Raw genomic sequence first — 56,132 nt, 5'->3', positions numbered from 1 at the left:
AAGCCAATATCTAGATTTAGGAGCTAGGGTATTCAGGATATAGAACTACCCATCCCTTGGCAAGCTGGTGACACAAACATTTCGGCAAAATGTCATTTAGCAGACACTGGATCTCCAAGACCAACCAGCCTGATGATAAAGCTTCTAAAATGACAACCTGGTTTGGGGGCTAGAGACTTGTCCAGGTATTTCCTGAAAAAATGAATAATGTAGCTAATTAGAGTTCATTACTAGAACCCAAAGAAGCTTTGCCCTCCATGATAAAGAGCTTATATTTAAAGTAACCTTTATTCAGAGAGCAACAGCAGCAGACTAAGAACCCAGAAAAGACAGCACATATGAAGACAGCCTGTTGAATCCAGTGGAGGCTCAAAGCTTCTCTACGACGAAGTTGGCCAGGTGGAACTTATGGGGATGGCCTTCTAGGAAGGCTGGAGTCTGTCTCATTTGTCTTTCTTCTTCTCTGGAACTTCCACCGAAAGGATCTGTTCGTCGCTTTCGGGGGCCGGACTCATACGGATACGGATCGAGTGATCTGCGGACTCCGAGACAACTTCTTCGTCGTCGGCCTCCTCGGGCTTCTGGGAGGAAGAGGGTCGAGGGCGGTGAATCAGTGGTCCTGGTGGGACCTGAGCAGGTGGCCCCAGGGGTCCCGAAGATGCAGATGATCCCGGGGGTCTTGAAGGGGCAGACGATCCCAGGGGTCTTGAAGCAGAGGATGGTCCCGGTGGTCCTGAGGCAGCAGGTGCACCAGAAGTACCAGCCTGGAACAAATAAAAGAAATTAAACCCAACAAATAAAATTAATGAGGTCACTTTGCACTTGGCCAGTCTAGAGTGGCAAAGAAAAACAAAACCGATTTCACCATGTCTTTCTCAGCTGGCAATTCATTGGGCCAATTCTGCCTTTGGGTCATTGCGTACAAATGTGGTCAAGTTTAATTTCCCTTGACTCACTAGAAACAGTGGAAGAGAATTTGAACGTCCATTTAAAGATGATGATCAAATCACCCAAAAGCTTTCTCTTCCCCAGGCAAAATAATTCTAATTCTTTTCATCTTTCCTCATGGGTCTTAGCTCCCAAACCTTTAATTCTGCTTGTGTCATCTGGACTCCACATGCATTATATGGCTTTCAGATATCCAAACCACAGTAGTACAATACGTGGGTTGGAAGCATATGATTTTACATTGCAGAACCTGTAAATGCTTGAATGAAACTACCAATTAATGTGAATTTAATTACAATCTCAATCAAGACTAAAAAAACACGGGAAGTAAGTGCCCAGGGGCAATAAACCCCATTTTAGTCTCTTCTTCATTTAAAAATGGATCCTGATATTTGCATCCCCTAAGCTGTAATTTATTTTAATGCTCGTCTCCCCCACTAGACCGTAAACTCCTTGAAAGCAGGGATCAGGGATCACGTCTACTAACTCTACTTTGCTGTGGTGTTTAGTACAGTGCTTTCTTAATGATGGCATTTATTAAGCACTTACTATGTGCAAAGCACTGTTCTAAGCGCTGGGGAGGTTACAGGGTAATCAGGTTGTTCCACGGAGGGCTCACAGTCTTAATCCCCATTTTACAGATGAGGTCACTGAGGCACAGAGAAGTGAAGTGACTTGCCCAAAGTCACACAGCTGACAAGTGGCGGAGCTGGGATTTGAACCCATGACCTAGGTTGTTCCACGGAGGGCTCACAGTCTTAATCCCCATTTTACAGATGAGGTCACTGAGGCACAGAGAAGTGAAGTGACTTGCCCAAAGTCACACAGCTGACAAGTGGCGGAGCTGGGATTTGAACCCATGACCTCTGACTCCAAAGCCTGGGCTCTTTTCACGGAGCCATGCTGCTTCTCTAGCAGCTTCTTCACATTCATTCATTCATTCAATCGTATTTATTGAGCGCTTACTGTGTGCAGAGCACTGTACTAAGCGCTTGGGAAGTACAAGTTGGCAACATATAGAGACGGTCCCTACCCAACAGCGGGCTCACAGTCTAGAATGATAAGGCTTCACTCTCTCAAACCTGTTAACTGGGTTGTTCTCGTCATCACTGAATTAAATGAAAAGAGATAAAGAGAGAGGAGAGAACTGGCTAAAGCACCAGGTTCTTGAGCTCAGTCGGCTGCTCGATTACTTTAGAGTTTAATTGAAATGAAATGTGCCTGCCCCAAATGGTGAAGGCTCTTCCTTAGTTGAGGAATCTGGTGGGGGTTCGGGGGTTCAGCAGCTCCCTGGGCTTACCTGCTCCTGTTCCTGTTGCTGCCTTGCAGCTGCCTCTAGTGCAGCCAGCTCTTTCAGTCGTGCTCTTAAATGGGCCAGTCTACCCCCTTGCCCTCCACCTGCTTTGCTCCTCCCTGCCGCTGCCAGAGCAGCTGCAAAGAGTTTGGGGGTCCCAGCTCTCGGCGGAAGAATGAGAGACCTTTTCTCTTCTTTCGGTTTGGCATTATTCCGTAGCATCCTCCTGCAAGAAGACAGGATAGTCATTCCAAGAGTGGCGGCAAATACATAAAAGTGTGGCGGAGGCAGAGGCTGTGGCAGTTGTCAAGCCCGCCAGAAGGGAAGCCCCTGCTGTTCTTGGCCTCACTTCTGAAAGGCCTCAGCCCCTGGAAAATGGGGAAGGAAGTTGACAGGGACCTAACTGCACAAAGGCCAAGAGGTTCAACTTTCAGCCAGCCCAATGGGGGCCAGCAACCCATTAATCGGGACTCACTTCTGGCAAGGGTGGGTTATGGAGAAGGAGGTTTGGCCCCTAAGATAGATATGACAGGGGGAGGGCCGTTACATGATAATAATAATAATGGCATTTATTAACCGCTTACTATGTGCAAAGCACTGTTCTAAGCACTGGGGAGGTTACAAGGTGATCAGGTTGTCCCATGGGTGGCTCACAGTCTTCATCCCCATTTTTACAGATGAGGGAACTGAGGCACAGAGAAGTGAAGTGACTTGCCCAAAGTCACACAGCTGATAATTGGCGGAGCCAGGATTTGAACCCATGACCTCTGACTCCAAAGCCCGTGCTCTCTTCCACTGAGCCACGCTGCTTCTCTTACATCCTCTTACATCTTACATCCTCCTCTCCCACTGCTAGCTGCAGGCCTCTGCCCCCATTCGGCCCCAGATACGTGACAGAGGTGAGAAGAGACAGGTTTGATGGAAGTGGCGAGAGCAGAGGGAATTGGAGGTGGGGGGCATTTCCAGGCACGATATGCAAAGGTTTGTGCCCTCAGCTCCATGGTTGAGAATTTCCAGCTCAGGCAGAAACATCTCCTCCAGCCATGTTGCAAAATCCATTCTTCTTTGGGGTTTTTTGTGGTATTTAATAATGATGCTATTTGTTAAGCACTTAACTATATGCCAGGCACTGTACTAAGTGCTGGGGTTGATACAAGCAAATCGGGTTGGACACAGTCCCTGTCCCATGTGGGGCTCACATTCTCAATCCCCACTTTACAGATGAGGTAACTGAGGCCCAGAGAAGTGAAGCGACTTGCCCAAGGTCACACAGCAGACAAGTGGCCAAGCCGGCATTTAAGTCCTTACTATGTGCCAAGCACTCTTCTAAGCACTGGGGAAGATACGGGTTTATCAGATTGGATACAGGCCCTGGCCCACATGGGGGTCACAGTCTAAGCAGGAGAGAGTAGACTTTAATCGTCAGTTTACAGTTGAGGAAAACTGAGGCACAGAGAAGTGAAGTGACTTACTCAGGGTCACTCAGCAAGCAATTGGGAGAGCTGGGATTAGTACCCAGGCTCTCCGACTCCCATTCACAGCCCCGTGGGCCAGCTGAGCTGAGGGGGCCTCCGAACAAGCAGACTTGTGACAGAGTTTCCCAAACTGGGACAGTCCCATCTGAAGCAGGACTTTTGGCCACTTTATACATTTGTTTTCACACCCTCTGCCTTGGATTAGGCAAACTAGTAACAGAACTGAACACATATGGACTTCCCAAGCGCTTAGTACAGTGCTCTGCACACAGTAAGCACTCAATAAATACGATTGAATGAATACTACTAATAATAATTGTGGTATATGTTAAGCGCTTGCTAGGTGCCAGGCACCGTACGAAGCACTGGGGTGGATACAGGCAAATCGGACTGGACACAGTCCTTGTCCCACATGGGGCTCATAGTCTCAATCCCCATTTTACGGATGGGGCAACTGAGGTGCTGAGTAGTGAAGTGACTTGCCCAAGGTCACACAGTAGAGAAGTAGCAGAGTCAGGATTAGAACCCGGTACCTTCTGACTCCCAAGCTCGTGCTCTATCTACTAAACCATACTAAAGGAAATAAACTAAATACTACTAAACTATTAATAATACTAAACTAAAAGTGCTTAGTACAGTGCTCTGCACACAGTAAGCGCTCAATAAATACAATTGAATGAATGAATGAAATGAGTTTGTGAATTAGTCTCGTATATTCACTATTAACAAGGTCTGGGCAGGCTTTCCAAACTGCAACTGTCTGTTCAACCAGAGCCTGTTTTCTCTGGGGCAGGTTCTATAAAAGCTCTCAATTATTCAGTGATTTTTGTGATTAAACTAACACCTGCTTTGCTCAGGCTAATCAACCTCATCTTACTTTTGCTCTAATCAGGATTTAAATCCCCACATTCGGGTGAAGTGCTTGAAAGATCTAATTTAACTACACGTTGGGACTGTTGAATGAATACTAACGATTGCATTTCTTTTTTTAAAAAAAGAAAGGCAAGTGCCTGCGGTGAAGACAACCAGGATTGGGCGTCCTACACATTCTTCTTAAATGCGCTGGAATCCTGAACCACCCTTTTGGGATTGCGTTTAATAATAATGATGGCATTTGTTAAGCGCTTACTATGTGCCACACACTAGTCTAAGCACTGGGGGGAATATAAGGTAATCAGGTTGTCTCCCATGGGGCTCACAGTCTTCATCCCCACTTTACAGATGAGGGAACTGACGCACAGAGAAGTTAAGTGACTTGCCCAAGGTCACACAGCAGACAAGTGGCGGAGCCGGGATTAGAACCCATGACCTCTGACTCCCAAGCCCATGCTCTTTCCATTGAGCCACAGTGATAAAAACCATTGATCGGTTGATTTATAGAATGGGGATTCAGTACCTTTTCTCTCTCCTTCTTAGACTGTGAGCCCCATGTAGGAAGACACTGTGTCCAACCTGATTATCTTGAATTTACTCCAGGGCCAAATGCAGTGCTTGGCATATTATTATTATTATTATTATTATTATTATTATTATTATTATTATTATAGCGTGGCTCAGTGGAAAGAGCCTGTGCTTGGGAGTCAGAGGTCATGGGTTCTAATCCCAGCTCCGCCACTTGTCAGATGTGTGACTTTGAGTAAGTCACTTAACTTCTCTGTGCCTCAGTTACCTCATCTGTAAAATGGGGATTAAGACTGTGAGCCCCACGTGGGACAACCTGATCACCTTGTATCCCCCCCAGCACTTAGAACAGTGCTTTGCACAGAGTAAGCACTTAACAAATACCATCATTATTATTATTAATAAGGGCCATAGAGTCGTTTCCGATTCATAGCGACTCCATGAATATACTTTCTCCAGAATGTCCTGTCCTCTGCCATAATCCACAATCTTTCTAATGGTTCTTCCATTCTCGTTGTTATGGCCCCTATCCATCTAGCTGCTAGTCTGCCTCCTCCACATTTCCCCTGGCCTTTTCCAAGCATTAGTGTCTTAGCACCTAAGCAGCGACGTCTAGTGAGTCAGAAGGACTTGGGTTCCAATTCTGATTCTGCCACTTGTCTGCTGTGTGACCTTGGGCAAGTCACTTCACTTCTCTGTTCCTCAGTTACCTCATCTGCAAAATGAGGATTAAGACTGTGAGCCGCGTGTGGGACAAGAACTGCGTCCAAATTAATTAGCTTCTATCTACCCTAGCGCTTAGTACAGCGCCTTGTATATGTTAAGTGCTTAACAAATATAAACAAATTTAACAAATACTATTATTAGTAGTTGTGGTAGTGCTATAAACACTACTAATAATAATAAAGTAGGTGGTCAGAGAGAACTGCTTCTTTTCCCTGAAATCGAGGGTAGTACTGGAAAATGCCATTATGGCAAGATGCATGATTGAGGTCCATCTATTGGTGATTTTAGTCACATTAACCAGGTTCTTCTGCTACTTCTGCAAATTTAGTTCCTTTCAGAATTGTTCTTTATCTTTTGGAGCTGATGGACTTTCTATTTACAGAAAGCACATGTGATATTCATTCAATTGTATTTATTGAGAGCTTACTGTGTGCAGAGTACTGTTCGACAAATTAGAATTTATCAAGAAGTCATAGATAGTAATTGTCATCAGCATTTGGAGCAACTATTGTGATTCCTCTAGACTGTAAGCTCATTGTGGGCAGGGAATGAACAGTGCTTTGCACATAGTAAGCGTTTAATAAATGCCATTATTATTATTATTATTATTATTATATCTGTCATACTTTCCCAAATGATTAGTACAGGGCTCTGCACACAGTAAGCACTCAATAAATGCCACTGATTGATTTCAGGGAGAATATAATAGAAGTATAATGACATTGAATAAGCACTGATGATATGTGGACAGGACTCAGGGAATCAAGGAATAAACGACAGGAAATAAAGAAGGTCTAATACAAGTGAAATCACAGGGTGAATTTACTTTTCTAAGGCGTCACCTACCTGGCCTTCTTTCGAAGCAACTTCTGGGACTCCGGATAATGCACCAAAATTTCATTCAAGTCCTTCTTGTCCAAAATGAAAAGGTTGGTGAATCCATGGGCCACCACATTCGCTGTTCGGCGATTTCCACCCCCAACCGCCAATAAGCTGGTTTCAGAATCGTGAGAAACGGCAAAAAACTGTTTAACGGTTGGGATTTTGTGATTCCCACTCATCACTTTCCCACTGCTGTCACATCTCCAAAGAGGCTAGTGCAACAGCTGAAAGTGTGAGCCCTAAGCTGAGGGGAAGGAAGGGCAAATCAATCAATCAATCAATCAATCATATTTATTGAGCGCTTACTATGTGCAGAGCACTGTACTAAGCGCTTGGGAAGTACAAATTGGCAACATATAGAGACAGTCCCTACCCAACATTGGGCTCACAGTCTAAAAGGGGGAGACAGAGAACAAAACCAAACATACTAACAAAATAAAATAAATAGAATAGATAGGTACAAGTAAAATAAATAAATAAATAAATAGAGTAATAAATATGTACAAACATCAGCCAGAGCCTAAAGTATGTTTGCCGGCCTTCCTCATACAACATCTATCTCCTGGGTATTTCTCCTAGGCTACTTCCCTTGACCTCGTTTCCCCAGAATTCCCCACACCTTTCTGACCTTATTTCTCCAAATACGGATCCAGCTTTCAGAGTCACCAGTATAGTTTTCCCATCAGGTCCTCCCAGCACCTGGACTTGCCCAGCTTGGATAATGTACATTTCCCTGCCGATTTCCCCCTGAAATCAAGAAAAGTTGCTTAGTCCTCGCACTTCAAGAAGTGAGAGAGAATGCAATCTCTCTGGATATTTCAAATGCTTAACTTACTGTTAGATCGTTCAAATAATTTGTGTAGAAGTTATTAGATCATTTTTGTAGAACCAGTGGGTCTTAAGATAGTCTACCGAGAGCACATTTTAATTTCTTCGTCATTTCGTCATAAATTAAAGATTTTTAACCCTTTTTCTTTTCCTCACTATTTAATGACCATGTCAAATTGCAGATTTGGCATTGCTTGGTTTAATGTCCTAGTTTATGATCTTGGCAATAAAGTCAAACACAGTTTGGTCCTGGCAAAGTCCATCAAAAACTTATACTACTTTTCTTCGGGCTAGCGTACTGTGGTACACATGAAGAAAATGGCACACTTTTTTATGGTATTTGTTAAGCACTTACCATATGTGCCAGGCACTGTACTAAACTCTGGGGTAGATACAAGTCATTTGGGTTGAACACAGTCCCTGTCCCACATAGGGTCACAATCTTAATTCCCACTTTACAGATGCGGGAACGGAGGCACAGAGAAGTTAAGTGACTTGCCCAGAGGTCACACAGCAGACAAAGTGGTGTAGCTGGGATTAGAACCCAGGTATTTCTGACTCCCAGAATCATGCTCTATTCATTAGGCAACAGTGCTTCTCTATTATTATGACATATTATTGTATATCATATCACTGTTATATTATATCAATATTAATATATTAACATAATATATCAATCAAGTCATATTTTAGTACTAGATTGAAATTATTAACTGAGTACAATGACTGGGCCAAGATTGTACACAGTAAATCAAAAGAGACTGTGAGCTCACTGTGGGCAGGGAATGAGTCTATTATTATATTGTACTCTCCCAAGTGCCTAGTACAGTGCTTTGCACATAGTAAGCACTCAATAAATAAGATTGAATGAATGAAAAGAGGTAAATTTACCCTCTAGACTGTAAACTCCTTGCGGGCAGGGAACATGTCTACCAATTCTGTTGTATCGTATTCTCTTGAGTCCTTAATTCAGCGCTCTGCACACAGTAAGCACTCAATACATACCATTTATCGATTGTGATAGACAATCAGATGATCAATTAATTTACATATTCTGCTGAATAAGGTAGCTTTCTCCTCCATCAAGATCCCTATTCTCCCCATTCAACTTAAACATCCATTATGGCAATAGGCCATAAATTCTCTCCCCGTCATCCGTGTGATTTCTTCCTTCCAGCTCACTGACAGAGAAAGCTTATGTGTTCAAGTCACGAACTTACAAATCTTTTCCCCTTTCACAGAACTCCGAGAGGACGGTACTGGAACCCTCCACCGTGCACAGTGCTAATTACCTTCTTGCAAACGTAATCATTGGGTAAGTAGACAACAGAGCGGAGCCTCTTCAGCATATCAAAAATCATTTGCCTGTCACAGCCCTGCTCCAAAAGAGGGAGAAAAAAAGAGTTCAGTTTAAAGGAAAACTATCGCCAATGTATGAACTTTTATTTAAATGCCAAAGGGGCCAATACTACACCTGAAAGAGGGCCACCTTGCTGACTATGTCATAATTTACATCAACGGCAATATCCAGTCTCATTGTATCAGGCAACTGTTCCATCAGCTCTGACTCATCTATCGTGGGGGAATTAAAGAATAGAAAATTTATTACCAAATAAATCTCATTTATTAGGCAAATAGGAATGTTGGCACCAAATCAATCAATCAAGCAATCAATCGTATTTATTGAGCGCTTACTGTGTGCAGAGCACTGTACTAAGCGCTTGGCAGTGAGTGCAGTATAGTAGAAAACCTCAAAACCTCAAATGTTCTATCCTCACTCCTCCTCCCAGATTTCATTAGCACAGGATGTTGTCAGGCAGTCAAAAGAAATGGGTACAAGAAGGGGCTGGATTAATACATGAAGGAGCGGCCATGGTGGATTGGAAGGGAAATGGTTAGGGATGCTAGGGAGGTCAAGAAGAATTTAGGTCCATGGATAATAGGTCCAAGATGGGAAATAACTGGAATGATAGAAAATACATCCCTAATCACATATTTGGGTGTCGAGAGGGCAATCCCTTCTGTTCCTCCAAATATTCTTTGGTACCCCTGTCAGAGGGAGACTCCTGGGTTGAATGGGACATTTTATGCTGATGTTTATAAATGTCTATTATAGCATTTTTTAAGTGCTTCCTATGTGACAAGCACTATTCTGAAAACTGGGATAGTGGCAACATTATCAGGTTGGCATACTCCCTGTCCCACGTAAGGCTCACAATCTATAGGCAGTTTATAATAATAATAATATTGGTATTTGTTAAGTGCTTACTATGTGCCAAGCACTGTTCTAAGCACTGGAGGGGATACAAGGTGAGCAGGTTGTCCCACGTGGGGCTCACAGTCTTAATCCCCATTTTACAGATGAGGGACCTGAGGCCCAGAGAAGTGAAGTGATTTGCCCAAAGTCACACAGCTGACAAGTGGCAGAGCCGCGATTAGAACCCATGACCTCTGACTCCAAAGCCTGGGCTCTTTCCACTGAGCCACGCTGCTTCTCTAGTTTATATGTAGAATCACAATCTTGGGGCACTGGGGTAGATAAAAGTTAATAAAGTTGGCCACACTACTAAGTATACACCTTGCAATGTTAAATAAACGTCAGCATTTTTATATCTCTATGTTCTCTATGGATGTGATCTAGAGCTTGGCATTAATTTTAAAAATTAGTGAAAAAGGGTTAGACCACTGAAACATGGAACATGATTATCTTACAGAGTACCAGTTTGTCTCCAAATCTTGAAAGCGTTCTCTTCAGATTTCTCGATACTATCTTGGCGGTGTTATTTCTTAAGGTGGCTTAGCGGAAAGAGCCCGGGCTTGGGAGTCAGAGGTCATGGGTTCTAATCCCCTCTGCCATTTGTCAGCTGTGTGTCTTTGGGCAAGTCACTTCACTTCTCTGTGCCTCAGTTACCTCATCTGTAAAATGGGGATTAAGACTGTGAGCCCCCCGTGGGACAACCTGATTGCCTTGTATCTACTCCAGCGCTTAGAACAGTGCTCGGCACATAGTAAGCGCTTAACAAATGCCATCATTATTATTATTACTATTAAGGAACGAATGTAGGGAGCATTGGAATATACCCGATGGACACCTTGTTGGGAAGAATATGAAGTCTCTGGGAGATCCATTCATTCATTCATTCATTGTATTTATTAATTTAATTTAATGATGGCATTTATTAAGTGCTTACTATGTGCCAAGCACTGTTCTAAGCACTGGGGAGGTTACAAGGTGATCAGGTTGTCCCACGGGGGGCTCACAGTCTTGATCCCCATTTGACAGATGAGGTCACTGAGGCACAGAGAAGTGAAGTGACTTGCCCAAAGTCACACAGCTGACAATTTATTGAGCGCTTACCGTGTGCAGAGCACTATACTAAGCGCTTGGGAAGTACAAGTTGGATCTGCCCTTGTAATTGGAATCCTCACTATGGGAGGATATTGCTGATAAGCACTTAGTACAGTGCTCTGCACACAGTAAGTGCTCAATAAATACGATTGAATGAATGATCAAGAAACAGTCTGATGGAGACAAAAGCCTCAGTTGAAAGCAAGTCTTACCCAACATTCCTTGGGAATGCCATGTGTACTCATACCAGGTTTTAACCCGATTCTGTACGGATGTGGGGATTTTGTAGAAATTCATGTATTTAACCGTGCTGTCCATACAACTTCGGTAATATGTCTGTCCAGACGTTGCCGCTCCGACTACATCCCTCATCTGTGAGAGGGAGAAAGAGAGAGAGGAAGAGAGAGAGAGAGGAAGAGAGAGGAAGGATGAGAGAGAGAGAGAGGAAGAAAGAGAGAATAAAAATGAAAAAAGGAAATAGCTTCTTCCCCATTGATTAAATGTACTAGGCTCTACCAGTGACTAGCTTTTAAAGCGGAATGACTAGAGTTCCCAGCTTGAAATTTTGCTCCTTCATAGGAATTAATTCAACCCAAGTTTTCTCTGATTGGCCCTAAGGATAAAATACTTTGGACTCCAGGTTTAATGCCTCTAACAAGCCTGGGTGCTCTAGCATCATCCTGAAATATTAAGCCTGGGCTTGGGAGTCAGAAGGTCATGGGTTTTTAATCCTGACTCTGCCACTTGTCTGCTGCGTGACCTTGGGCAAGTCACTTCACTTCTGTGTGCCTCCATTACCTCATCTGGAAAATGGGGATTCAGTACCTGTTCTCCCTCTTAGACTGTGAGCCCCCTGTGCGACAGGGACTGTGTCCGACCGATTAACTTGTATCTATCTCGGCCTTTAGAACACATAGTTGTGCTTAACAAATACAACAATAATAATAATAATTATTATTACAGTCATAATGATAATGACTTATGGAGACTTGCCCCAGGAGAACTTGATAATAATAATAATTGTGGTATTTGTTAAGTGCTTGCTAGGTGTCAGGCACTGTACTAAGCATTGTGATGGGCACAAGCAAATCGGGGTGGACACAGACCCTGTTCCACGTGGGGCTCACAGTCTCAATCCCCATTTTACAGATGAGGGAACTCAGGCACAGAGAATTACAGTGACTTGCCCAGAGTCACACAGCAGACAAGTGGCAGAGGCAGGATTAGAACCCATGACCTTCTGACACCCAGGACCGTGCTCTATTCATTCATTCAATCATACTTATTGATTTATTTGTTTTGTTCTCTGTCTCCCCTTTCTAGACTGTGAGCCCACTGTTGGGTAGGGACTGTCTCTATACGTTGCCAACTTGTACTTCCCAAGCGCTTAGTCCAGTGCTCTGCACACAGTAAGTGCTCAATAAATACGATTGAATGAATGAATGAACTGAGCAGTAAGTGCTCAATAAATACAATTGAATGAATTAATGAATGAATGAACTGAGCGCTTACTGCGTGCAGAGCACTGTACTAGCGCTTGGGAAGTACAAGTCGGCAACATATAGAGACGGTCCCTACCCGACAGCAGGCTCACAGTCTAGAATGGGGAGACAGACAACAAAACAAAACATATTAACAAAATAAAATAAATAGAATAAATATGTACAAGTAAAATAAATAATCAATCAATCAATTGTATTTATTGAGCGCTTACTGTGTGCAGAGCACTGTACTAAGCGCTTGGGAAGTACAAGTTGGCAACATATAGAGACGGTCCCTACCCAACAGCGGGCTCACAGTGTAGAAGGGGGAGACAGAGAACAAAACCAAACATATTAACAAAATAAAATAAATAGAATAGATATGTACAAGTAAAATAAATGAATAAATAGAGTAATAAATAAGTACAAACATATATACATATATACAGGTGCTGTAGGGAAGGGAAGGAGGTCTTTTAGTCTTTTAGACTGTGAGCCCACTGTTGGGTAGGGACTGTCTCTATATGTTGCCAATTTGTACTTCCCAAGCGCTTAGTACAGTGCTCTGCACATAGTAAGCGCTCAATAAATACGATTGATGATGAGGTAAGGCGGGGGAAATAAATAAATAGAGTAATAAATCTGTACAAACATATATACATATATACAGGTGTTGTGGGGAGGGGAAGGAGGTAAGGCGGGGGATGAGAAGGGGGAGAGGAAGGAGGGGGCTCAGTGTGGGAAGGCCTCCTGGAGGAGGTGAGCTCTCAGTAGGGCTTTGAAGGGAGGAAGAGAGCTAGCTTGGCCGATGTGCGGAGGGAGGGCATTCACACTGCTTCTATTACACCACCATGCTGCCTGTTTCTTATTGGCACCAGTGAGATCTGACTTGCTTTTACGCTGCCCAAAAGGAATTTCTCTTGCCGTGGAGCCTGGCTCCTGTCAGGGCTGGAACCCAGGATGGGTTCAAGTGCCGTGATTAGCTGGGAAGCCCAACGCAGCCCAGAACCACCACCGGATCTGAGGTTTCCCTCTCCTTCCTGCTGGAAACCTTGGCTGAAGCCCACCCAGACCAGCTGTGAAATGGGAGCGGTGGGAAGGACGGGACCTTCTCCATATGCTGCAAACTTGTACTTCCCAAGCGCTTAGTACAGTGCTCTGCACACAGTAAGCGCTCAATAAATGGGATTGAATGAATGAATGAAGGACATGTGAGCAGCGTGGCTCAGTGGAAAAGAGCCCGGGCTTTGGAGTCAGAGGTCATGGGTTCAAATCCCGGCTCCGCCAACTGTCAGCTGGGTGACTTTGGGCAAGTCACTTCACTTCTCTGGGCCTCAGTTCCCTCATCTGTAAAATGGGGATGAAGACTGTGAGCCCCCCGTGGGACAACCTGATCACCTTGTAACCTCCCCAGTGCTTAGAACAGTGCTTTGCACATAGTAAGTGCTTAATAAATGACATCATTATTATTATGTGAGAAGCAGCGTGGCCTAGTGGATAAAGCATGGGCCCAGGAAGCAGAAGGATTTGGGTTCTAATCCTGGCTCCCCCACCTGTCCATTGCGTGACCTTGGGCAAGTCACTTTACTTGTCTGGGCCTCAGTTATCTCATCTGTAAAATGGAGATTAAGATGGTGAGCCCGATGCGGTACAGGGATTGGGTCCAACCTGATTTGCTGGTATGCACCTCAATGCTTAGTACAGTGTCTGGCACATAATAAGCACTTAACAAGTACCACGATTATTATGGAACAGCCTGAGGTCACTCTATCAAACAGGATTGCTACATCAACACCCCGGGGAAAATTATATACTCAATGTACATGAGAGCTGATACATTTCCTGCCTCATTACCCCTGTGTTGTGAGGGCTTTATTTATGGCATTTTTTAAGCACTTACTATGTGCCAGGCACTGTACTACACACTTAGGTAGATCCAAACTAATCAGGTGGATCACAGTCCTGGTCTCACATGGGGCTCACAGTCTTAATTTCCATTTTACAGGTGAGGTAACTGAGGCACAGAGAAGTTAAGTGACTGTTCCAAAGTCACACAGCTGACAAGTGGCGGAGTAGGATTAGAACACAGATCTTCTGACTCTCAGGCCCGTGTTCTTTCTACTAGACCACCTTGGCTTTTGAATAGGTAAAATACCAGGGTGCCACAGAATTAGTGAGCACATACACAATTGGCACTGTGCGATACCAGAGGATTGTTAGTTCATTAGAGACAGTCTTACTTGCCGAAACAGTTTCTGAGGGATGTCAATAAAAACCGGACAAAGACCCAGATGAAGCTGCATTATAGAAATATGAATGAATCGTTTACCTGGCCTATCATAACAGAGAAAGCAAAGACTCCTGTGAAGTAGTTCAGAAGTTGAAAAACGATTTCAAAGAGAGTCTGAGGGTCAGGTAATCCACCAATGGTAATCAGAGTTTTAACAGCCCAGTAGTAACAGCGAATATAGCTACAGAGAGGAAAAAAATACATTTTCAGCAAGTATCGGGGGGGAAATCATCCACTCTTGCATACTTCCATCTAAAACACAGCCAACTATAAAAAATAATTTACGTTAGAACCCCAGTGGTCTGGAATTGGGACACCTCTGTGATCCCCATTATTCAACTCAGACAGTTTTGACATTTTCTGGAGCCCGTTTTACTTGCTCCAGAGAAAGCGGGCTCCAAGCTTCCACTGGAAAACGACACTTAGAAACCAGGGACCTGTGACCCGAGAGACAATAAAAGTCAGTTGCAGGGAGGGGCAGAAAAGGATTAGATGGTGAATCGAGAAGAAGCCTTTCTAATTGAATAACTTGACCCAAGATGTTTTCATGATTTGGTTTCTCAAGTTTTCAAGAAGCTTTTGGAGTGACCCAAATTTGAGGTTGTCCATGTCTACAGAAGCTCGACCAGATTTCTTTCTACTGTCCTATCTGGGCATTCTGCTGGCTCTCCGCCCTCGATAAGGAAATTGGCATGCCTCTTGCTTGATTGTAAATAGAAAAGGGTAGAATTCTTCAGCCTGAAACTGTGGAGACTGAGAGGGGAGAGTATAGAAATCTAAAAACGTCATGCAGAGGGTGGACAGGGGTGGAAAGTGAAATTGTTCAGCAAATCCGGCCTGATTAGATCCTTGAGGGTGGCCCATTCAAAACCAGGAAAAGAAAACACACCTGCACAGCGGGCGGTGATAAGCTTATGGAGTTTCTGACCTCAGAGAGTTGTGCAGGCCAAAAGCATCAATAGGTTCAAAAAAGATTTAGATAAGCTTAGGGACAAGAGGGCCATAAAGGGCTGTTAATGGGAAAATTAGGCCTGTAGAGGGAAAGGTTTAGGGATGTTAGACGGTACACCATGAATCATGTGGATGGTCGGGTGTTGATGAAGTCAAGAAGAGCTGTTGTTACCACGGTTTCCTCCAAATATCCTGTTGTCGTTGTCAGAGATGGAATATTGGGCTGGATGAACTGGTGTTCTGATCTAGGAAGAAGGGCAGTGTGGCCTTGGGGAAAGACCATGGCCCTGGGGAGCAGGAGAACTATGTTCTAACCTGGCTCCGTCATTTTCCTGTGTGGGACCCTGGTTGGCAGCGTGGCTTAGTGGATTAAGCATGGCCTGGGAGTGGGAAGTCTTGGGTTCTAATTCCGACTCCGCCACTTGTCTGCTGTGTGGCCTGAGGCAAGTCACTTAACTTCTCTGTGCCTCAGTTACCTCATCTCTAAAATGGGGATTAAGACTGTGAGCCCCAGATGGGACAGGGGCTGTGTCCAGCCTGATTTACTTGTAGCCACCCCAGCGCTCAGAATAGTGCCTGGCACATAGTAAGCACTTAACAAAAAACACAATTATAATTATTATTATTATTATTATTATTATTTTATCAACTTCCCTGTGCCTCAGCTTCCTCAACTGTGAAAGTGGGAATACAACACCTGTTTTTCCTCCTTCACAGATTATGAGCCCTGTGTGGGTTAGGGGCTGTGTTTGATCTGATATTATCTAGTAATCACCTAGCATTTAAGGTTGTTAAGGAACAGAGGAAAAAGATGGGCCTGTATTTGAATGTAAAGAAAACAAAGATCATGACAACTGGAAGTTTTAACACATTTGTAGTGGACGGAGAGGAGACTGAAATAGTTGACAAATTTTTCTCTCCTGAGATAATAATAATAATTATCCCCCTCCTCCCCCTCCCCATCACCCCTGCCTTACCTCCTTCCCCTCCCCACAGCACCTGTATATATGCATATATGTTTGTATGTATTTATTACTCTATTTATTTTATTTGTACATATTTATTCTATTTATTTTATTTTGTTAATATGTTTTGTTTTGTTGTCTGTCTCCCCCTTCTAGACTGTGAACCCGCTGTTGGGCAGGGACCGTCTCTATATGTTGCCAACTTGTACTTTCCAAGTGCTTAGTACAGTGCTCTGCACACAGTAAGCGCTCAATAAATACGATTGAATGAATGAATTAATAATAATAATGATGGCATTTATTAAATGCTTACTATGTGCAAAGCACTGTTCTAAGCGCTGGAGAGGTTACAAGGTGATCAGGTTGTCCCACAGCGGGGCTCACAGTCTTAATCCCCATTTTACAGATGGAGTAACAGGCACAGGGAAGTTAAGTGACTTGCCAAAAGTCACAAAGCTGTGAAGCGGAGGAGCCAGGATTTGAACCCATGACCTCTGACTCCAAAGCCCGGGCTCTTTCCATTGAGCCACGTGACTGGGATCAATAATAAATAATAAAGGGACTAGTAGCCAAGAAATATGCCGAAGATTAATGTTAGGAAGACTTGCTATGAAGAGCCTGGAAAAAGGCATGAAATGTGCTGACGTAATAATTGCCATAAAAATACAAATCATCAACTCTATGGTGTTTCCAGTGACAGTATGGATCCAAAAGCTGGACAGTGATAAAACAGGATAGAAAGAACATCGATTCTTTTGAAATGTGGTGTTGGAGAAGGCTTTTGCAAATACCATGGACTGCCCGAAAAACAAACAAATAGATTTTGGAGCAACTTAAACCAAAGTGGTCTTTGGTGATCTGGGTCATTAATGTTATATAGGCCATATATAGGTACATATATATATATCTAGGCTCATATCTACCTCATATCTACCTAGGTAGATATCTAGGCTAGGCTAGGCTAGGTAGATATCTAGGCTCATATCTACCTACATATATATATCTAGGCCACATATAGGCCTGGGAATCAGAAGGACCTGGTTTTAATCCCTGCTCTGCTACATGTCTGCCATGTGACCTTGAGCAAGTCACTTCCTTTCTTTGTACCTCAGATACTTCATCTAGAAAATGGAAATTAAGACTGTGAGCCCTGTGTGGGACAGGAACTGTGTCCAAGTCAATTACTTTGTATCTACCCCAGCACTTAGTACAGTATAGCATGTATCAAGCGCTTAGTACAGTGCTCTGCACATAGTAAGCACTCAATAAATACGATTGATGATGATGGCACCTAGTAAGCACTTAACAAATACCACAATTTATTATTATCATTATTATCATTATTTGCAATTTTGGGCCCCATCTGATCAGCTATTATTACCCAGGGAAAAATATAGTATGTCAGCTATGGCGGACATGGTCAGGTGACTGAGAAGTCCCAGGCCAGTTTGCCATCAAATAACCCTCCTGCTTTATCAGAGGTCCCAGAATCCTGCCCCAGAGTAATCCGGAACTGGCTACTTTTCATCCCGAAACATCTTTTATCAGGCTAAAATGATAAATTAAATGTCTGTTAAAATGGCCAAAAGAAGCCAAAATGGGGAGAGCCCCTCTGAAATGCGATTTCAGCAACCAGAAAAAGTAGGTGCAGATGTGAATACAGAACAATAATAATAATAATAATAGTGGTATTTGCTAAGCACTTACTATAATAATAATAATAATAATAGCATTTATTAAGTGCTTACTATGTGCAAAGCACTGTTCTAAGCGCTGGGGGGGTTACAAGGTGATCAGATTGTCCCCCGGGGGGCTCACAATCTTAGTCCCCATTTCACAGATAACTGAGGCACAGAGAAGTTAAGTGACTTGCCCAAAGTCACACAGGTGACAATTGTCGGAGCTGGGATTTGAACCCGTGACCTCTGACTCCAAAGCCCAGGCTCCTTCCACTGAGCCACGATGCTTCTCTATGTGCAAGGCACTGGACTAAGCACTGGGGTGGATACAAGCAAATCAGATATGGACACAGTCCCTGTCCCATATGGGGCTCGCAGTCTTAATTCCCATTTTACAGATGAGAGAACAGGAGCACAGAGAGGTGAAGCGACTTGCCCTTGGTCGCTCAGCAGACAAGTGGCAGAGCGGCATTAGAACCCAGGTCCTTCTGACTCCCACTCCAGACACTTTTCTCTAGCCACTAGGCCATGCTGCAGGTCTTGGGTCTACTGAACTACCGTGTCCAACAGCATCACCACGGCCTGGACCGGGACTCCCAGTTTGGAGACTGACTTACCTGTTTCCCACTCCATCATAAACCCAGCTGGTGGAACCTATTCCCTGGAAAGAGGAAGCCCAGTAATACAGGCACGAGTTCAAGTGTAAGCTGTAGAGTAAATAGGCTGTGGTACGTACAACTCTGCAAAGGAAACAAAACACAATACCCTTAAAACACTCCTCTATACACAGTAATAATAATAATAATAATAATGGTGTTCATCAAGCGCTTACTATGTGTCAAGCCATGTTCTAAGCCCAGGGGTAGAAACAAGCTAACCAGGTTGGACACAGTCCCTGACCCACATGGGGTCATAGTCTTAATCCCCATTTTACAGATGAGGGAACTGAGGGAACAGAGAAGTGAAGACACTTGCCTACGACATTGATTTAACACACGAGAAGCAGTACAACAGAGTTGAAAGACACAATCTCTGCCAACAAGGAGTTTACAGTTTACAGGGTGTAGCTGTAAAGAGAAATGATTTGATTAGAGGTCCCTATGTCCAAATTTCTTTTCCAAAATGTCCTAAGTTGAAGACTGCAATGGCAATTCACAGCACTTTGTTGCTTACCTGTAAACATACGCCTTACTTAGGATAGCTTCAAGGCGGTTATTAAATTCAAAGAAGGCCATGTACTGTTAGAGAAAAGAATGGAGCTCCATGAGTATAATGCACGTCAACTTCTAACGGGCTCCAACTACTAACTTGTTTTACCTCACTTGAACGGTAAATGTTTGAAAAACAGAATCTTTGGAGCAGTTCAAATAATTTGAGCTCCACAAGGTTCTCGTGTCATTAGGAGACTTCACACCCCTTTATTCTGGGAGGAGAATTAATTATGTTACTGTGGGGAGGATAAAACCCAGTGGAATTCCCTCTTTGTTTCACTTGTTTTTCCTGGATATGTCTCCATTCCTTCGGGATGGGCCACAGGTTTAGGTGTCCTCTGGTCCCCAAAATAATTAAAAAGAATGCCTGGTGTGTGGGGGCAGCATCAGCAGGGGAACCCCCTTTCTCCTTTCTTCCTAAATATCAAATCCACTTCCCCAAAAAACCAACACAGATAACTGAAAAATCAGAACATAAACACACTGAAAAAATTTTAATAACAAGTCAATCAATTAATACTATTTATGGGATATTGACTGCATGCAGAGCCCTGGTCTAAGCACCTGGGAGAGTACAAAAGAGTGGGTAGACATGATCCTTGTCTTCCAGGAGCTTAAAACCTAGTGGGAGAATCTAGGCACATATAGCTTTGTAAATTAGATAAGCAATGTTGCTGAGTGGATAGAGCACGGGCCTGGAAATCAGAATCAGGGTTCTAATCCTCGATCCACCACTTGTCTCTTGTCTGCCAGGTGAACTTAGGCAAGTCCCTCCATTTCTCTGTGCCTCTAGTATCTCATTTGTAAAATGGAGATTAAGACTGTGAGCCCCATGTTGGACATGGACTTTGACCCTCCTGAATAGCTTGTATCTACCCCAGCATTTAGTACAGTACCTGACACATAGTAAAAAAAAAAAGAAAAGAAAGAAGAGTTCAGTAGGGATGAGCCCCTCCTAGATTCCCTTCTCTTCCCAATTTACACTTATTTCCTTGTGAAGCCCATCCACTCCAATGACTTTAACCATCACCTCTATGCTGGTGACTCCCAAATCTACTTCCCTAGCCCAGTCCTTTCTCCTCTGTGATCTTCCATTTCCTCCTCCCTTCAAGACAGTTCTACACAGATGTCTCACCGACTCAATGACTTTAAAACTGAACTCATCTTCCCTCTCAAACTCTCTCCTCTAATTAATTTTCCCATCACAATAGACAACACCACCATCCTCCTTGCCCCACAAGCTCTTAGTCTTGGTATTATTCTAGTATTGCCTGTCTCTTTTAACTTCCATATTCAGTCTTTTGCAAAATCCTGTCAGTCTTACTCCATGGCATCTTCCGGATTTGCCCCTTCCTCTGGTCCAGCTTACATCAGTTACATTACACTACCCTCCCCATCTCCAGTTCATACGCCACCTGACTGCCCAGAGCATCTTTCTAAAATGTCACTCTCCCCATTCCTCAAAAATCTCCACTTGCTTTTGTTTTGTTTTTATGGTATTTGTTAAGCATTTATTATCTGTCAAGCTCTGTTCCAAATGCTGGGAGAGATAACAAGTTAATCAGGTTAGACACAATCCCTGTCCCACATGGGACTCACAGTCTCTCCTTCTTCTAGACTGTCAGCCCATTGTTGGGTAGGGACCGTCTCTATATGTTGCCAACTTGTACTTCCCAAACGCTTAGTACAGTGCTCTGCACACAGTAAGTGCTCAATAAATACGATTCAATGAATGAATAAGTAGGAGGTAGAACAGGTATTTAATCCCCATTGTTGGGTAGGGACCATCTCTATATGTTGCCAACTTGTACTTCCCAAGTGCTTAGTACAGTGCTCTGCACACAGTAAGTGCTCAATAAATACGATTGAATGAATGAATAAGTAGGAGGTAGAACAGGTGTTTAATCCCCATTTTACAGTTGAGGAAACTGAGTCACAGAGAAGTGAAGTGACTTGCCTAAGGTAATTAGAACCTAGGTTCTCTGACTCCCAGTTCTGAGCTCTTTCCACTAGGCCATGCTGTTTCCTGTGGATTCCCTTTCCTCTCTGCATCCAGCAGAAATTTGCTTATCTGTTATATTGTACTCTCCCAAGCGCTTAGTATAGTGCTTTGTACACAGTAAGTGCTCAATAAATACAATTGAATGAATGAAACTCCTGACAATAGGCTTTAAACCACTAGACGCGAGCTACCAAAAATATCCGCCACACCTCCCCATCTTCCTCCCACCCTACATCCACATTTTCAATTTTTTCAGCCTTTTCTCAAGGGGAGATCTCTCTTCTGCCTTTCAAAATCTACCCCTTTCACCTCAGACAACTCTCACCTTCTTATTTGTCCACGCTTTTCTCTCACTACATTCCACCTCACACTCTTCATTCTCCTTGAGCTAACCTACTCACTGTGCCTGGTTTTCATCTCTCCCAAGCCCTCCTTCCTTCCTAAAACTCCTTGCCCCTTCATATCCACCAGATCAGAGCTCTTTCCATCTTCACAGTTCTTCGGAAATTACATCTCCTTCGGGAAGTCTTCCCCAATTCATTTCTCACAGTAACTGTGACCTGCCTAAGCACTTAAATGCTCGCAACACCTCTCAGCCCTTCTGTACATATCTCACATGCTCTATTGCTTCCTTCTACCTGTAATTTATTTTAGGTTCCTGTCTCCCCAGATGGAGGGAAGGGATCATGTCTATCAATCGATCGTATTTATTGAGCACTTACTGTGTGCACAGCACTGTACTAAACTCTTGGGAGAGTTCAATATAACAGAGTTGGTAGACATGTTCCCTGCCCACAGTGGGTTAACAGTCTAGAGGGAGAGACAGACATTATTATAAATAAATAAAAATTACGGCTATGGACATAAGTGCTGTGGGGCTGAGGGAAGAGTGAATAAAGGGGGCACATCCAAATGCAAAGGCAGCACAAAAGGGAGTTTGAAAAGAGGAAATTAGGGCTTAGGGAAGGTCTCTTGGAAGAGATCTGCCTTCAGTAAGGCTTCAAAGGTCTACTAATTCTACTGTGCTTTCCTCTAGTATTCAATTCAAAGTTCTGCACACAGTAAGTACTCAATAAACGCTACTGATGGATCAATGTGTGCGAAGCTCTTTGAGATTGTTGGATGAGAGGGGTTCAGTGAGAGGATTTTTATTTCTTAATTTACCTTTAAACAGCGAGGCAGACGTAGGAGAGGCTTAACACCAACTTTCAAGTAGAAGAGATCCAGGGGCAGGAGACAGATCACATCCATCTAAATTCACATTTGAAAAGAGGAAGGGGAAAAAATGATGGCTAGTTTATGCGACTCCAAGCCTTACAGTGTCCCACATGGGACAGGGAGAACAGGTACTTTATCCCCAGTTTACAGATGAGTCACAGAGTGAGTTCATTATAGGCAGGGAATGTTATATTGTATCTTCCCAAGAGCTTACTACAGTGTTGTGCATACAGTAAGCACTCAGTAAATGTTATCAAATGAATGAAATGACTTGCTCAATGTCACATACAGCAGGCAGGGGCAAAGATGGGATTTAGAAGCCAGGTGTCATGACTCCTAGGCCTGTGCTATTTCCACCCTACTCCAAAATTCCCCACTAAGGGCTGAGGGTGGCGGGGAGGGGGTCCAAGATATCTCGGCCCACTAGCCTTGATTCCCGGACCCTCACTGCCAGAGTGGGCAGCCCAATTGGCTACTCTGATGAACAACTTCTTCTGTTCCAGGAAAGAAGGGCTTGAAGAGGGGTGGGCATAAATAAACTGACTGGCTGGGGAGGATTGGGGGGGTGGGGGGCAGCAAGAGGAAACTGGGAATCTGACCAGGGACAGGAAAACATGGATTAATATGTTTTGTTTTGTTCTCTGTCTCCCCCTTCTAGACTGTGAGCCCACTGTTGGGTAGGGACCGTCTCTATATGTTGCCAACTTGTACTTCCCAAGCGCTTAGTACAGTGCTCTGCACACAGTAAGTGCTCAATAAATAAATACGATTGACTGAATATTCATTGAATGATTATATCGTTTCAGCTGAGCGGGAGCCCAGGGCAACTGAATCTGGAGGCCCAGCTCCAAAACCCTGGAAGTGGCAGATGGCGTTGCTATAGAACAGCAACACCAAACAGAGGCAGTGTGGTCTAATGGGTAGAACACGGGCCTGGGAATCAGAAGACCTGGGTTCTAGTCCCGGCTCTACCACATACCTCCTGTGTGTGATCTTGGGCAAGTCACTTCACTCCTCTGGGCTTCAGGTATCTCATTTATAAAACGGGGATTAAGACTGTAAGCCCCATTGGGATTGTGCCCAATCCAGTTAGCTTGTATTTACTCCAGTGCTTAGTACCGTACCTGGCACTTAGAAAGGGCTTAACAAATACCATTTTTAAAAAAGGCGCCCAGCAACAGTGCACAGAAAGACGGGAATGAAAGTACCCACCTTGAAACGTTGTGATTTTAGGTAGTTTTTTCTCATTTCCTTTTTATCAGTCTGCAGGAGAAAAGAACAAAGAATATCACATTAAATATCAATAACATCAATAATAATTGTGGTTTTTGTTAAGCACTTACTACGTGCCAACTACTGTACTAAGTTCCAGGGTTGATACAAGCTCATCAGGCCCCACATGAGGCTCACAGTCTAAGTAGGAGGGAGAACAGATATCGAATCCCTATTTTGCCAAGGGAACTGAAGCACAGAGAAGTGAAGTGACTTGCTTAAGGTCACACAGCAGACAAGTAGCAGAGCTGGGATTAGAATCCATGTCCTCTGACCCCAAGCCCGTGCTCTTCCCTCTAGGCCACACTGCTTCTCTACATCCCCACCACCTGTGAGAATTAGTTCTCTCAGTCTGTTAGAAAAGGCAGAGAGAGAAGTCTAGTACTCCCTAGACTTCTGCTGTTTCTCACATGATTCTGTCCGTTAAATGGTTCAGATGGATGCCGTGAGATTTACAAAGATAATGCTAAAGTGATTGTGTCTGACCTGTTTACATTGTATCTGTCTATTTATTGTTCTATTGTACTCTCCCAAGCACTTCGTACAGTGCTCTGCACACAGTAAACGCTCAGTAAGTATGACTGAAAGAATGAATGAAATAATTATATCTACCCCACTGCTTAGAACAGTGCTTGGCACATAGTAAGCGCTTAACAAACACCACAGTTATTATCATGTCATCGAGCAAACATGGCTGAGTAAATGGGATTAAAAATCTGGGGAAAAACCTGGGTTCTAATCCCAGTTTCACCACTTATCTGCTGCGTGACCTTGGGCAAGTCACTTGCTTCCCTGGGCCTCAGTTTCCTCCTCTGCAAAATAGGGATTCAATACCTGCTCTCTCTCCCCTGCTTAGACTGTGAGGCCCTGATTATCTGATTCTCTTGTATCCAACCCAGCACTTAACACAGTGCTTGACACATAGTAAGTGCTTAACAAATACCATTATTATTATCATCATCTTTATTCTCTGTAACTCATCTATAAAATAGGGATTAAGACTGTGAGCCCCATGTGGGACATGGACTGTTTCGACCCCCAGACCATGTCCTTCCCCTGGCCTGGAATGCCCTCCCTCCACACAACCACCAAACTAGTTCTCTTCCTCCCTTCAAAGCTCTACTGAGAGCTCACCTCCTCCAGTAGGCCTTCCCAGGCTGAGCCCCCTTTTTCCTCTCCTCCTCTCCATCCTCCAGCCCTACCTCCTTCCCCTCCCCACAGCACCTGTATATATGTTTGTACAGATTTATTACTCTATTTATTTTACTTGTACATATTTACTCTTCTATTTATTTTGTTTATGATGTGCATATAGCCATAATTCTATTTGGTCTGACGATTTTGACACGTGTCTACATGTTTTGTTTTGTTGTCTGTCTCCCCCTTCTAGACTGTGAACCCGTTGTTGGGTAGGGACCGTCTCTATATGTTGCCGACTTGTACTTCCCAAGTGCTTAGTCCAGTGCTCTGCACACAGTAAGCACTCAATTAATACGATTGAATGAACGAATGACTTGGTTAGCTTATACCTACCCCAGCACTTGGTAGAGTGCCTGGCACACAGTAAGTGCTAAACGAATACCATAAAATGTATTAGTACTCTCATTATTGTTTTGCACTTATTTCTTGAGGGTCTTTGAGCGCCTTCCCTCTGAAAACTGACTAGTGCAAAACCAAGATTTTTAAAAGCTCCTTGGCACCAATAACCAAAGGAACAGATACAGTATGAAGCTGCAGCATTCGTAAGGACGCTTATCGTCATCTTGGTTTTCTCCTTCCGGCCATGGAAAGCCTTCCCAGGGAGGCACGAGAAAAGGCCAGCGGAACTGGGAGAAATTGTAGTTCCCATAGAAATATTCCTGGACCACTACTCACAATGACATCTCCTGCTTTGACAAACTGCAGTCGGGTCTGGAAGACAGTGATGTCCAGCAAGTAGATGAAGTCACAGAAGTAGTCCATTAGCATCCAGAGATGAACATTGTCAGGGGTTTGGTACGGAAAAGCCCAGCGGACTGGAATCAGCCAACAGTTCCAATTCCAGGCCAAAACCACAAAGAACAGCCACAGGATGTACATCAGATCTAAAAAGAACAGAGCCCAGGTCAAACAAGAGTGGCCAGGCCCCACAGAATTGTATTTCAGCTTCCAGAATAAAGGGCTACTGCACTGTGGCGTAGTGGCTACAGCACTGGAACAGGAGTCAGTAGGTCATGGGTTCTAATCCCAGTTCTGAGACTGGTCTGCTGTGTGACCTTGAGCAAGTCACTTCACTTCTCTGTGCCTCTGTTACTTCATCTGTAAAATGGGGATTGAGACTATGAGCCCCACCTGGGATAGGCACTTTGTCCAACCTGATTTCCTTGTATCTGCTCCAGCACTTAGTACAGTGCCTGACACATGGTAAGCCTTTAACAAATACCACATCATCATCATCATCATCATCACCAGTGATGGTTTGAAGTGGAAACAAAAGCCAGTGGACTCTAAGGTCATGGGAGGAATTTATTCATTCAATAGTATTTATTGAGAGGTGGAAACAAAAGCCAGTGGACTCTAAGGTCATGGGAGGAATTTATTCCTTCAATAGTATTTATTGAGAGCTTACTATATGCAGAACACTGTACTAAGCGTTTGGGAAACTGCACTGCAACAGTCAACAGACACATTCCCTGCCCACAAGGGGCTTACAGTCTAGAAGGGTGTTAATCGATAGGGTGTGATGATGATAATGATATTTCTTAAGCGCTTACTATGTGCCAAGCACTGTTCTAAGCACTGGAGGGGATACAAGGTCATCAGGTTGTCCCACTTGGGGTTCACAGTCTTAATTTCTACTTTACAGATGAGGGAACTGAGGCCCAGAGAAGTGAAGTGACTTGCGGCAAAGTCACAAAGCTGACAAGCGGCGGAGCTGGGATTTGAACCCATGACCTCTGACTCCCAAGCCCGGGCTCTTTCCACTGAGCCACGCTGCTTCTCTGAATAGCACACACCCCATCGATTAGATTAAACATCTAAAAGCTGCTGGAAATTGCCAAAGAGGGTTCGTTTGGTATTAGTCCTCTATACTGAAAGCTCATTATGGGCAGGGAACGTGCTTGCTCATTCTGTTTTCTCATACTCCCCCAAGCACCTAGTACAGTGCTCTGCACATAGTAAGTGCTCAACAAATACTATTCATTGATTGATTGACACTCCGGAATTTGTAACTGGTTTCTACTCCTATAAAAGAAAACCGTCAGCCCCACATGCCTAGCAATAATTACCATTTCCCCTTGAATCCTATACTTTTTTCATTTTCTTTAACCTCTTCCTCCTCTCCCACACTCCCCCTTCCTCCTAGTTAATGGAAGCCCGGGTCCACGGACAAATCAGAGACGGCTTTCCCGTAAGATACTTACTGGTGAGCGGGTCGATGCTTTTTGGGAACTGGTAGCTTTTAATTGGCCGACACTTAAATTTACAGCACAGCATATCACAGTAGTGCTCCTCTTTAGCTTTTTCCGCTTCAGCCTCTTTTTCTGGAGGTGGAGGCTCTGAGGCTTTCTTGGCTGGAGCTGCGGGAAATATCAATCAGTGGTATTTATTGGAAGCGTGCTGTGTGTGCAGAACACTGTCCTAAGTGCTCAGGAGAGTACAACAGAGTTGGTAGACCCATTTCCTGCCCACAAGGAGCTTACAGTACAGAGATATCGATAGCAATCAAACTGTAGAATTCAGTGTGCGCCAGATTGGTCATTTGCACAACACATCTGAGCAGAATGTACATGGCTTTAAGAAGCGTGACCCTGTGGTCACTAGTGGCCTAATGGTTAGAGCACAGGCTGGGGCATCATTCATTCATTCATAGTTAAAGAGCACTTACTATGCAGAGAGCACTATATTAAGTGCTTGGGAGAGTATAGTATAACAGTAAAACTAAACAGACCCATTTCCAGCCCACAATGAGCTTACAGTCCAGAGGGGGAGATGGACGTTAATGTAAATAAATTATGGATATGTAAATAAGTGCTGTGGGGCTGGGAGAGGGGAATGAATTCATTCATTCAATCATATTTATTGAGCGCTTATTGTGTGCAGAGCACTGGACTAAGCGCTTGGGAAGTACAAGTTGGCAACATATAGAGATGGTCCCTACCCAACAGCAGGCTCACCATCTAGAAGGGGGAGACAGACAACAAAACAAAACATATTAACAAAATAAAATAAATAGAATAAATATGTATAAGTAAAATAAATAAATAAATAGGGTAATAAATATGTACAAACATATATACAGGTGCTGTGGGGAGGGGAAGGAGGTAAGGCGGGGGGGGAGGGGGAGAAGAGCACACAGTAAGCGCTCAATAAATACGATCGAATGAATGTATGAATGAAGTGATGCACACTGCCCTGACCGCAGGTAGAGGGTTTCTACACTAGAGAAACTCAAAACTCTGATCTTTGGTTTCCTCAGTCTGAGGCTTGGGTTTCCCCCTCCACAGATGCCCCTCCTTAATGAGAACCGTAGTTCTCACTCACATGGCTTGGGGCTTTCCTCATCAGAGGTGACATCCGGATCAATCAGTTTCTCTTTCACCTTCTCCGTCCTCTCCTTGAAGAGCCTCACAAGCTCCTGAAGCCGGTCATTTATGACCGCGCTGTTCTGGCTGGCAGAGGAGCTGGCCCGCTCCTCCAAGCTGTGGGAAAAAATCACCGGGATACATAATAATAATAATAATGGGGGTATCTGTTAAGTGCTTAATATGTGCCAAGCACTGTTCTAAGCACTGGGGTAGATACAACGTAATCAGGGTGTCCCACATAGGGCTCACAGTCATAATTCCCATTTTACAGATGAGGTAAATGAGGCACAGATAAGTGAAGTGACTTGCCCAAAGTCACACAGCTGATAAGTGGCGGAGCTGGGATTAGAACCCATGACCCCTGATTCCCAAGCCCGGGCTCTTTCCACTAAGCCATGCTGTTTCTCTGATACATGTTTTGCCATGTCCCATGTGCATTGGGAGGACTTCAGTTCTCCCAATATCGTCTTCTAAGGGCCTAACTATGGGGGGACGGAGAGGAGGAGAGCCAAATGGGGAAGCCATATTCATTTCTTATGCTTCTGATAAAAATAATAATCCTAAGAATAAGAAGAAGCACAGAAGAGTCAAGTGACTTGACCAGGGTCACACAGCAGGTGAGTAGCAGATCTGAGATTAGAACCTAGGTCCTCTGAGGAGACATGGGTTCTAGTCCCTGCTTGGCCACAGTCTGCTGTGTGATGACAGGCAAGTCACTTAACCTCTCTGGGCCATGAGGCATCTCCCACGAGGCAGCACGATCCAGTGGAAAGTCCATGGGTTTGGGAGTCAGGATACCTGGGTTCTAGTCCCAGCTTGGCCACAGTCTGCTGTGTGACCACACGGGCAAGTCACTTAACATCTCCGTTCCTCCATTTCCCCATCTGGAAAATGGGGGTTAAAATACCTCCTCTACTTCACAGTGATGCTAAAATGAGGTAATTAATGTGAAAGAGCTTTGGGAAAATGAAAGCAATATATAAACGAGCAATATATGAATGCTAGGTATTCCCTTTTTCTCCCAGCTCCTTCCAGCTTTTCCTGGCAGTCACTGCTGAAGCTCTTGAGTGAAGTGGAATTTACCTTTCTTCGCCTTGAACAATGAAGGTGGCCAAACTGAAGAATCAGGGGAATATCCTCTCAAGCCCCATTTTGCTGCTCTGTTTGGAGCCCCAGCCCCAGAAGATTATCGACAAATTGCTCGTTATGTGGGGAAATGTTTAAAGGCTCAAGTCTGGCAATTATGGTCAGACCCACTGGACTGATTATATAAACCTTCAACGATTAGAATAAAGTCCCCAACTAGGGATCTAGCCATCGGGAAGCAGCATGGCCTAGTGGGTAGAGCACAGGCTTAGGAGTCAGAAGGACCTGGGTTCTAATCCCGGCTTGGTATTTGTGTGCTGTGTGGCCTTGGGCAAGTCCCTTCACTTCTCTGTGCTTCAGTTACCTCATCTTAAGATGGGAATTAAGACTGTGAGGCCCACGTGGGACAGGGACCACGTCTAGCCTGATTAACTTGTATCTACTCCAGCACTTAATACAGCTCCCGGCACATAGTAAGCACTTAACAAATACCCTGAAAAAAAAAATCAACCACTTCTGCACAGACGTGCTGATCGCCACTCACTCTTCCTGAAGACTGGATTGACTGGGCCAGGCAGCTGCTGGAGACGATTCCTGTAGGTCTTCGACATCAACACCCTGAGAAGTTTCCTTCTTTCTATGGAAAAAAAGAAGGTAAACTAAGATACAGGCCAGAATCCTTCCCTTTTAAGCCTTAATCTGATTTTTAGAATGGAAACGCGAACCCAAAGTAATGTGTGAGGAACACGTCTTGAGATACAACTACATATTCAGCCTTTCTGGCATCCTGCCCATGTGGAAACTACTGGGCTGGTGGGAATAGATGGGGTGAAAGCAGGGCAATTCTTTGGGACCTCGACCGGGCGGTGGGCCACCCTTAACTAGCCCGTCCGGGGCAGTTAAAGTTTGAGGGCCAATAGGGAAAAAAATCCAGTGAGGGGCCTATGAGAGTGAAAGGTGCAGTGTTTGTGGTGGGGGAAAAAGGGAGGAGCAGCCTCTACTTGACCAGTCAGTCAGTCACCCAACAGTATTTATTGAGCGCTTACTCTGTGCAGAGCACTGGTCTGTGAGCCCACTGTTGGGTAGGGACCGTCTCTATATGTTGCCAACTTGTACTTCCCAAGCGCTTAGTACAGTGCTCTGCACACAGTAAGTGCTCAATAAATACGATTGAATGAATGAATGAATGGACTAAGTCCTTGGGAGAGTACTCTATAACAATATAACAAACACATTCCCTGCCCATAATGAGCTTAGAGCCTGGAGTTGAGGGGATAAGTACTTAATAATAATAATAATAATGGTATTTATTAAGTGCTTACTATGTGCAAAGCACTGTTCTAAGCACTGAGGAGGTTACAAGGTGATCAGGTTGTCCCACGGGGGGCTCACAGTCTTCATCCCCATTTTTACAGATGAGGTAACTGAGGCACCGAGAAGTTAAGTGACTTGCCCAAAGTCAAACAGCTGACAATTGGCGGAGCCAGAATTTGAACCCATGACCTCTGACTCCAAAGCCCGGGCTCTTTCCACTGAGCCACGCTGCTTCTCTTCACCTTTGTGCCCACCTGCCCTGTTTGGAAGCGGGGTTCACTCCAGGAACCCCCTAATGCAGGCCATAAGGAACTGGTTTGTAGGAGTATCTCCTCACTTGTCTCCTCGAATTCCAGAATCAATCAATCGATAGTATTTATTGAGAGCTAACTTTGTGTGGAACACTGCCCTAAGCGCTTGAGAGAGAACAACCTCACCTCCACAATCAATCCATCAGTGATATTTACTGAGCACTTTCTTTGTGTAATTATAATAATTATAGTATTTGTTAAGTGCTTACTATGTGCCAGGCAATGTACTAAGCGCTGAGGTACTGTCCTAAGCACTGAGAGAGGACAACATCACCTCCACAATCAATCAGTGGTGTTTATTGAGCACTTATTTTGTCCAGGGCACTTTACTAAACATTTAGGAGAGTATAATACTGTTGATAGACACTGCTTGGGGTGAAAAAAGCACCAGTCTGAAATTTCAGGCATGGCCACAAGCATCAGTTAGCCCAGGGCTCTTGGGAAAGGTAGCAATTCAAACCTGAAATCAGAATAAGGCCCTACCTATCTTCCCAACTCTTTATAGTTGTCAGTTCTAATAAGAAAAGCAGCACGGCCTCATGGATAGAGCATGGGAATCAAAAGGACCTGAATTCTCATCCCGGCTCTGCCACTTCTCTGCTGTGTGACCCTGAGCAAGTCACTTCACTTCTCTGTGCCTCAGGTACCTCATCTGTAAAATGGGGATTGAGACTGTGAGCCCCACGTGGGATAGGGACTGTGTCCAAACTGACTTGCTTGTATCCATCCCAGCGCTGAATGCAGCACCTGACACATAATAAGCGCTTAACAAATGCCACGATTATTAATAATCCTGACCCCACCACTTGTCTGCTGTGTGACCTCAGGGAAGTCACAACTTCTCTGTGCCTCAGTTACCTCCTACATAAAATGGGGATTTTAACTGTGAGCCCCATGTCGGGTAGGGACTGTGTCTAACTTGTCTGGCTTGTATCTACCCCAGCGATTAACACTTAACACTTATCTACCCCAGAATTTAACAAATACCCTGAAAAGAAAAAAATGACCAATAATGTACAGACATGCTGATCGCCACTCACTCTTCCTGAGGACTGGATTGACTGGGCCAGGCAGCTGCAGGAGATGATTCCCGTAGGTCTTCGACATCAACACCCTGAGAAGGCTCCTTTTTTCTAGGGAAAAATAATAATAATAATGGTATTTGTTAATAATAATAATAAGAATAAGTGCTTACTATGTGCCAAGCACTATTCTAAGCGCTGGGGTAGACACAGGATAAGCAGGTTGTCCCACGTGGGGCTCACACTTTTAATTCCCATTTTTCAGATGAGGTAACTGAGGCACAGAGAAGTTAAGTGACTAGCCCATGTGGCAGAGGCGGGATTAGAACCCACGTCCTCTGACTCCCAAGCCCGTGCTCCTTCAAAAAAATGGTAAACTAAGATCCAGGTCAGCATCCTGCCCTTTCAAGCCTTAATCTGATTTTTAGAATGGAAATGTGAACCCAAAGTAATGTGTGAGGAACATGTCCTGAGATACAACTACATATTCAGCCTTTCTGGCATCCTGCCCACATGGAAACTACTGGACTGGTGGCATTAGATGAGTTGAAGACAGGATGGTGCCTGGCACATAGTAAGCACTTAAATACCAGGGGAAAAAAAGCCCAGGTATAATGGGTTTGAAATGACATGGCAAATCCAGTTGAGTTAAAGAAGACAAGTCTCACAAAGTTCTCCAGTATAAGGCAGCTTGACTCAGTTGGGAGGGGAAATGCCATCCTAATTCTAGAACAAAAAAAAATGCTCATAGCATTCCATTCAGATGCCCCTCTTTTCTCAGTGTTTTTTGGACTGGAAGTGATTTTTGAGCATTTTGGTGGATGTTTTTGCTGTAGAATGGGGCTCCCTTTTCTGACCCCACAGAGAGGCTTTTCTGCTGAAGAGACACCTCTGGCGCCAATGATTCCATTATTGTTTCCTCTTTCAGCTCCCTTCAGTGATGCCACAAAGATGTGAGACATCAGTTCAGGGATCCCTCAGGAGGAGAGATGCTGTATCTTTTTTAAATAACATCCCCCCCAAAATTGAAAATCCAATGAGCTATAAATGGCAAATTATGGAGCCTAACCAGCATCCCTTAACAAAAAGACTCTGGACGTTTCCATGGCTTGGTAACAAACTCCACTCGGGAAAGTTCATTTTTCCTGAGTTCTCCTCCCGTCCACCATATTTTGTAAACTGTATTTTGGTAATTTAGAAATGATACCTTTAACCTCATTTCTAAGTCAAATGAAGGTCCTTGAGGAAAGGAATCAGATCTAAGCTAATAAAAAATCATAATGGTAATACTAACTGTGGTATTTGTTTCAGTGCTTACCCTGTGCCAAGCACTGTACTAAGTGCAGGGGGAGATTCATTCAATTGTATTTATTGAGCACTTACTGTGTGCAGAGGAGGGGAGATACAACCAACACCTGTTTTCCCCACCCCACCATGGCAGGAGAGGTTTTAAATGCCTCTTCCACCCCCTCCCTGGCTCAAGAGCCACAGCTGATTACAAAACCAGCCAGGTGAAGCTTTTGAGCTTTAGCTTGCTAACCCCTGGATTAAAGGAACGTGAAGAATCAAGTGCAAAGTATTTAGACTCCTTTTCTGAGACTGTAGAAATCCATCCTATGGTTAGAACAAGAGAATATATATATAAAACTGCTCACATTCTCTTATTCTAACCATAGGATGGATTTCTGCAGTCATCCATTTCTGCAGTCAATAGTGATGACAATATTTTTGCTACTTTGGAAGAGCAGCCAGTTTCTAATCCTAACCAAAAGACTGCATTCTGAGCATTGGATTATGCTATGGCAGCTCTGAGTCAGCTTTTCGGAACAAGTTTGGTGTGTCCAAAGCTGGCTGTTACCGTTTCTATTGATGGGTGAGGTTGACTCCTCTTGCTATTAACTCCTCTTAACTATCGAGATTAACTCCTATTGCTCCCAAAATATTCCTGTGGAGATACGGATTCAGAAAGGTGATTAATAGGACTACTGATTGTGGATGCGGACAATGATAAACCAAGCTGGCTAAGCCCTCATTTCTCCTATTCCCTCTCCCTTCTGAGTTGTCCGTGATAACAATAATAATAATAATAACAATCACTGTGGCATTTGTGAAGCACTTACTATATGCAGAGCACTGTGCTAAGCGCTGATGTAGATACAAGCTAATCACGTCCCACACAGGACTCACAGTCTAAGAAGGAGGGAGGGCAGAAAGTGAATCCCCATTTTGCAGATGAGGGAACTGAGGTTCGGAGAAGTTAAGTAACTTGCCCAAGATCACACAGCAGGCAAGTGGCAGAGCCGGGATTAGAACTCAGGCCCTCTAACTCTCAAGCCCAATGCTCTTTCCACTAGGCTTTGCTGTTTTTCAATGGATCTGTACCCTTAGACACCTAATATTCACCTCTACCTCAGCCCCGCAGCACTTATATACATAGCCTTACACCCTGCCATTTCCCCTATTTGTAAACGGCCTGGCTTAGTGGAAAGAGCCTGGGTTTGGGAGTCAAAGGTTGCGTGTTCTAATCCCAGCTCTGCCACTTATCAGCTATGTGACTTTGGGCAAGTCACTTAACTTCTCTGTGCCTGTTACCTCATCTGTAAAATGGGGATTAAGACTGTGAGCCCCATGTGGGACAACCTGATTACCTTGTATCCCCCCCACAGTGCTTAGAACAGTACTTGGCACATAGTAAGCACTCAACAAATACCATCGTTATTATGATTAATTTATTTCAATTTCTGTCTCCCCCTCTAGACTGTGCCAGCCAACTCTATTGCATTATACTCTCCTAAATGTACAGTACAGTTCTCAATAAATGCCATTGATAGATTGTCTACCAGTGATCACCTTAGACCAGTAATCATTGAACTGTGTTGAAAATCTGGAAGAAATATTAAAAAAAAACTGGAAAAAGAGTTTGTGGACAGGAAAGAGAGGAAGAAATCTATGGCAGCAAACAGACAGGTGGAGGAGAAAAAGTGGTCTAGGAATCCGATCACATGAGAATTGTAAGAATTGCTCAATATTATTGTGGTAAGCCAGAAGGAATGTGGAGCAAGAAAAACATTTGCAAATGTTTCCTTTTTTTCCTCAGAGGTCACTTGTCCTTATAAGGTCTTCTTGGTTCTCTCGGGGGAGGACATTTGGAAGATTTCAACCGTTTTCTTCATTTTGGGCTCAGAAACGAGCAGTAGGAAAAATTTATCTTGCACAGTAACATTGCTTGTATGCTTTAGTGGCACCAAGTGACCAAAGCCAGGAATTTCCAAGTTATAACTGGCACCAGGGAAGGAAAGGTGGCAAGAAGGGGAAATCCACAGTGAATGTGAGTTATCAAAGGCCCATTGGCAAGCCTCAACTTCCTGAATATTGTCATCACATTGAAAGTGAACCTGAAAGTCACAGTAAATCAATCCTTCTATCAATGGTACTTATTGAGTGCTTACTGTGTGCAGAGCCCTGTACTAAGCACTTGGGAGAGTATGATATAATGACGTTGGAAGACATGTTCCCTGCCAATAATGACTGAAAGTCAAGAACATAGAGACCTTAACCAATAAAAATGAGCAGAATTTCTTTGGGTTGAACAAATGATTGAGGAACAAAACCCAGAGCCCACACACTCCGTAGCTGAGTGGAAGCAGAATGCCTTCACCTATGGGCTTCTAAGAATTTTATAAGCCTGAAAAGCATGAGTTACATTGCTTTGCTATTTTTTTTTATGAATATGTATTAAGTGCTTTCTATGTGACAGGCACTGTACTAAGTGCCGGGGCAGATACAAGCTAAGCAAGGTGAACACAGTTCCTGTCCCACATGGGGCTCATAGGCTTAACCCCATTTTACAGATGGGACAACTGAGGTACAGAGAAGTTAAGTGGCCTGCCCAAGATTTCACAGCAGACAAGTGGTGGAGCTGGGATTAGAACCCAGGTCCTTCTGATTCCCAGGCCCATGTTCTATCCACTAGGCCACGCGGCTTCTTAGTGAAAAGAAAAACCAAAGTAACACAGTAGACAAGGAATTTGCCTCCCAAATCCTATAGTTCTAAGGGAGGAATGTTCCCGTCTGTCCCATCCAATTAATCAAAGCCATCATCAATTTCACACCGTGCAACAGGGTTGGCAGATCATTGGTGACACAGAGTGAGGGTCATCAGCACCCCACTGTTAGGGAAATCACTCAGCGGGAGAAAGAGAACCAAAAGAAATCTCCACCATGGTCAATCCAACACCTTCCACTTGGACAAGTCAAATGCTTGTCCAGTCCAGTGGAGCAGGGGGATGGGTGGTTAATAATGATAGCATTTATTAAGCGCTTACTGTGTGCAAAGCGCTGTTCTAAGCGCTGGGGAGGTTCCAAGGTGATCAGGTTGTCCCACCGGGGGCTCACAGTCTTCTAGACTGTAAGCCCGCTGTTGCGTAGGGACTGTCTCTATATGTTGCCAACTTGGACTTTGCAAGCACTTAGTACAGTGCTCTGCACACAGTAGGCACTCAATAAATACGATTGAATGAATGAATGTTTAAGGGACAGAATACTTATGAGGAAATAGTTCCGCTCATCAGTTGGCTCCCCTGTCCACTCCAGTTGAGCCTATGGAGCCATTAGTTCTGGAGTCATTTTGGTTTCACACTAGGAGGATCTACCTCTTCCTAGGAGAGGCAGTGTCCCCCAGGCCCAGGCAATTGTCCTGACCCAGCCTACCCTAGGATGGGACATTAAACCCAGCAACACTTGATATTCAGCCTACCCTCAACCCCACGGCACTTAGGTTCCTATCCTTACACTCTGCCCACTCCCCCTATTTGTATTTATTTTAAATTTCTGCCTTCCCCTTTAAGTTCCCTGTGGGCACGGATTATATCTACCAACTCTAGTGTTACTGTACTCTCCCAAGGGCTTAGAACAGTTCTCTGCACCCACAGTAAGAGCTCAATAAATACCACTGATGGATTGATTGAATCTTGGTACTATGACAATCCTATCTGGAGACAACATTCCTGACTCTATGGCATTCTTGACCCTACCTACTCTGGAAACTGGGAAAAAGCATGAGCCCGGAAGTCAAAGGCCTTGGGTTCTAATCCTGGCTCCATCGCCACTCTGCCCTGTGACTTTGGGCAAATTATTTGACTTCTCTGTTCCTCAGTTTCCCCATCTGTAAAGGAGAAGCAGCGTGGCTCAGTGGAAAGAGCATGGGCTTTGGAGTCAGAGGTGATGGGTTCAAATCCCGGCTCCACCAACTGTCAGCTGTGTGACTTTGGGCAAGTCACTTAACTTCTCTGTGCCTCAGTTGCCTTATCTGTAAAATGGGGATGAAAACTGTGACCTTCCTGTGGGACAACTTGATCACCTTGTAACCTCCCCAGCACTTAGAACAGTGCTTTGCACATAGTAAGTGCTTAACAAATACCATCATTATTATTATTATTATTATGGAGATGAAATACTTGTACTTCCTCCCCCTTGTGGGACTGGGATTTTCTGATCTGATTGTGTTGTATCTGCCCCGTCGCTTGGCACATAGTAAAGTGTTTAAGAAATGCCTCAGTTGTGAAATGGAACACAAGTGCAAGTATATGAGGGCAGTGATCAGAGTCAATAGCTTTGAGGACTCGAATTGCTGCCGGGACTCGTGATGTTGCTGGGACTCCAGTGGTTGTCCATCCCACCTCCGCATCAAACAAATACTCCTCACCATTGGCTTTAGAGCATTCAAACACCTTGCCCCCTCCAACCTCACTTTGCTGTTCTCTTACTACAACCCAGCCCGCACACTTCGTTCCTCTAATGCTAACCTTCTCACGTACCTCGATCTCATCTGTGAGCCCACTGCTGGGTAGGGACCGTCTCAATATGTTGCCAACTTGTACTTCCCAAGTGCTTAGTACAGTGCTCTGCACACAGTAAGTGCTCAATAAATACGATTGAATCTATCTCACCATTGACCCCTAGTCCATATCCCACCTCTAACCTGGAACTTCGTCCCTCCCCAAATTCTACAGACAATTACTTTCAAAGCCTTACTGAAGGCCCATCTCCTCCAGGAGACTTTCCCTAAGTCTTCCTTTCTTCTTCTCCCACTCCCTTCTGCACTGCCCTGACTTTCTCCCTTTATTCATCCCCCCTCCCAGCCCCATAGCACTTTACGTACATATCCGTAGTTTTATTTATTTATATTATTGGTTGTCTCCCCCTCTAGACTGTAAGCTCCTCGTGGGCAGGGAACGTGCCCATTTATTGTTATATCATACTCTCCCAAGGGCTTAGTTCAGTGCTCTGGACCCAGTAAGCGCTCAATAAATACTACTGAATGAAAGAACAAACAACTTAAAGCCCTTCTAGGCTGATCCAGCATCAGAGAGGTGCCCACCCAGCTTCCAGAGTGGTGGCGAGCCATACCTGCTTGGACCCACGGTCCTAGGCGGGACCGCGAGAGTTTCAGACTTGGCTGGGGATGAAGCCGCAGATTTGGTGGACATTGGCGGGGGGTCTGGGTTGGGTTTCTCCTCCAACCTGGGCACGCTCTTGGCATCAACATCTTCCACTTTGACTGCAGGGTGTCCTTTAGCAGCACGCACTGAGGGGAAGAAAAAATTAGGAGAAGAATCAGGAAAAGAATAGTCAAATTCAAAGTCAATAGAGAAGCAGCGTGGCTTAGTGGAAAGAGCACGGACTTGGGAGTCAGAGGACCTGGGTTCTACTCTCAGCTCCGCCATTCGCCTGCTGTGTGACCTTGGGTAAGGCATTTAACTTCTCTGTGCCTCAGTTTCTTCATCTGTAAAATAGCGATTCAATACCTGTCCTCCCTCATACTTAAACTGTGAGCCCCATGTGGGACAGGGACTACGTCTAACCTGATTAAATTTTAGCTATCCCAGTGCTTAGAATGGTGCCTGACACATAACAAATACCATTAAAAAAACAAATTCCTGAGGAAACAGTTAGTACTAGACATCTTCTGAACATTTGGTCTGAAAAAGACTCCATACCTAGTTATCACTGCTCTAAACTTGCTTTCTTCAGTGTCAGCCCACATTACCTTGCTCTAACAAGAGCAGTCTCCCTGGTTGAAATAAGTGCAAGGGTTGTGGTGCAGTAGAGATTGGAGCCCATCTTTAACCAGACAGTAAAAATTCTGCTTGTGAGACCTATCATTATCCCAGGGAGCCTTTGGAATATGCCTCCTCATAAGAAAAACACTAAAAGTCTAATTTTCCGAAAGTCTCCTCTTGGTTGTGGCTTGTATTGTGAACATACCTGGATTTCCATGAACTCAAAAATATCAAACTGTTTCAGGCTGTCTGATGTTTTCAGTGGGAAGACAAGTGGCACGCCAATATTCTCGGGAAAATCCATAATGGATTTCCAATTGGCCAGAGTTACTCTCGAGTCCTTGTAATAATGGAGAGAAGATGCGGCATGGATGATTTCAAATGGGGATTTAAAATGATTTTGAGCCCTAGCAGGGTAACACTGGGTTTGTACTCTCCCAAGTGCTTAGTACAGTGCTCTGCACACAGTATGTGCTCAATAAATACGATTGAATGAATTAATTAATTAATTACTAGAGGCTGGGAACAGTGGTAACCGATACAAACTGCAGATGCAATCGCAAGGAACGTCAAAGGGAAACAACATTGGCATCTTTTGAGGACATAAAAACCTGCAGCAGATAATTTGCAAGTTGGAGAATCTTCCCTCAAGTAAAGGTTGGCTTTATGCTCAACAGATGGTAGTGTTGAATGTGATGTTTAAGGTTGGCTTTATGCTCAACAGAGGGTAGTGTTGAATGTGATGTTTCTCACTCCCAGAGCCAACTGCAGTTTCAGAATGGACTGAAAAAAAAACGGGCTTGTCTGCTGCAGGGAAACTCACCTGCTCCCCGAAGTGGCCTCTTGCTTTCTTCAGTGGAAAGACAAGCGGCTTGTAACAGTCTCAACAAACAGTTTGAAAGTGTCAAGTGCAATAGTTTTCTCATGTCATCTAGGTTGACTGTATTTATAGTAAGAATAATCATCATCAGAGAGTACTAGTGGAAAGAATTTGGAACTGAGAGGCAGGAAACTAGTCCCAGCTCCGCAACTGGCCACCTATGTGAGTTTGGGCAAGTCACTTAACCTCTCTGGGGCTCCGTTTCCTCATCTGTAAAATGGGTTAAGGTAGATTGTGAGCCTTGCGTGGGACAGGGACCATGTCTGGTTGGATAATCTTGCAACTTCCCCAGTACTTAGCACATAGTAAGTGCTTTATAAATCCTATAATTACTATTACAATAAAGGCCATGATTAAAAGCTATCATAAATCTCAGGATTTTTAATGGTATTTGTTAAGTGCTTACTAGGTGCCAGGCAATGTACTAAACTCTGGGGTAGATGCAAGCTAATCAGTTTGGATACAGTCCCTATCTCACATGGGGCTCCCAGTCTTAATCCCCATTTTACAAATGAGGTAACCGAGGCCCAGAAAAGTGAAGTGACTTTCCCAAGATCACAAAGCAGACAAGTGACAGAGTTGGGATTAGAACCCAGGTCCTTCTGATTACCAGGCCTGTGCTCTATCCACTAAGCCATGCTGCTTCTCAAGCTAAGTTGCTTCTCAGTGTTTATAGTTTCTACCCAGGCGCAGTAAAGTACACTCAGTTCTGCGTAATAAGTGTGATCACTGCACATTATGGCTGTAATGGAACAGCAAAATTAGAGAACATTCACAGAGAAGCAGCAGGGTCTAGTGGATAGAACATGGACCTGGGAATCAGAGAGACTTAGGTTTCAATCCCGGTTCCAAAACTTGTCTGCTGTGTGACCTTGGGCAAGTCACTTCACTTTTCTGTGCCTCAGTTCCCTAATCTGTAAAATGAGGATGAAGACCGTGAATCCCACACGGACAAGTGCAATAAAGTACACTCAGTTCTACATAATAAGTGTGATCACTGAGCATTATGGCTATAATGGAATGGCAAAATTAGAGAACATTCAACTGACAACTTGCACCTGTCTGGACAGAGAAGCAGCATGGCCTAGTGGATAGAACATGGGCCTAGGAATCAGAAAGACTCAGGTTTCAATCCCGGTTCCAAAACTTGTCTGCTGTGTGACCTTGGGCAAGTCACTTCCCTTTTCTGTGCCTCAGTTCCCTAATCTGTAAAATGGGGTCATGGATTATGTCTAACCTGATTAGCTTGTACCTATCCCAGCGTTTATTCCAGTGCCCGTCGCATAGGAAGCGCTTAAATACTATAAAAAAGGTCTTGAATTCCCATTTTACAGTTGAGGAAATTGAGGCACAGATAAGTTAAGTAACTTGCCCAAGGTCACACTTCAGTTATTCATTCAACTGTATTGAGCGCTTACTGTGGCAAAGCATTGTACTAAGCGCTTACACAGCCAGCAAGTGGCAGAGCCGGGAAGCAGGATAGCATAGTGGATCAAAAACAGGCCTGGGAATCAGAAGGTCGTGGGTTCTAGTTACAACTCCGTCACTTGTCTGCTGTGCAACCCTGGGCACGTCACTTCACTTCTCTGTGCCTCAGTTACCTCACCTGTAAAAGGGGATTGAGACTGTGAGCCCCACATGGGACAGGGATTGTGTCTAAGTCTATTTGCTTGTGTCCGGCCCAGAGCTTAGTACAGTGCCTGGCACATAGCCAGTGCTTAACAAATACCATAATTATTATTATTATTAGAACCCAGGCCCTCTGATTCCAAGGCCTATGTTCTTTCTAGGCTACACTGCTCCAGTCCACCATTGACAGTTCCCGTTTCAAAGCCTGCTTTAGCAGGCAGGTCTGGGTGAAACTATCATTGCCTGGACTGAAACCAAATAGCCTTAGTGCCCATGTTCAAAAAGAGCCTGATAGATATAAGTAGCAAAGAATACATCGCTAGGCTGTAAACTCCCTGTGGGCAGGGAACATATCTACCACCTCTCTTACATTAATTTCTTCCAAGCACTTAATCCACTGCTCTGTTGACAGTAAGCGCTCAACAAAGGTGATTAATTGACCTGTCTTTCCTGAGAAAGTCTGAGTGGTTTGACACCTATGCCTCTTATCCCCATACAACCGCAAATGTTATTTTTTTTTTTCAAAAATCTAAAATTTTGCCAATGCTGATCTTAGGGAAAAGCAAACAATAAGGCTTGGACTCAGTCCTGAGTCTAAACCATTCTGCCTCATGATTTGTAAAGATGAAGCTGAAAGTTAGAGACCCCTTGATAAACATAACAATCTCGCTTGCATTAATTAAAATGTCTTAAATAAACTCCTTGGAAACAGACACTCCCCGTTTCATAATTGGGATGTGAGGGTTAAGCCTTGGTTCTTTAGCTTTCTATTGATCAGGACTTTCGGCAACCATTTTAGGAGGTGGTCATTTAGCCATTTAGCAGGAGTCCGGCAGCCTAGTCTGATGGCTAGGGAGAAGCAGCAAGGCCTAGTGGATAGAGCCTGGGCCTCGGAGTCAGAGGTCATGGGTTCAAATCTCGGCTCTGCCAATTGTCAGCTGTGTGACTTTGCACAAATCACTTAACTTCTCTGTGCCCCAGTTGCCTCATCTGTGAAATGGGGATTAAGACTGTGAGTCCCATGTGGGACAACCTCATCACCTTGTATCTACCCCAGAGCTTTGAACAGTGCCTGACATGTAGTAAGTGCTTAACAAATTACCTCAAGAAAAAAAACATAGAGAAATGGCACACGAGGAAGGAAACCTCATCCCAAATCTGAGTCTACCACTGAGTCATTGTGTGACCTCCTGCAAATGCCTTCACCATTCTATGCCTCTGTCTCCTCACCTGTAAAATGGAGCTGACAGTCTCCACCCTCTCCCTTCCTCACAGGGCTAGGGTGAAGATCAATAAAATAACTGATGTGAAAATGTTTTCGAAAAGTGCTTTATAGAACTATATACTAGCGATAAGAGCATCGACATTCATAGCAGAGGAAACATTTCTGTCTGAACCAAAGGAGTTGTTTCTGACAGTGAAGTACGGTGCTCAGGAGAGTGGGAGACCTCCAGAAAACAGACGCACGCAGAAGAAAGAGCTGCCGCCCAACGGAAAAACCCAACACAAAAGCCGCGTCCTCTACTACCTAAATGGCGAACGGATTTCGTTCCTCCCTTCGCAAGACTCTGCTTCCTGGAGACAAGGACGGGGATGCGGGAAGCGCTGGGATGTCGGTAACTGGGCACATTGGGGAGCTGTTCTGCTAGATCTGGGGAAGGAGGACGGGGAATCTTGCTGCCAAGCGGCTTGTCATACACCAGGCGGTTTAGCACAGCGTCTTTGCTTTGCTTAGACATGACGCTAGGCACCTAGGAGCTTCAAGCAAAGGACAGCACACCAGGGACTGCAACAAGAAACACAAAACTAGGTCAGAAAACACCACATGGGATCCAAATAAGTGCCTTATTTTCAACCCTCCAACAGACTGAATCTCATCCCACTGAGCGAAGCAGCATGGCCTAGTGGAAAGAGCACGGGCCTGGGTGTAAGAAGGACCTGGGTTCTAAACCCAGCTCCATCGCTTGTCTGTTCTGTGACCTCGGGCAAGTCATTTAACTTCTCTGTGCCTCAGTTACATCATCTGTAAAATGGGGATTAAGACTGTGAGCCCCAGGTGGGACAGGGACTGTGTCCAACCTGATTTATTTGTATCCACCCCAGAGCTTAATACAGTGCCTGGCACACAGTTAGCATTTAACAAATACCACTATTATCACTATTTTCATTATTATTATTATTATCATTATTACATCATCTCTGTAGTATAACCACTCCCATTTGTGTTGCCAATTGTTTCAAGAGCCAAGCATTACAAGAGTCCGGTTGAATTTACCAGAAAGATGCCCCTGGTATAGTGCCCTTGGCATTTGAAGCAGCGTGGCTTAGTGGGAAGAGCACGGGCTTGGGAGTCAGAGGTTGTGGGTTCTAATCCCAGCTCCGGCACTTGTCAGCTGTGTGACTTGGGGCAAGTCACTTAGCTTCTCTGTGCCTCATCTGTAAAATGGGGACTAAGACTGTGAACCCCATGTGGGACAACCCGATTATCTTGCACCTACGCCAGCACTTAAAGCAGTGCTTGGCACAAAGTAAGTGCTTAACAAGACCATCATTATTATTTGATGATCCATGTGGCTTTGGAAACCAAAAAAGTATCAAAGTTACTTTAAAACCATCTGAAGAGTGTCTTTAAAAAAAAAGCATTTTAAGCATCCCAGGAGCATTATTTGTTCTGACTATTTTGACACCTGTCTGCATGTTTTGTATTGTTGTCTGTCTCCCCCTTCTAGACTGTGAGCCCGTCGTTGGGTAGGGACCGTCTCTCTATGTTGCCAACTTGTACTTCCCAAGCGCTTAGTACAGTGCTCTGCACACAGTAAGCGCTCAATAAATACGATTGAATGAATGCATGAATTGCCTCCTTCTCAGAAAGCCAAAAAGCTTTGTTCATCTGCTGACCTCCCAAACCTCAGCAGAACAGACTCCGTACCCCAGAATGGCTCCCTTGGGGTCTTCAGCTCATGTCCTAATGGGGGCAAGCACATGGGAAAGCAAGCCTCTTGTGGCTTTAGCTTTGGTAGGTCTCTAGCAGTCTTAACCCGACAACAGTCCTTCCGTAAGCATAAGGACGTACCTTGAGCTTCAGCTCCGTCCTTCTGCACCTTCAAGAAGTCAAACAGAAGCAGGCATTAGTGAGATCAGCACCTCCCAAAGAAATAATAATAATAATGATGGCATTTATTAAGCGCTTACTATGTGCAAAGCACTGTTCTAAGCCCTGGGGAGGTTACAAGGTGATCAGGTTGTCCCATGAGGGGCTCACAGTCTTAATCCCTATTTTCCAGATGAGGTAACTGAGGCACAGAGAAGTAAAGTGACTTGCCCAAAGTCACACAGCTGACAGTTGGCAGAGCCGGGATTTGAATCCATGACCTCTGACTCCAAAGCCCAGGTTCTTTCCACTGAGCCACGCTGAGAAACCCCAGGACCATGTTCTGAATGGGGTTTATATGCAAGGTGTCGAGAAGCAGTGTGGCCTAGTGGATAGAGCACAGGCCAGGGAATCCGAAGGACCTGGGTTCTGATCCCGGCTCTGCCACTTGTCTGCTGTACAGCCTTGGGCAAGTCACTTCATTTCTCTGGGCCTCTGTTACCTCTTCTGCAAAATGGGGATTAAGACTGTGAGCCCCATGTGGGACAAGGACTGTGTCCAACAGAATAATAATAATAATAATAATAACGGCATTTATTAAGTGCTTACTATGTGCAAAGCACTGTTCTAAGCGCTGGAGCAGTGTGGCTCAGTGGAAAGAGCCCGGGCTTGGGAGACAGAGGTCATAGGTTCTAATCCCAGCTCCACTACTTGTCAGCTGTGTGATTTTGGGCAAGTCACTTAACTTCTCTGGGCCTCAGTTACCTCATCTGTAAAATGGGGATTAAAACTGTAAGCCCCACGTGGGACAGTCTGATTACCTTGTATCTACCCCAGTGCTTAGAACAGTGTTTGGCACATAGTAAGCACTTAACAAATACCATCATTATTATTATTACTATTATTACAAGGTGATCAGGTTGTCCCAAAGGGGGCTCACAGTCTTAATCCCCATTTTACAGATGAGGGAACTGAGGCCCAGAGAATAATAATACTACTAATAATAATGATAGCATTTACTAAGCACTTACTATGTGCAAAGCACTGTTCTAAGCGCTGGGGAGGTTACAAGTGATCAAGTTGTCCCACGAGGGGGCGCTCATAGTCAATCCCCATTTTACAGATGAGGTAACAGAGGCACAAAGAAGTGAAGTGACTTGCCCAAAGTCACACAGCTGACAAGTGGCAGATCCAGGATTTGAACCCATGACCTCTGACTCCAAAGAATGTGCTCTTTCCACTGAACTACACTGCTTCTCATGATTAGTTGTCTCTATCCCAGCACTTAGAACAGTGCTTGACACATAGCAAGCACTTAAATACCATCAGTACCATTATTATCATCACCGACTCTGTTGTTTGTACCCTCCCAAGTACTTAGTACAGTGCTTTGCACACAGTGATAGCTCAATAAATACAGTCGATGGAGTGATTCTTCCTATAACACATCTCTGTCTGGATACAACCACAATATGATGTTGGAAAAAACACTGTTGTGTATACGGGCAAGCTTTGGAACCCACACAAGTACCATAAGCTACATTTTTCTGAACCCCAGGTTCATCCGGAAGGACCCCTACTTTCTAGAAGAACTGACCATTTTTATAAATAAATTTTCCCCACACTTTTCTTGCAATATTTCTTCTTCATTCCCTGGGGTTTTAATGATACTACTAATAATAATAATAATTGCATTTAAGCAATGTATTTAAGCACTGTCCTAAGCACTGGGTAGATACAAGTTAATTAGGTTGTACAGTTCCTGTCCCACATGGGGCGCATAGGTTTTATCCCCATTTTACAGATAAGGTAGCTGAGGCCAGAGAGAAGTTAAGCGACTTGCCCAAGGTCACCCAGCAGACAAGTGGCAGAGCTAGGATTAGACCCCAGATCCTTCTGACTCTCAGGCCTGTGCTCTCTCCACTAGGCAATGCTACTTCCTCACCCCGATGTGCACAAAGATGTGTGGAGGAGTTTACATTTCCATCTGGGCTTGAAACTGCTGCATTTTGGAATATTTTCCACAGAAAAGCCAACCCACTGAGGCTAACCTCAAAGCTGGGGATCCATTTGGGATCGGAAGCGTCACGGAAGATGAAAAAGAGGAATACTATGGCTCACCCCTAGAACCTGGAGGGGGAAATAGATCGATTTTTAATTGCCCCATGGGCGAAAGGCAAGTAGGAACTCAACTATGGGTGATTTATTTCAATCCAGTTGCTCGAATGTCCTCAACTTGCAAAAGGATCCAACCCATTTAGCTCAGTGGCAAGATTCCGAGCTTGGGAGTCAGAGATCATGGGTTCTAGTCCTGATCCGCCACTTAACTTCACTTAACTTCTCTGTGCCTCGATGGCCTCACCTGTAAAATGGGGATTAAGACTGTGATCCCCATGTGGGACATCCTGATTACCTTGTATTTCCCCCCAGCGCTTAGAACAGTGCTTGGCACATAGAAAGCACTTAACAAATACCATCATTATTATTATTATTTTTGTCTGTTGAAACATTCTCCAAGTTCTTTTCCACAGTAAATGTCACTCTGCCTAAGCTAAGCAACAGTCTTCCTTCTCATTCTAGTTGTTTATTATCAGGTGAAAAAAATAAACTTAAAAGAAAAAATCATTTCCCACTGTTTGTAAGGGTAAGCTGTCAAAACCACTGAAATAGCATGTGAATTTAAGGGCTTTGCTTTCATCTTAAACTTCTCTTCCTGCCCCAGTTGGGAAAGTGGGTAACCGACTGAATTTTGTCAAATGCACAATGCAAAATAGCTTTGTACCTGAGGAGGAGATCCCGAAGAGTTGATCCCTTGGACTTCTCCTGGGCCCCAACCAGAGCCTGGGTCTGCCTTATCGAAGAGACAGCTGGGGAGCAGAACACTGTATATAACAACAGGGAGAGAATCGGAGCCAGAATTTCAAGGTTAAAGATGCATTCATTCAATCGTATTTAATGTGCACTTACTGTGTGGAGAGCACTGTATTAAGCACTTGAGAGAGCACAATACAACAATTAACAAAAACATTCCCTTCCCAAAACGAGCTTACAGTCCAGAGGATGAGCTTACAGCCTAGAGAAGAAGTGTACAGTCTAAAGATGAAATGAGGTGAGAAAGTAAAACACAAGCCCAAAGAACACGTAGGTTTTTCCATTCTGAGTTAGAAGTTGAAAGAACCACATTCTATTTGCTAAAACGTGAACTCACTGAGGAAAATGAAGGACCTTAGTAGCATAAATAGAGTGTGAACCCATGAGAGGAAAGGAGGGGATGGGGGGAACAGTCTCTGGGGAAAAGATCATCATCATCATCATCATCAATCGCATTTATTGAGCACTTACTGTGTGCAGAGCACTGTACTAAGCGCTTGGGAAGTACAAGTTGGCAACAAGTTGGCAAAAGATGAAAGTTTTATCCGGAAAGACCCTTGCAAAGAAAAGCGTAACCGTTGCAAAATAAACAGCATCATTTCAGGATGCCCAGCACTAAAAACCAACTCTTGACAATTAAACATACCACAGAAAATTGCAGTATTTGTTAAGCATTTACTATGTGCCAAGCACTGTTCTAAGTGGTAGGGTAAGTACAGGATGTGAACACTGAGGCTTTATAGTATCTAGGAAAGGGTGAGCAAGTGTCACCATTCGTATTTCATCATGTCATCATTTCATAAAATATTTCCTAAATTCAGTCCTTTCAACTTTCTACCTGACAATGTTACAAACCTTTCTCTTTTCTAGTAAAATCCCAAAGCATGTTGAAATCACTCTTAATTAGTACTAAAGAACTAAAACTGAAGGCAGAACATTTTAAAAACAGACACTTAGATATTTACAAAATTGTATTAGTATTGCTTCGAGCAATAATCATTTCATAAAAATAATCAGTTGCTGACATTTGAGAATTGCTGCATCTCATAATACTCAATAGATCCCATGATTATGAATATTGGATAGCATTCTAGGCTAAATGAGAAAGCAATTGTACAATTTATAGTGAGAACAGAGGGCATTTTCAGCTTTCAAAAAGAAATTTGTGACCTACCAATTTTTAAATTGCCAATTTAAAGCCCATCTAGCTCTAAATGTTTTCAAATAGCAAAACTGCAAGATGTTCAAAAGTAAAATCAATAGACCGACTAGTTTTCTTCAAAACAAATCATTCAACTGCATTAGACAGCTTTATCATCCACATACAAAGCACAAAGTATAGCTATTTTGTCATTCGCTCCATCAGAAAACCCTCAATAAAGTTCAATTATCCACCTACTTGTGTTGAATTTCCCTTGCTGGCAGCATAACATGATCCTGCTTTTAAATTCAGATCCATAGTATTCATGAAAATCTCACGGGCATTTTATAAAGATAAGTAGATTTAAAATACTCTGGAACCGCGCTCGGACCAAGATTCCCGTTTCAACACCGGTTTTGGTGCCTGAAAATCCTGGTTCCTGTTAATCAGATTGAGTGGATGTGCAGCCCTCTTCCTTGTACGGTCCTAAGGGAGGCAGGTACAGGACCGGATGGCTGTCGTTGCTAGGGAAAGCAGAGCGGTTGCTAGGAAGGAGAATGTGTCGCTAGGAGACATTTTACCAGTTGCTAGGTTCCTCTCGTCATCATCGGCTCTTTGAAGAAGCCAAGCCAGGATTCTATTCTATCCCCTTGCCCCTGTCCCCCTCCCTCCCGCCCTCTCCCCCACCTCCAGGGCTGGGCAATCCACTCAACCTCTCTTTAGGTTGGCATCTCATCAAGCCTTTTATTAAGAATAGACTGGCATCACTTACTCTACAGATGTTGTTTCATCCTCCTCACAAGACAAGGCCAGCAACCTTGGAGAGAGAAAGTTTCTTGAATTAAACAGGATGTAGACTTATGAAATCCAGAATCCATTTCTTTGAAATGGGAAACACCCCTCCCCAGAGAAGCCCGTAGTCCTCTGTGAGCCCCCCCATCAAAGGAAAGCAGGAGAGGCACCATTTTGATTGTCCATCTGGAAGGCATGATCTCTAGCAATCAATCATACATATTGAGTGCTTATTGGGTGCAGAGCACTGTACTAAGCATTTGGGAGAGTACAATATAAAAAAAATAACAGAGTTGGTAGACACGTTCCCTGCCCACAATGAGCTTACAGTCAAAGCTCAGCTCTCCCATCTGCCTTAGACCCATAGCACAGCATCAGTGCTGAATTTGGCCACTTGGATTCAATGGACTCTAGACTGTAAGCTCATTGTGGGTAGGGAATGTGCCTGTTACATTGTTATATTGTACTCTCCCAAGTGCTTAGTACAGTACACAGTAAGTGCTCAATAAATATGACTGGTTGACTACGGATGTTTGAGTCCATGACATCCACATGTAAAACAAAAATTGTCCAAAAAACCAAATGCTGGAAATCTGAAAATAATCCAGATGGTGGAAATGGTTAAACTGAAGATAAAACATGGATTCATTCGTGCCATAAAATACCCCAGAAGTCTTCAGAATGATAAAATACATTATGGGCAATGACCATTTAGAGTGCAGAAGGAAATTCTATTCAATAAACCCTGCAACTCTATTGTGGTTACATTCTGGCCCTCTGAAAATCAAAGGGCCTAATTTTAATAATAATAGTTGTGGTATTTGTTAACTGTGTGCTTACTATGTGCCAAGCACTGTACTAAGAGAAGTAGCATGGGGTAGTGGATAGAACATGGCCCCGGGAATCAGAAGGTCATGGGTTCTAATCCCAGCTCTGCCACTTTGTCTGCTGTGTGACCTTGAGGAAAACTCTTCACTTCTCTGTGCCTCGGTTCCCTCATCCGTAAAATGGGGATTGAGATTGTGAGTCCAGCATGGGACAGGGACTGTGTCCAACCCAATTTGCTTGTATCCACCCCAGCACTTAGTAGAGTGCCTGGCACATAGTAAGCACTTAACAAATACCAGAATAACAATAATATTAATAAGCGCTCTTAGGCAGAAGGGCCAGAGAGGGGGAAACTGCAAGCTCACTGAAAGCCTGTAAAAATTAATTCATTCATTCAATCATATTTAATGAGCACTTCTTGTGTGCAGAGCACTGTACTAAGTGCTTGGGAAAGTACAATACAACAATAAACAGTGACATTCCCTGCCCACATTGAGCTTACAGTCTAGAGCGGGGCAGACAGACATGAATTCAAATAAATAAAATGACAGATATGTACATAAGTGCTGTGGGGCTGGGAGGAGGGAAGAGCAAACGGATCAGTTCAGGGCGACGCAGAAGGGAGTGGGAGATGTTCTCTCTCTTACTCTGTCTGAGACCTCCGTGAAGGACTGGGACTGTGTCCAACTTAATTAAGTTATATCTACCCCAGTGCTTAGAACAGAGCTTGAAACAAAGTGAGCATTTAACAAATACCATAATAATAATACAAATAATAATGTATTTCAGAGTAGTTATACCCAACAATAGGCATATGAAGCTTCTAGCTTAGGATGCCTTTCCTAAACAGGAAAAAGTCTTTCTTCTCTCCACATTATCAGCTATCTCAGTGGTCTGTGCTTACTCTGGTTCTTCCTCTTCCTCCTCCTCCTCTTCTTCTTCCTGCTCCTCTTCCTCTTGTTCCTTCTCTTCCTCGTCTTCCACCTTTTCTTCCTCTTCCTCCTCCTCTTTCTCTTTTTCCTCCTCATCTTCCTTCTTTTCCTCTTCCTCCTCCTTCTCCACATTTCTTTCTTCTTCCCCTTTTTGTTCTTCTTCCACCATCATTTCCTCTTCCTTCTCCTCTTGAATCCCAGGCAACTTTCTGAAACAAAGGGTCAATGATAAAGAGGCAGCATTTTCTCACAAAAAACAAGTATGTAGACAAACTCAAACCTTTCTTTTTCAAAAACTAAATCTCTAATAAAGATGCCCTGCTATGTAGGTAGAAGAAACACAGTTTACCCCTGCTGGGTCTTCTTGTGCCTGTCTGGGCTAAATTCAAACCTTTGACTCTCTTTCTTCTGCCCTAAATTGTTACTTTTATGACAAGATTTGAAAAATCACAGGCTTTCCCTACCAAAATTCTTTATCAATCACTGGTATTTATTGAATACATACTTCTTGCAGAGCACTGTGTTACGGGAAGCAGCATGGTCTAGTGGAAAGAGCACAGGCTTGGGAGTCAGAGGTAGTGAGTTCTAATCCCGGCTCCACCACTTGTCTGCTGTGTGACCTTGGACAAGTCACTTCACTTCTCTGTACCTCAATTACCTCATCCATAAAATGGGGTTAAGTGTGTGACTCTCATGTGGGAAAGGGATTGTGTCCAACCTGATTACCCTGTATTTACCCCAGTGCTTAAAACAGTGCTTGGCACATAGAAAGTGTTTAACAAATACCATAATTATTATTATTATTATTGTGCACTAGGGTGAGCAGGCACTATCCCTGCCCTCAAACAACTTACAGTCTAGTGGGTTGAAAGTTTGACCTTTTAGGAATGCTGCATTCATGCTTACTCAAAGATGAAGAGAAATAATATTGGCTCCTTTAGTTTAACCCTAAATGCAAGGCTCAGGAAAATTAATCCTCACTCCTTACAAATGGCAGTATTTATGTGCCCAACATTCAATCAATCCATAGCATTTATTGAGTGCTTATAGTGTGCAGAGCACTGTACTAAATGCTTGGGAGGGTACAGTACAACACTTCTCATTTTCTAAAGCGCTTGCATGGCAGTGATCTCACTTGTCCCTAAAAGTGAGGAATCAGGTTATCTTCACAGTGAGGAAATTAACACAGAAAGAAAAAGTGATTTACTGCCTTCATACAGCAGGTAATAGCTTCACCAGAACTAGATGAGGGCCTGCTTTCTCTCCACCCTATGAGCTTTCCTCCAGATCAGGCTCTCTCCTTAACCCAAATGACCTGGCAGCTCAGAGGTGATCTCTAGGACTAGGGTCTCTAGAGACTGATGCCACAAAGCCCTGTTAAAGGATGCCAACAACAGAGCAGTTTTCTTCACTTCTCTGTGCCTCAGTTACCTCATCTCCAAATGGGGATTACTATTGTAAGACCCACGTGGGATGTGGACTGGGTCCAACCCGATTAGCTCGTATGTACCCCAGTGCTTAGTACAGTGCCTGAACACATGACATAAAAAAGAGAACAAATATAGAGGTGATGCTCGTGACAGTCAGAAGAATGAGTTCTTTCTAACCTTGCATTTTGCTAAAATTAAACACTGGAATCAACGCTCAATGACCTCTTCTTTCTCTTCTTACCGGCCTGTTTCCTCATCCACTTCCTCCCCCTCTTCATTATGTGGAGATGCATCAGCTAATATCCACTGAATCATGCCCTCCTTTTGTAGGTCTCCCGGCTGCCCTTCGTCCTCCCAATTCGAATCCACATCTTCCACGATGAGGTCTGACTCTGCTTGTTCTCCAGGAAGGATGCTGACTGTAATAACAACAATAATAATAATAGCACTTATTGCTCTGTGCCAAACGCAAGGCCAGAATCAAGATAATCAGATCAGACACAGTTCCCATTAATAATGGCATTTATTAAGTGCTTACTATGTGCAAAGCACTGTTCTAAGCACTGGGGAGGTTACAAGGTGATCATGTTGTCCCACGGGGGGGTCACAGTCTTAATCCCCATTTACAGATGAGGGAACTGAGGCACAGAGAAGCCAAGTGACTTGCCCAAAGTCACACAGCTGGCAATTGGCAGAGCCGGGATTTGAACCCATAACCTCTGACTCCAAAGCCCGTGCTCTTTCCACTGAGCCACGCTGCTTCTCTACCCAGGGAGCTCCTAGCCTAAGGGGAAGGGAGATAGGTATTTAAACCTCACTTTACCGCTGAGGAAACTGAGATGCAGAGAAGTCAAGTGACTTGCTCAAAGTCACGCAGCAGGTAAATGGAGGAGCCGGGATTAAAACCCAGATCTCCCGATTCCCAGGCTTGGACTCTTTTCACTAGATCACTCTGTTTCTCTTACAAGAATGGCAGAGAGGAAGAGGATCTGGAGAGATAGGCTGTGTGAAGGAAATTTGGACCCCCATTATCAACAAACATGGCTCGATAATGTCTGATGGATTGCTGTGAGCAAAACCTCCAAATTTGGGCCTCTCCCCTGAATTACAATAAACAGTGACGTGCCGTCGACAAAGATGTCAGATCTTCTCTAAGTTCAGTCGAGTTTTTTGCAAGATAAATTTCCTAGATTCAGACTCGGACAAAACTGATATCTAGGTATAAAAAAATGGCAAACTAAAATCACAAACGATGCAGTTCCGGAAGTAGTTCGTACAATGCTCTGCACAGAATAAGTTTTCAATGAAGACCATGGATTGATGGGAACACAATCAGTCTCCTATAGCATTGAAATGAATCTCACCAAAATAATACAGTTGTACGGGGTGGGGCATGTGAGGAGAATGAGCAACAGTAGGATACCCAAACACCTGCTGTATGAAGAGCTTGAACTGGGAAACCAAAATCCAGAAGGCTAGAGGTAAGGATATAATAAAACAAAACAAAGAACTGGGAAACCAGGATGGTGTGGTCATCTGCTTCCTTAGGAGGTTCCTGTGAGGTCAGCTATGAATGGAGTGTAGGGTGGTTTAAGACCTGGAAGAAATGTTTTTCTATTACCACATTTTTAGGGTATTTGTCAAGCACTACTCTGTCTCTGTGCTAAGCACTGGTGTAGATACAAGATAATCAGATTGGACACAGTCCACGTCTCACATGGGGCTCACAGTCAGTCCCCATTTTAAAGATGAGGTAACAGGTACAGAAAAATTAAGTGACTTGCCCAAGGTCCCACAGCAGGCAAGTGGAGGAACCACGATTAGAACCCAGGCCCTCTGACTCTCAGAACTGTGCTCCTCCCACTAGGCCACACTGCTTCTCAAGGTTTCTTGAAGGGTGTCTTTATCACACTTTCTTTCCAATGTGTAAGTGGTAACCCACATTACAGCAAAAACTGGTAATCAAAGGTGACTATAACTGGGGCTCCTGGAGAATGTCAGGATTATGAAGACTAAATTTTGAAATAAAGAAAATTGAATGGAATTTCTTCTTTCAGGGATTGAAGGCACATCTCCTCCAAGAGGCTTTCCCTGACTAGGCCTTCATTTCCTCTTCTCCCATTCCCCTCTGCATCACCCTTGATCTTGGATTTGCATCCTTTATTCACCCTTCCTTCAGCCCCACAGTACCTATGTACATATCCATAATCTATTTATTTATATGAATGTGTGTCTCCTCCTCTAGACTGTGAGCATTGTGGGCAGGGAACATGTCTACTGATTCTATTGTATTCTCCCAAGTGCATAGTACAGTGCTCTGCACACAGTAAGCACTCAATAAATACCACTGATTGATTGTGCCTGGATGTTTCTAAAGAGGGATCCTTTCTCAATCAATCAATGGCATTTACTGAGCGCTTACTATGTGCAGGGTACTGTACAGAGAAGTTGGGAGAGTGCAAAACAAAAGTAGCAGAGAGATTCCCTGCCTATAGTTCTCTCCCTATTAAACCTTGTGATTAACAGCTAGTAATATCTTCATTATTACAACTACTGAAAACAAAATCAACGAGCCCAAGTCTATAAGAGAATAACCATATTTGCCTTCAGTATTGCAATTATTGAGTAGTCCTCTCTGGTGGAAAGAGTCAAATAAGGAGTACTAATTGGAATTATTGTCGCTAAGGCATACATTTACAATCCTTCAGAGGAAGGATTGTATTCCTTTCCTAAATTAGAAAAGGTTTGCGGTTTTATGTATCCCACCATAGGTAGCAGAAAGTCTCCAGGCCAGCTGCCCATCCTGGCTCAGCTCTACACCATCACTGTGTGACAGTGTCTGAAACTGTCTCGGGATCTTAAACTCCAAGCCAGAGACGGGGAAGACTCTTCCCCTCTATCAAAAGTATCACTCAATCGATGGCATTTATTGAGCGCTTACCATGAGCAGAGCACTGTACCAACCGTGGAGTCCAATAGGATGGAGTTGGTAGACCATTAGCTCATAGTCTAACCTTCCACAATTCCTCACACCCTGCCTTCCCTCTCTGTCGTGGGAGGGAAAGGAGTGTTAAACCATGCTTGGTGTTTCTTTCTGGCTAGTTTATTCATTATTCTGGAGACGGAGAAGGCCTCATCTCCATGGGTTAGACCCACAATTCATTCAATCACATTTATTGAGTGCTTATGAGGTGTAGGTACTGT

At 44.0% G+C, this 56,132-nt stretch overlaps 1 protein-coding gene across 1 annotated transcript; it reads right to left on the bottom strand.

Annotated features, from left to right (window-relative positions):
- Positions 1 to 269: 269 nt before the first annotated feature.
- LOC119934396 (cyclic nucleotide-gated cation channel beta-1-like) lies at positions 270 to 49,471 on the bottom strand. Its single transcript, XM_038753872.1, has 22 exons — positions 49,205 to 49,471; positions 47,717 to 47,816; positions 44,917 to 44,944; positions 43,372 to 43,629; positions 38,682 to 38,859; positions 32,292 to 32,384; positions 30,171 to 30,263; positions 28,497 to 28,654; positions 27,377 to 27,532; positions 25,848 to 26,056; positions 23,913 to 23,963; positions 22,647 to 22,733; positions 19,443 to 19,507; positions 18,887 to 19,009; positions 14,714 to 14,855; positions 11,116 to 11,275; positions 9,029 to 9,126; positions 8,847 to 8,930; positions 7,355 to 7,473; positions 6,691 to 6,837; positions 2,249 to 2,468; positions 270 to 764 (listed from the first exon to the last, which is right to left on the bottom strand). Exons 4-22 carry the CDS (start codon positions 43,580 to 43,582, stop codon positions 444 to 446), a joined length of 2,715 nt encoding a protein of 904 aa, XP_038609800.1. The 5' UTR covers positions 43,583 to 43,629; positions 44,917 to 44,944; positions 47,717 to 47,816; positions 49,205 to 49,471; the 3' UTR covers positions 270 to 443.
- Positions 49,472 to 56,132: the final 6,661 nt, after the last annotated feature.

Source organism: Tachyglossus aculeatus, chromosome 11 (genome assembly GCF_015852505.1).
Source record: "Tachyglossus aculeatus isolate mTacAcu1 chromosome 11, mTacAcu1.pri, whole genome shotgun sequence".
Taxonomy (NCBI): Eukaryota; Metazoa; Chordata; class Mammalia; order Monotremata; family Tachyglossidae; genus Tachyglossus; species Tachyglossus aculeatus.
The sequence above is the reverse complement of the archived record's forward strand: the minus strand, read 5'-3'. Positions and strand labels throughout refer to the sequence as shown.

Bases quoted from the DNA above. Each gene is read 5' to 3' on its own strand.
- LOC119934396 (XM_038753872.1), bottom strand. From the start codon at position 43,582: ATGTCTAAGCAAAGCAAAGACGCTGTGCTAAACCGCCTGGTGTATGAC. The intron at 6,838-7,354 runs GTCAGAAAGGTG...TTCTGAAACCAG, and splicing joins TCCGTATTTGGAGAAATAAG to CTTATTGGCGGTTGGGGGTG. The intron at 2,469-6,690 runs GTAGGTGACGCC...GTCTTCTTGCAG, and splicing joins TTGCTTCGAAAGAAGGCCAG to GAGGATGCTACGGAATAATG.